Source organism: Pseudophryne corroboree, chromosome 4, assembly GCF_028390025.1.
Source record: "Pseudophryne corroboree isolate aPseCor3 chromosome 4, aPseCor3.hap2, whole genome shotgun sequence".
Classification (NCBI taxonomy): Eukaryota; Metazoa; Chordata; class Amphibia; order Anura; family Myobatrachidae; genus Pseudophryne; species Pseudophryne corroboree.
The window spans coordinates 49,612,415-49,684,503 of NC_086447.1; the positions used below are offsets into that span (position 1 = coordinate 49,612,415).

A 72,089-nucleotide genomic window follows, 5' to 3' on the forward strand; every position below is an offset into this window, starting at 1 on the left:
ACTAGGGGAAGGGTTAGGGTTGGGCTGCAGGTAGGGGGGTTAGGATTAGGCTCTAGGTGGAGTGTAAGGGTTGGGCTGTGGGATGGGAGGGTTAGGCACTATGTGGAGGATTAGAGGTGAGCTGTGGGAAGGGTTAGAGTTAGGCACTAGGGGAAGGGTTAGGGTTGGGCTGCAGGTAGGGGGGTTAGGATTAGGCTTTAGGTGGAGTGTAAGGGTTGGGCTGTGGGATGGGGGGGTTAGGCACTATGTGGAGGATTAGAGGTGAGCTGTGGGAGGGTTAGGCACAAGGGGAAGGGTTAGGGTTGGGCTGCAGGTAGGGGGTTAGGATTAGGCTCTAGGTGGAGTGTAAGGGTTGGGCTGGGGGATGGGAGGGTTAGGCACTATGTGGAGGGTTAGAGGTGAGCTGTGGGAGGGTTAGGCACTAGGGGAAGGGTTAGGGTTGGGCTGCGGGTAGGGGGGTTAGGATTAGGCTCTAGGTGGAGTGTAAGGGTTGGGCTGAGGGATGGGAGGGTTAGGCACTATGTGGAGGGTTAGAGATGAGCTGTGGGAGGGTTAGGCACTAGGGGAAGGGTTAGGGTTGGGCTGCATGTAGGGGGGTTAGGATTAGGCTCTAGGTGGAGTGTAAGGGTTGGGCTGGGGGATGGGAGGGTTAGGCACTATGTGGAGGGTTAGAGGTGAGCTGTGGGAGGGCTAGGCACTAGGGGAAGGGTTAGGGGTGGGCAGCAGGTAGGGGTGTAGAGGTAGGCTGTAGGTGGAGTGTAAGGGTTGTGCTGTGGGATGGGAGGGATAGGCACTATGTGGAGGGTTAGAGGTGAGCTGTGGGAAGGGTTAGAGTTAGGTACTAGGGGAAGGGTTAAGGTTGGGCTGCGGGTAGGGGGGTTAGGATTAGGCTCTAGGTGGAGTGTAAGGGTTGGGCTGTGGGATGGGAGGGTTAGGCACTATGTGGAGGGTTAGAGGTGAGCTGTGGGAAGGGTTAGAGTTAGGCACTAGGGGAAGGGTTAGGATTGGGCTGCGGATGGAAGGGTTAGGGTTAGGCACTAGGGGAAGGGTTAGGGGTGGGCAGCAGGTAGGGGGTGTAGAGGTAGGCTGTAGGTGGAGTGTAAGGGTTGGGCTGTGGGATGGGAAGGATAGGCACTATGTGGAGGGTTAGAGGTGAGCTGTGGGAGGGTTAGAGTTAGGCACTAGGGGAAGGGTTAGGGTTGGGCTGCGGGTAGGGGGGTTAGGATTAGGCACTAGGTGGAGTGTAAGGGTTGGGCTGGGGGATGGGAGGGTTAGGCACTATGTGGAGGGTTAGAGGTGAGCAGTGGGAAGGGTTAGAGTTAGGCACTAGGGGAAGGGTTATGGTTGGGCTGTGGGTGGGAGGGTTACGGTTAGGCACTAGGGGAAGGTTTAGGGTTGGTCTGCGAGTGGGAGGGTTTGGGTTAGGCACTAGGGGAAGGGTTAGGGGTGGGCAGCAGGTAGGGGGTGTAGAGGTAGGCTGTAGGTGGAGTGTAAGGGTTGGGCTGTGGGATGGGAGGGATAGGCACTATGTGGAGGGTTAGAGGTGAGCTGTGGGAAGGGTTAGAGTTAGGCACTAGGGGAAGGGTTAGGGTTGGGGTGCGGGTAGGGGGGTTAGGATTAGGCTCTAGGTGGAGTGTAAGGGTTGGGCTGGGGGATGGGAGGGATAGGCACTATGTGGAGGGTTAGAGGTGAGCTGTGGGAAGGGTTAGAGTAAGGCACTAGGAGAAGGGTTAGGGTTGGGCTGCGGGTAGGGGGGTTAGGATTAGGCTCTAGGTGGAGTGTAAGGGTTGGGCTGGGGGATGGGAGGGATAGGCACTATGTGGAGGGTTAGACGTGAGCTGTGGGAGGGTTAGGCACTAGGGGAAGGGTTAGGGGTGGGCAGCAGGTAGGGGGTGTAGAGGTAGGCTGTAGGTGGAGTGTAAGGGTTGGGCTGTGGGATGGGAGGGATAGGCACTATGTGGAGGGTTAGAGGTGAGCTCTGGGAAGGGTTAGAGTTAGGCACTAGGGGAAGGGTTAGGGTTGGGCTGCGGGTAGGGGGGTTCGGATTAGGCTGTAGGTGGAGTGTAAGGGTTGGGCTGTGGGATGGGAGGGTTAAGCACTATGTGGAGGATTAGAGGTGAGCTGTGGGAAGGGTTAGAGTTAGGCACTAGGGGAAGGGTTAGGGTTGGGCTGCGGGTAGGGGGTGTAGAGGTAAGCTCTAGGTGGAGTGTAAGGGTTGGTCTGCGGGTGGGAGGGTTTGGGTTAGGCACTAGGGGAAGGGTTAGGGGTGGGCAGCAGGTAGGGGGTGTAGAGGTAGGCTGTAGGTGGAGTGTAAGGGTTGGGCTGTGGGATGGGAGGGATAGGCACTATGTGGAGGGTTAGAGGTGAGCTGTGGGAAGGGTTAGAGTTAGGCACTAGGGGAAGGCTTAGGGTTGGGCTGCGGGTAGGGGGGTTAGGATTAGGCTCTAGGTGGAGTGTAAGGGTTGGGCTGGGGGATGGGAGGGATAGTCACTATGTGGAGGGTAAGAGGTGAGCTGTGGGAAGGGTTAGAGTTAGGCACTAGGGGAAGGGTTAGGGTTGGGCTGCGGGTGGGAGGGTTTGGGTTAGGCACTAGGGGAAGGGTTAGGGGTGGGCAGCAGGTAGGGGGTGTAGAGGTAGGCTGTAGGTGGAGTGTAAGGGTTGGGCTGTGGGATGGGAGGGATAGTCACTATGTGGAGGGTTAGAGGTGAGCTGTGGGAAGGGTTAGAGTTAGGCACTAGGGGAAGGGTTAGGGTTGGGCTGCGGGTAGGGGGGTTAGGATTAGGCTGTAGGTGGAGTGTAAGGGTTGGGCTTTGGGATGGGAGGGTTAGGCACTATGTGGAGGATTAGAGGTGAGCTGTGGGAAGGGTTAGAGTTAGGCACTAGGGGAAGGGTTAGGGTTGGGCTGCGGGTAGGGGGGTTAGTATTAGGCTCTAGGTGGAGTGTAAGGGTTGGGCGGTGGGATGGGAGGGTTAGGCACTATGTGGAGGATTAGAGGTGAGCTGTGGGAAGGGTTAGAGTTAGGCACTAGGGGAAGGGTTAGGGTTGGGCTGCGGGTAGGGGGGTTAGGATTAGGCTCTAGGTGGAGTGTAACGGTTGGGCTGGGGGATGGGAGGGATAGGCACTATGTGGAGGGTTAGAGGTGAGCTGTGGGAGGGTTAGGCACTAGGGGAAGGGTTAGGGTTGGGCTGCAGGTAGGGGGGTTAGGATTAGGCTCTAGGTGGAGTGTAAGGGTTGGGCTGGGGGATGGGAGGGTTAGGCACTAGGGGAAGGGTTAGGGTTGGGCTGCGGGTAGGGGGGTTAGGATTAGGCTCTAGGTGGAGTGTAAGGGTTGGGCTGAGGGATGGGAGGGTTAGGCACTATGTGGAGGGTTAGAGATGAGCTGTGGGAGGGTTAGGCACTAGGGGAAGGGTTAGGGTTGGGCTGCATGTAGGGGGGTTAGGATTAGGCTCTAGGTGGAGTGTAAGGGTTGGGCTGTGGGATGGGAGGGTTAGGCACTATGTGGAGGGTTAGAGGTGAGCTGTGGGAAGGGTTAGAGTTAGGCACTAGGGGAAGGGTTAGGATTGGGCTGCGGATGGAAGGGTTAGGGTTAGGCACTAGGGGAAGGGTTAGGGGTGGGCAGCAGGTAGGGGGTGTAGAGGTAGGCTGTAGGTGGAGTGTAAGGGTTGGGCTGTGGGATGGGAAGGATAGGCACTATGTGGAGGGTTAGAGGTGAGCTGTGGGAGGGTTAGAGTTAGGCACTAGGGGAAGGGTTAGGGTTGGGCTGCGGGTAGGGGGGTTAGGATTAGGCACTAGGTGGAGTGCAAGGGTTGGGCTGGGGGATGGGAGGGTTAGGCACTATGTGGAGGGTTAGAGGTGAGCAGTGGGAAGGGTTAGAGTTAGGCACTAGGGGAAGGGTTATGGTTGGGCTGTGGGTGGGAGGGTTACGGTTAGGCACTAGGGGAAGGTTTAGGGTTGGTCTGCGAGTGGGAGGGTTTGGGTTAGGCACTAGGGGAAGGGTTAGGGGTGGGCAGCAGGTAGGGGGTGTAGAGGTAGGCTGTAGGTGGAGTGTAAGGGTTGGGCTGTGGGATGGGAGGGATAGGCACTATGTGGAGGGTTAGAGGTGAGCTGTGGGAAGGGTTAGAGTTAGGCACTAGGGGAAGGGTTAGGGTTGGGGTGCGGGTAGGGGGGTTAGGATTAGGCTCTAGGTGGAGTGTAAGGGTTGGGCTGGGGGATGGGAGGGATAGGCACTATGTGGAGGGTTAGAGGTGAGCTGTGGGAAGGGTTAGAGTAAGGCACTAGGAGAAGGGTTAGGGTTGGGCTGCGGGTAGGGGGGTTAGGATTAGGCTCTAGGTGGAGTGTAAGGGTTGGGCTGGGGGATGGGAGGGATAGGCACTATGTGGAGGGTTAGACGTGAGCTGTGGGAGGGTTAGGCACTAGGGGAAGGGTTAGGGGTGGGCAGCAGGTAGGGGGTGTAGAGGTAGGCTGTAGGTGGAGTGTAAGGGTTGGGCTGTGGGATGGGAGGGATAGGCACTATGTGGAGGGTTAGAGGTGAGCTCTGGGAAGGGTTAGAGTTAGGCACTAGGGGAAGGGTTAGGGTTGGGCTGCGGGTAGGGGGGTTCGGATTAGGCTGTAGGTGGAGTGTAAGGGTTGGGCTGTGGGATGGGAGGGTTAAGTACTATGTGGAGGATTAGAGGTGAGCTGTGGGAAGGGTTAGAGTTAGGCACTAGGGGAAGGGTTAGGGTTGGGCTGCGGGTAGGGGGTGTAGAGGTAAGCTCTAGGTGGAGTGTAAGGGTTGGTCTGCGGGTGGGAGGGTTTGGGTTAGGCACTAGGGGAAGGGTTAGGGGTGGGCAGCAGGTAGGGGGTGTAGAGGTAGGCTGTAGGTGGAGTGTAAGGGTTGGGCTGTGGGATGGGAGGGATAGGCACTATGTGGAGGGTTAGAGGTGAGCTGTGGGAAGGGTTAGAGTTAGGCACTAGGGGAAGGCTTAGGGTTGGGCTGCGGGTAGGGGGGTTAGGATTAGGCTCTAGGTGGAGTGTAAGGGTTGGGCTGGGGGATGGGAGGGATAGTCACTATGTGGAGGGTTAGAGGTGAGCTGTGGGAAGGGTTAGAGTTAGGCACTAGGGGAAGGGTTAGGGTTGGGCTGCGGGTGGGAGGGTTTGGGTTAGGCACTAGGGGAAGGGTTAGGGGTGGGCAGCAGGTAGGGGGTGTAGAGGTAGGCTGTAGGTGGAGTGTAAGGGTTGGGCTGTGGGATGGGAGGGATAGTCACTATGTGGAGGGTTAGAGGTGAGCTGTGGGAAGGGTTAGAGTTAGGCACTAGGGGAAGGGTTAGGGTTGGGCTGCGGGTAGGGGGGTTAGGATTAGGCTGTAGGTGGAGTGTAAGGGTTGGGCTTTGGGATGGGAGGGTTAGGCACTATGTGGAGGATTAGAGGTGAGCTGTGGGAAGGGTTAGAGTTAGGCACTAGGGGAAGGGTTAGGGTTGGGCTGCGGGTAGGGGGGTTAGTATTAGGCTCTAGGTGGAGTGTAAGGGTTGGGCGGTGGGATGGGAGGGTTAGGCACTATGTGGAGGATTAGAGGTGAGCTGTGGGAAGGGTTAGAGTTAGGCACTAGGGGAAGGGTTAGGGTTGGGCTGCGGGTAGGGGGGTTAGGATTAGGCTCTAGGTGGAGTGTAACGGTTGGGCTGGGGGATGGGAGGGATAGGCACTATGTGGAGGGTTAGAGGTGAGCTGTGGGAGGGTTAGGCACTAGGGGAAGGGTTAGGGTTGGGCTGCAGGTAGGGGGGTTAGGATTAGGCTCTAGGTGGAGTGTAAGGGTTGGGCTGGGGGATGGGAGGGTTAGGCACTATGTGGAGGGTTAGAGGTGAGCTGTGGGAGGGTTAGGCACTAGGGGAAGGGTTAGGGTTGGGCTGCATGTAGGGGGGTTAGGATTAGGCTCTAGGTGGAGTGTAAGGGTTGGGCTGGGGGATGGGAGGGTTAGGCACTATGTGGAGGGTTAGAGGTGAGCTGTGGGAGGGTTAGGCACTAGGGGAAGGGTTAGGGTTGGGCTGCGGGTAGGAGGGTTAGGATTAGGCTCTAAGTGGAGTGTAAGGGTTGGGCTGGGGGATGGGAGGGTTAGGCACTATGTGGAGGGTTAGAGGTGAGCTGTGGGAGGGTTAGGCACTAGGGGAAGGGTTAGGGTTGGGCTGCATGTAGGGGGGTTAGGATTAGGCTCTAGGTAGAGTGTAAGGGTTGGGCTGGGGGATGGGAGGGTTAGGCACTATGTGGAGTGTTATAGGTGAGCTGTGGGAGGGTTAGGCACTAGGGGAAGGGTTAGGGTTGGGCTGCATGTAGGGGGGTTAGGATTAGGCTCTAGGTGGAGTGTAAGGGTTGGGCTGGGGGATGGGAGGGTTAGGCACTATGTGGAGGGTTAGAGGTGAGCTGTGGGAAGGGTTAGAGTTAGGCACTAGGGGAAGGGTTAGGGTTGGGCTGCAGGTAGGGGGGTTAGGATTAGGCTCTAGGTGGAGTGTAAGGGTTGGGCTGTGGGATGGGAGGGTTAGGCACTATGTGGAGGATTAGAGGTGAGCTGTGGGAAGGGTTAGAGTTAGGCACTAGGGGAAGGGTTAGGGTTGGGCTGCAGGTAGGGGGGTTAGGATTAGGCTTTAGGTGGAGTGTAAGGGTTGGGCTGTGGGATGGGGGGGTTAGGCACTATGTGGAGGATTAGAGGTGAGCTGTGGGAGGGTTAGGCACTAGGGGAAGGGTTAGGGTTGGGCTGCAGGTAGGGGGTTAGGATTAGGCTCTAGGTGGAGTGTAAGGGTTGGGCTGGGGGATGGGAGGGTTAGGCACTATGTGGAGGGTTAGAGGTGAGCTGTGGGAGGGTTAGGCACTAGGGGAAGGGTTAGGGTTGGGCTGCGGGTAGGGGGGTTAGGATTAGTCTCTAGGTGGAGTGTAAGGGTTGGGCTGAGGGATGGGAGGGTTAGGCACTATGTGGAGGGTTAGAGATGAGCTGTGGGAGGGTTAGGCACTAGGGGAAGGGTTAGGGTTGGGCTGCATGTAGGGGTGTTAGGATTAGGCTCTAGGTGGAGTGTAAGGGTTGGGCTGGGGGATGGGAGGGTTAGGCACTATGTGGAGGGTTAGAGGTGAGCTGTGGGAAGGGTTAGAGTTAGGCACTAGAGGAAGGGTTAGGGTTGGGCTGCAGGTAGGGGGTTAGGATTAGGCTCTAGGTGGAGTGTAAGGGTTGGGCTGTGGGATGGGAGGGTTAGGCACTATGTGGAGGATTAGAGGTGAGCTGTGGGAAGGGTTAGAGTTAGGCACTAGGGGAAGGGTTAGGGTTGGGCTGCAGGTAGGGGGGGTTAGGATTAGGCTCTAGGTGGAGTGTAAGGGTTGGGCTGTGGGATGGGGGGGTTAGGCACTATGTGGAGGATTAGAGGTGAGCTGTGGGAGGGTTAGGGACTAGGGGAAGGGTTAGGGTTGGGCTGCATGTAGGGGGGTTAGGATTAGGCTCTAGGTGGAGTGTAAGGGTTGGGCTGGGGGATGGGAGGGTTAGGCACTATGTGGAGGGTTAGAGGTGAGCTCTGGGAGGGTTAGGCACTAGGGGAAGGGTTAGGGTTGGGCTGCATGTAGGGGGGTTAGGATTAGGCTCTAGGTGGAGTGTAAGGGTTGGGCTGGGGGATGGGAGGGTTAGGCACTATGTGGAGGGTTAGAGGTGAGCTGTCGGAGGGTTAGGCACTAGGGGAAGCGTTAGGGTTGGGCTGCGGGTAGGGGGGTTAGGATTAGGCTCTAGGTGGAGTGTAAGGGTTGGGCTGGGGGATGGGAGGGTTAGGCACTACGTGGAGGGTTAGAGGTGAGCTGTGGGAGGGTTAGGCACTAGGGGAAGGGTTAGGGTTGGGCTGCATGTAGGGGGGTTAGGATTAGGCTCTAGGTGGAGTGTAAGGGTTGGGCTGGGGGATGGGAGGGTTAGGCACTATGTGGAGGGTTAGAGGTGAGCTGTGGGAAGGGTTAGAGTTAGGCACTAGGGGAAGGGTTAGGGTTGGGCTGCAGGTAGGGGGGTTAGGATTAGGCTCTAGGTGGAGTGTAAGGGTTGGGCTGTGGGATGGGAGGGTTAGGCACTATGTGGAGGATTAGAGGTGAGCTGTGGGAAGGGTTAGAGTTAGGCACTAGGGGAAGGGTTAGGGTTGGGCTGCAGGTAGGGGGGTTAGGATTAGGCTTTAGGTGGAGTGTAAGGGTTGGGCTGTGGGATGGGGGGGTTAGGCACTATGTGGAGGATTAGAGGTGAGCTGTGGGAGGGTTAGGCACTAGGGGAAGGGTTAGGGTTGGGCTGCAGGTAGGGGGTTAGGATTAGGCTCTAGGTGGAGTGTAAGGGTTGGGCTGGGGGATGGGAGGGTTAGGCACTATGTGGAGGGTTAGAGGTGAGCTGTGGGAGGGTTAGGCACTAGGGGAAGGGTTAGGGTTGGGCTGCGGGTAGGGGGGTTAGGATTAGTCTCTAGGTGGAGTGTAAGGGTTGGGCTGAGGGATGGGAGGGTTAGGCACTATGTGGAGGGTTAGAGATGAGCTGTGGGAGGGTTAGGCACTAGGGGAAGGGTTAGGGTTGGGCTGCATGTAGGGGTGTTAGGATTAGGCTCTAGGTGGAGTGTAAGGGTTGGGCTGGGGGATGGGAGGGTTAGGCACTATGTGGAGGGTTAGAGGTGAGCTGTGGGAAGGGTTAGAGTTAGGCACTAGAGGAAGGGTTAGGGTTGGGCTGCAGGTAGGGGGTTAGGATTAGGCTCTAGGTGGAGTGTAAGGGTTGGGCTGTGGGATGGGAGGGTTAGGCACTATGTGGAGGATTAGAGGTGAGCTGTGGGAAGGGTTAGAGTTAGGCACTAGGGGAAGGGTTAGGGTTGGGCTGCAGGTAGGGGGGGTTAGGATTAGGCTCTAGGTGGAGTGTAAGGGTTGGGCTGTGGGATGGGGGGGTTAGGCACTATGTGGAGGATTAGAGGTGAGCTGTGGGAGGGTTAGGCACTAGGGGAAGGGTTAGGGTTGGGCTGCAGGTAGGGGGGTTAGGATTAGGCTCTAGGTGGAGTGTAAGGGTTGGGCTGGGGGATGGGAGGGTTAGGCACTATATGGAGGGTTAGAGGTGAGCTGTGGGAGGGTTAGGCACTAGGGGAAGGGTTAGGGTTGGGCTGCGGGTAGGGGGGTTAGGATTAGGCTCTAGGTGGAGTGTAAGGGTTGGGCTGGGGGATGGGGGGGTTAGGCACTATGTGGAGGGTTAGAGGTGAGCTGTGGGAGGGTTAGGCACTAGGGGAAGGGTTAGGGTTGGGCTGCGGGAAGGGTGGTTAGGATTAGGCTCTAGGTTGAGTGTAAGGGTTGGGCTGGTTGATGGGAGGGTTAGGCACTATGTGGAGGGTTAGAGGTGAGCTGTGGGAGGGTTAGGCACTAGGGGAAGGGTTAGGGTTGGGCTGCATGTAGGGTGGTTAGGATTAGGCTCTAGGTGGAGTGTAAGGGTTGGGCTGGGGGATGGGAGGGTTAGGCACTATGTGGAGGATTAGAGGTGAGCTGTGGGAAGGGTTAGAGTTAGGCACTAGGGGAAGGGTTAGGGTTGGGCTGCAGGTAGGGGGGTTAGGATTAGGCTCTAGGTGGAGTGTAAGGGTTGGGCTGTGGGATGGGAGGGTTAGGCACTATGTGGAGGATTAGAGGTGAGCTGTGGGAAGGGTTAGGCACTAGGGGAAGGGTTAGGGTTGGGCTGCAGGTAGGGGGGTTAGGATTAGGCTCTAGGTGGAGTGTAAGGGTTGGGCTGGGGGATGGGAGGGTTAGGCACTATATGGAGGGTTAGAGGTGAGCTGTGGGAGGCTTAGGCACTAAGGGAAGGGTTAGGGTTGGGCTGCGGGTAGGGGGGTTAGGATTAGGCTCTAGGTGGAGTGTAAGGGTTGGGCTGGGGGATGGGGGGGTTAGGCACTATGTGGAGGGTTAGAGGTGAGCTGTGGGAGGGTTAGGCACTAGGGGAAGGGTTAGGGTTGGGCTGCGGGAAGGGTGGTTAGGATTAGGCTCTAGGTTGAGTGTAAGGGTTGGGCTGGTTGATGGGAGGGTTAGGCACTATGTGGAGGGTTAGAGGTGAGCTGTGGGAGGGTTAGGCACTAGGGGAAGGGTTAGGGTTGGGCTGCATGTAGGGGGGTTAGGATTAGGCTCTAGGTGGAGTGTAAGGGTTGGGCTGGGGGATGGGAGGGTTAGGCACTATGTGGAGGATTAGAGGTGAGCTGTGGGAAGGGTTAGAGTTAGGCACTAGGGGAAGGGTTAGGGTTGGGCTGCAGGTAGGGGGGTTAGGATTAGGCTCTAGGTGGAGTGTAAGGGTTGGGCTGTGGGATGGGAGGGTTAGGCACTATGTGGAGGATTAGAGGTGAGCTGTGGGAAGGGTTAGAGTTAGGCACTAGGGGAAGGGATAGGGTTGGGCTGCAGGTAGGGGGGTTAGGATTAGGCTCTAGGTGGAGTGTAAGGGTTGGGCTGTGGGATGGGGGGGGGGTTAGGCACTATGTGGAGGATTAGAGGTGAGCTGTGGGAGGGTTAGGCACTAGGGGAAGGGTTAGGGTTGGGCTGCAGGTAGGGGGTTAAGATTAGGCTCTAGGTGGAGTGTAAGGGTTGGGCTGGGGGATGGGAGGGTTAGGCACTATGTGTGAGGGTTAGAGGTGAGCTGTGGGAGGGTTAGGCACTAGGGGAAGGGTTAGGGTTGGGCTGCGGGTAGGGGGGTTAGGATTAGGCTCTAGGTGGAGTGTAAGGGTTGGGCTGGGGGATGGGGGGGTTAGGCACTATGTGGAGAGTAAGAGGTGAGCTGTGGGAGGGTTAGGCACTAGGGGAAGGGTTAGGGTTGGGCTGCGGGTAGGGGGGTTAGGATTAGGCTCTAGGTGGAGTGTAAGGGTTGGGCTGGGGGATGGGAGGGTTAGGCACTATGTGGAGGGTTAGAGGTGAGCTGTGGGAGGGTTAGAGTTAGGCACTAAAGGAAGGGTTAGGGTTGGGCTGCAGGTAGGGGGGTTAGGATTAGGCTCTAGGTGGAGTGTAAGGGTTGGGCTGGGGGATGGGAGGGATAGGCACTATGTGGAGGGTTAGAGGTGAGCTGTGGGAGGGTTAGGCACTAGGGGAAGGGTTAGGGTTGGGGTGCGGGTAGGGGGGTTATGATTAGGCTCTAGGTGGAGTGTAAGGTTTGGGCTGGGGGATGGGAGGGATAGGCACTATGTGGAGGGTTAGAGGTGAGCTGTGGGAGGGTTAGGCACTAGGGGAAGGGTTAGGGTTGGGCTGCAGGTAGGGGGGTTAGGATTAGGCTCTAGGTGGAGTGTAAGGGTTGGGCTGGGGGATGGGAGGGATAGGCACTATGTGGAGGGTTAGAGGTGAGCTGTGGGAGGGTTAGAGTTAGGCACTAGGGGAAGGGTTAGGGTTGGGCTGCATGTAGGGGGGTTAGGATTAGGCTCTAGGTGGAGTGTAAGGGTTGGGCTGGGGGATGGGAGGGTTAGGCACTATGTGGAGGGTTAGAGGTGAGCTGTGGGAAGGGTTAGAGTTAGGCACTAGGGGAAGGGTTAGGGTTGGGGTGCGGGTAGGGGGGTTATGATTAGGCTCTAGGTGGAGTGTAAGGTTTGGGCTGGGGGATGGGAGGGTTAGGCACTATGTGAAGGGTTAGGATTAGGGGTGTTACTCACCACTGGAACCGCTACAGGATGTATCAGAGTCATTATGACGTTACTGTCAGACCCGGAAGTGATCGCTGGAGCCGACGGAGCCACTGAACAAGGTAAGTCACTGCTGTACCAACAGGAACTTTATAATGTCAACATGTGATCACTGTCGGCAATGACGAATGTGGACATGATGCATACCGACATTACAACCATGTGAATATAAGGAATGTAGACAAAATGTTCTACACCTCAAAATTTTATACAAAACCCCTCAAAATACATTGAGAAGAAACAGTAACTGTAGAGCAGCACGGCACATGATCTCTCTCTGAGCGACAGCTTAGCAGTAATCACCGTTTGCATGTTTTGGCCTAGCTATAAAGCCGGAGTCACTACAGCTGCTGTAAGCAGAAAGAGAAATTGCATAATTATAATGTTTTAAGATGGGACATAGAAACGTATTACTGCAGAGCTTCCCATAACAAGAAGAGGTCATTACTATGGCAACGCACATCACAATAGGGCCTATAAAGCACTTTGCAAAGATGAATACAGGAGACTTTATTTGGCCATCATTTTTTTTTATATCATTTGAGATCAAATTTATACCAGCAATGATCATCAAAGGACTATATTACGTGTCCTGTTTTTATTGTGTTAAATAGAATCAGCCTGAGAATGAAAGGCCGGCGCAGTACAAACGCTTACACCAGCCTTCCGCGGGGAACACAAGCTGATCAAACGATACTGGGTGATTAGCTGGGAAACTGGAAGCAGAGACAAATCTGAGTCATGCGTGTGCTGGGTTCAGCGGTTTGTTGTTTTATTTCCTTGGGGCCAGACGTACAAGTAATTGCTGTACAAGTGCGCGTGTAACATGTGCGCTGCAGAAACAAGGAGAAAAAGAATAAATCATTCTGACCGTGACGTGAGATGACAAATCTGCAGCGGTACAGATACACACAACACACAAAGACACGTGCAGGCCCGGGCAGACATGCACAGATACATACAGACCCACACAGATATGCACAGACCCGCAAACACCCACACAAACATGCACATATATACGCACAGACCCGCACACACCCACACAAACCTGCACATATATACGCACAGACCCGCACAGATGCACACAGACCTGCACAGATACAGAGAGACCCACACAGACCCGCACAGGCCTCAACAGATATGCACACAAACACACAGACCCGCACCCACCCACGCAGATCCTCACTCACACACAGACCCGCACTCACACACAGACCCGCACTCACACAGATACCGCACACACCCGCACCGATACACACAGACCTGCACACACCCACATACACTCCCGCACAGACACGCAAAGACGCATGCATACCACCCGCACAGTACATACAGACCCACACAGATGGTGTAAAGCACAACTGAACCCGCACACATACGCACAGACCCACACACACCCACAGACAGACCCACACAGATACGCACAGACCCACACACACAGACCCACACACATGTACACAGACCCGCACAGATCCACATAGACCTGCATCGATACACACAGACACGCAAAGACACGTGCAGACCCACACAGATAGGCACAGTCCCGCACACACCCACACAGACCGCACATATCCACACAGATACGCACACACCCACACAGATACGCACAGACCCGCACACACCCACACTGACCTGCACAGACCCGCACATATCCACACAGATACGCACACACCCACACAGATACGCACAGACCCGCACACACCCACACTGACCGCACATATCCACACAGATACGCACACACCCACACTGACCTGCACAGACCCGCACATATCCACACAGATACGCACACACCCACACAGATACGCACAGACCCGCACACACCCTCACTGACCGCACATATCCACACAGATACGCACACACCCACACTGACCGCACATATCCACACAGATACGCACACACCCACACTGACCGCACATATCCACACAGATACGCACACACCCACACTGACCGCACATATCCACACAGATACGCACACACCCACACTGACCTGCACAGACCCGCACATATCCACACAGATACGCACACACCCACACAGATACGCACAGACCCGCACACACCCACACTGACCGCACATATCCACACAGATACGCACACACCCACACTGACCTGCACAGACCCGCACACACCCACACTGACCGCACATATCCACACAGATACGCACACACCCACACTGACCTGCACAGACCCACACATATCCACACAGATAGGCACAGTCCCGCACACACCCACACAGACCGCACATATCCACACAGATACGCACACACCCACACAGATACGCACAGACCCGCACACACCCACACTGACCTGCACAGACCCGCACATATCCACACAGATACGCACACACCCACACAGACCCGCACATATCCACACAGATACGCACAGACCCGCACACACCCACACATACCCACACAGATACGCACAGACCCGCACACACCCACACAGACCCGCACAGACCCTCACACACCCACACTGACCTGCACAGACCCATACAGGCCTGCACAGATATGCACACACACACAGACCCACACACACCCACACAGATCCACATCCACACAGATACCGCACACACCAACGCACAGCTGTACACACCCGCACCGATACACGCCGACCTGCACACACCCACACAGACACACAAAGACTCGTGCAGATCTGCACACACCTGCACAAATATGCTGAGACCCGCACACTTCTCACTTACACTGCAATATTTGCTCACTCCTATCACATGGTAGTACATACCTCCCAACTGTCCCGATTTTCGCGGGACAGTCCCGTTTTTTGGGGACTGTCCCGCTGTCCCACCCGCGGGCCGCAGTGTCCCGTGGTGGGGGGGTAGTTGGGAGGCTCTGTCTGTCGCTGCCCTGCTTAACAGAGCAGCGTTGAATAGACGCTGTGCGCATGCGCACAGCGTCTATTCAGGGGAGCCAGAGGGAGAGGGGGCATGCCTGCGGCTCACAGAGCGCTGGGCATGCCCCCTCAGTGACGAAAATAGGGGCGTGGCTCGTGATTGCGGGTCCTCCGTGAAGTCACGCCCCCTTTTATTGGGTCACGCCCCCTTTTCGGGAGTGCGCACGACTTCGCCGCGCGTGTGTCCCTCTTTGGGGAAACACAAAGTTGGGAGGTATGGTAGTACAGTAATGTAAGCTCTTCCTTATATACACCGCCCCGCTGCTGTACACCACTAGCCCAGGTGATAGGCCAAAAGTGTCATGTAAAACAAGTCCTATGTATAGTGGAAGCAATAAGACAGGTAATGATAGCAGGAGCACATTTATTATCACTGTTGTCGTATCTAATCTAATGGAGCAGACTACACTTCCGTTTTATTATTATTATTATTATTATTATTTACAATGGGCCACTATATTCAGTTGTGATTTACACCATTAATTTACTACAAATGCCCTCTGTTCCGTAATGATGATAATAATAATAATAATAATAATTATTATTATTATTACTATTCTGAAGTTGAATAAGGGAATTTTACATTCCCTGCACAGGTCATAGCTCTGCACTCTGCAAGTTTAGCCTGCTGGGCGTCTGTGCAGCTCTGTTATGGGTTGCTTCAGCCTGGCTTTTTGTACCATGTGACCGTGCAGTCCGCCCTTGCTCATTCTCTCTGCGTGTGAGCATGTGGCAGGCGCGTGTGGGAGCTCTCTGCCCTGAGGGGGCTGATGATGCCTGTTACCCCAGCACTCTGCCCTGAGGGGGCTGATGATGCCTGTTACCCCAGCACTCTGCCCTGAGGGGCTAATGCCTGTTACCCCAGTATGTCCCCAGCTCATCCCGGCCTGTGCTATGCAGCATCACTCTGTGACTGGTAGTGGAGAGCTGGTGACGGCCCTGTGATATAATGGGGGATACTGAGACCAGTTACCCGCTCAAACACGAGCTGGTGTAGTCAGATCAGAGTAATTACCCGGTATCTGCATGTAATCACCCGGCAGCATCCTATAGATCTCTCATCGCCCTGCCAGACTCCTGATAAACGTTCTGGAGCATCAACTGGACAGCCCTAGCCTATATTCATCCAGCAGTATATAGCATACAGGAGTATATAGCATCAGTGTAGCATGGAGGATTATACAGTATAGTATATAGCATATCAGTGTAGCATGGAGGAGTATACAGTATAGTATATAGCATATTAGTGTAGCATGGAGGAGTATATTATCAGTGTAGCGTGGAAGAGTACAGTATAGTATACAGCAGTATATAGCATATCAGTGTAGCATGCATGAGTATATAGCATATATGTGTAGCGTGCGGCAGTATATTATCAATATAGCATGCAGGAGTATATAGCATACAGCCAGTATATAGCATATCAGTGTAGAATGCAGGAGTATATAGCATATCAAGTACACTGTAGCGTATAGTAGGACATCGTTTAGGTATAGCATAGTGCAGTTTATAACAGCATACTGCAGTATATAGCATAGTAGTGTATAGCATACAGCAGTGTATAACACTGCATTATATAACAGCAGTGTATAGCATGCTGCATTATATAACAGCAGTGTATGGCATACTTCATTATATAACAACAGTGTATAGCAGACAACAGTATATAACAGTTTATACATAGTAATATAGCATACCGCAGTATAAAACAACAGTGTATAGCAGACAGCCATATATAACAATTTATAGCATAGTAATATAGCGTACAGCAGTATATATCAAGGTATAGCATACTGTAGTACAGTATATAGCAGCAGTGTATAGCATATTCAGTATATGACGTAGGATAATGGCATACTACAGTTTTCAAACAGCAGTGTATAGCATACTGCATTATATAACAGCAGTGTATAGCAGACAACAGTATACTGTATTGGTTCCGGTATGAATGGTCGACCATGTTATGGTCGACCACTATTGGTCGACATTGACATGGTCGACATGGACACATGGTCGACACGTGAAAATGGTAGACACAGGAAAGGTCGACATGAAAAGGTCGACATGCGTTTTTTAACTTTTTGGTGTCGTTTTTTGCGTAAAGTGACTGGGAACCACAATTTGTGCACCGGGCCCCCTCGCATGGCTCGCTTCGCTCGCCATGCTTCGGGCATGGTGCCTTCGCTCCGCTACCGCTTCGCTCTGCACACTTTACCGTTCCAATCGTAGTCCATGTGGATCGTAAAGTATGGAAAAGTTCCCCAAAAGAATAAAAAGTTAAAAAACTCATGTCGACCTTTTCATGTGTTGACCTTTCATGTGTCGACCATTTTCATGTGTCCATGTCGATCATGTAAATGTCGACCAATAGTGGTCGACCTAATGACTGTCGACCATAACATGGTCACCACTGTATTACAGTTTAAAGCACAGTAATAATAGCATACAGCAGCATATAAAGTTGTATAGCGTACTGCAGTATATAACAGCAGTGTATAGCAGACAGCAGTATTTAACACCAGTGTATAGCATATTGCAGTATATAACAGCAGTGTATAGCATATTGCAGTATATAACAGCAGTGTATAGCATATTGCAGAATATAACAGCAGTGTATAGCATACTGCAGTATATAACAGCAGTGTATAGCATACTGCAGTATATAACATCAGTGTATAGCATACTGCAGTATATAACATCAGTGTATAGCATACTGCAGTATATAACATCAGTGTATAGCATACTGCAGTATATAACAGCAGTGTATAGCATATTGCAGTATATAACAGCAGTGTATAGCATATTGCAGTATATTACAGCATTGTTTAGCATATTGCAGTATATAACAGCATTGTTTAGCATATTGCAGTATATAACAGCAGTGTAAAGCATATTGCAGTATATAACAGCAGTGTTTAGCATATTGCAGTATATAACAGCAGTGTTTTAGCATATTGCAGTATATAACAGCAGTGTATAGCATATTGCAGTATATAACAGCAGTGTTTAGCATATTGCAGTATATAACAGCAGTGTATAGCATATTGCAGTATATAACAGCAGTGTTTAGCATATTGCAGTATATAACAGCAGTGTATAGCATATTGCAGAATATAGCAGTGTATAGCATATTGCAGTATATAACAGCAGTGTATAGCATATTGCAGTATATAACAGCAGTGTAGCATATTGCAGTATATAACAGCAGTGTATAGCATATTGCAGTATATAACAGCATGTATAGCATATTGCAGTATATAACAGCAGTGTTTAGCATATTGCAGTATATAACAGCAGTGTATAGCATATTGCAGAATATAGCAGTGTATAGCATATTGCAGTATATAACAGCAGTGTATAGCATATTGCAGTATATAACAGCAGTGTTTAGCATATTGCAGTATATAACAGCATTGTTTAGCATACAGCAGTATATAACAGCAGTGTATAGCATATTGCAGAATATAACAGCAGTGTATAGCATATTGCAGTATATAACAGCAGTGTATAGCATATTGCAGTATATAACAGCAGTGTATAGCATATTGCAGTATATAACAGCAGTGTTTAGCATATTGCAGTATATAACAGCATTGTTTAGCATACAGCAGTATAGCAGCACGTCGCATACCTCCCATTCATTACATGTGACTGATTTTTTGCTATACAAATAAATGTGTATACAGTATAGGTCGTGGACAGGTGACTATATTTATTTTGTTCTCTGAATAAAAAGTATATTATGAATAATTAACAACTTCTATATTATAACCATTATTAAATGTATATAGGTGTAGTTTTTTGCTTAGCATACTATACAGTTTGTATGTCGCTGGGTATAATATCACTGCTTTGTTTTCTGGGTTGTATATCTACGAGGCAGTCTGTGTAAAGAAAACAAAGTTAGAACTTAGAAACGTTCTGCCCCACCAAGAGCATTTGTATCCCTGTACCGAGAGCAGATAATAAAATTAATGGGAAATTAATATAAGGAAAGCAAGTTGAATTACACAAAATGAATCCCTCTGCTATGGATTATATTCTCCACACACTTCCTTGCTAAGATGCTTTGCCACGTGTTGCATGGGGAGGGACACTAAGGGCCTCATTCAGACCCATGCAGGATGCCGGTGTTCACACAGTTGGATGATTTTTGCAACGGCATGCGTATAAATTCTAGCTACTATAGTACATGCATCACACAAGTCCCCACATATCCGTTGTTGCAGTCAGGACAAGACCGTATCGGATATGTTGTGGAACAGTGATGGGCGTTCCTTGGCGGTGACTGGGAGGTGGCTAGTAGTGAACAGACAGCGAACCAGCACTTGCCCCAGGGCTGGCGGAAGTTTCCATGGTGCGACCGATGGTGGTGTATAAGGGTGCAGCAATCAGTATTACATTCTGCAAGGACCCTAAAAGATGGGGGTCTCAGACCTTGCACATTCGGCTGTACACAAGGGAAAAGGAGTATGTAGTGTATTGGCATAGAGTCTCAGATGTACGACCGCCAATAGTTGCTGCTGCATGCGACTCAGAATGAGACCCACTGCATTTACTTGTTATGTTACTCCACTTTTTCCATACTCCACTAGAATAGAAGTAGTGACTGAATGTGATCAGTTGTGGGAAGAGAACGCTGCGCGTGTGTAGGAGCTGCACTGTGACATGTCTGTACCTGAATTTATCACATCCAAATAAATAACTTGCCTCTTTTGATTTATATATATAGTTGAAATCCAGAGCATCCGTACATTGATTTACCTTTGCTAATTATCAGCATTATAAAATAACGAAGTTTGTCTGACACTGCCTGCGAGTGCATAAGGGCCACCATTGCAGCCAATCTTTCCTCAATGTTGCAGTAGAGAAGACAGACAAATTTTTGTGTGCAGTTTGTGTTTATTTTGCTTTTCAGTTATAAAAATTGTTCAAAAGTTATGTTATCATGCTTTCTTTTAAACAGTTGGCACACATTTTCTGAGGTAACTAAAATATTGAAGTGCACACAGAACATTCTGTAAAATTCCACATAACGCAAGGGGTCTTCAACATGTGTCCCTCCAGCTGTTGTGGAACTACATGTACCAGCATGTCTTGCTATGTATTTCCACAACAGCTAGAGGGCCACATGTTGAACACACCTGAATGAGGTAACAATATATAAGAGTAAAGTGCAAACAGGGTATTCTGTAAAAAAAAACACCTAATATTTGGTTTGGCAGGTATCAGGGTAGCCCCAATATTTGGATCCCACTGCCCATTTTCTGAGGTAACAATATAAAATTATAAAAGTATAAAATGCGAACAGGGCACATCAGGGTAAAGGGGTAAAGTGCAAACAGAACCTTAAAACAAACATTGTTTAATCACCCGCTGTTCTAAGGCAGTTGTCTATATACCCGATATTCTTAGGATTGCGGGATTTGTGTTGGAGGATTATGCGCAAAATTGTAAGCATCAAAAACAAATATGCATGAAAAATCACATCAACCACACAAAGGACATCCCAGAACAACACACAATAACCATAAGTCCATTGAAAATATTTTTAAAAACCAAATTTGCAAAAACACATGACACACTTCTTTGAAAGACACCAACAACAATTTACTTTTGTATTAAAACACCAGAAAAAGTCCAAGGCCACCTGCTAAATTGACAATACAAAAGATAAAAACATAACTATTTGTGATTAAAACTACATCACCAACACATTAGAAAAATGAACCAACTTACAATCACAATTAAAGACATTTCAGACAACTAAGGACAAAGCACAGATGTTTTAATTAAAAATAAACAAAAAAAAAATAACTCACCATCCTGCCTTGGGCGATCTGAATCCCGGACATGAGTCGCACCAACCACTTCTGGCGAAATTAGAGTACGCACAGGCTCCTCCCAATCCCGATATGACGCTTGGAAGGGGACGCTCGGAAGGGGTGTCCACCCCCTGTTTGGCGGGCTGATTTAGCCTCCTTAGACATCTTAGCCTTGACACGGCGCTTGATGTCGTAGAATCGCTTACGACACGTGTCCTCGGTCCTCCTCATCACACCCTCACTATTAACAGCCGCAACGACCTTCCCCCACAGAACACTCTTCCTGCGTGACGAAACCTTTGCAGCATCATGGCCAAACAGCTGTCGATGATGCCTCATCAGCTCCCGCACCAATGCCATATTCTCAGCGTAGCTGAATTTAACATTGCGGCCCGTCTTTGTAGTGGTGCGTGGCTGCGGAGCCACAGCACCATCACTGTCACTATTACTGGAGGCCACAGCAGCAACCTCCTCACTCACCTCCTCCCCCTCCCCCTCACTCACCTCTGATTCAGGACAAAAAACAAATAACACTGAGAAAAACGCTAAAAACACACCTCCACTACCACTACACACCACACACACACACACACACACACACACACACACACACACACACACACACACACACACACACACACACACACACACACACACACACACAATAGACGATAAAAAAACAGACAAAAAACTAGTCAGACTTTTAAATAACTACACAACAAGTATGACAAGTCTACTTACACACACAGTACAGCACTCAACAATCGCAAAGAACCTCCTCAAAACCACCAAAAACTCCTATCAACTCACCAACTCCAAACACACCTTCCTCTCCTCTAGCTAAACCCACGAGGTGCGGACGGTTTGGGGCGGTGTTATAGTAATGAGCACACACTCCTCCATCACGAATCAAACCAATCACGGACGAGTGACAAAAACGAAACTTAGAAAAAAAATGAGAACACGGCCGCAAATCCACAAAATCGGCCGCATTCTACCTTGGAAAACCACGAATGACATCGACATCGAAAAATGGAAATAATCAAAACACGACAGCATAGTAAATAGGGTGTAATAAATTCAAAAAGTTGCAAATTCACACATTCGATGTCATTCGTGATTACACTTGAACCTCATTCAGAAAAATACGAATTTAGTAAATATACCCCATTGATTCTGAATATACTAGATGTGCGTCAGAACATTGTTGCTGTTTTTAGTTGTAATTCATTGTCCGGTTTTGGATTTGGTTTTGGATTTCGCCCATGACTGGGTTTGCTTTTGTATTATTTCCAAAAATTGACAAAAAACTAAAATCACATAATTTGGGCTTTTTGTTGTTGAGTATTATTAACCTCAATAACATTTTCTGTTGATTTTGACTCACAATATTGTTATCATCCGCTTTAGGCCAAAGGCTGCAGCAAGCTGTCTGGTTACTAAGTGACAGCAGCAGCACAAACACACGCCAGTTTATAGCACATCTAAGAAACATTGCCACACAGCAGTAGCAGAAATGAAAATTGGTGCAAGATGGAATTGTCCTTGAACAAAGTCGCACAGGAATACTTTGAAGTAGGGTGCAGTGCGTAGAACAGTACAGTATAAACAAATTAGACAATGTATTTTTTACTTTTATTTCACTGGCAGCTCAAGTCAGACCGCTTTTCCGCTTGCGCACTGGGGTACAGAGCGTACTAGGGTGCAGTGCACAGAACAGTACAAATGATGATTTTTTTTTTGAAAAGTATTTTATTGGACAACTGTACAACATTTGCATACATTATCTCAAAACAGGGCATAATTATATAGTAACATAACTATACATTCGAGACAGTTGGTTTTAAACAAATCAATCAACATAACCAGGTCAGGTCTATCAGAGAGTACCACAGTAAGGGCCTTTCTCTATCGTCCTAGTGGATGCTGGGGTTCCTGAAAGGACCATGGGGAATAGCGGCTCCGCAGGAGACAGGGCACAAAAAGTAAAGCTTTAGGATCAGGTGGTGTGCACTGGCTCCTCCCCCTATGACCCTCCTCCAAGCCAGTTAGATTTTTGTGCCCGGCCGAGAAGGGTGCAATCTAGGTGGCTCTCCTAAAGAGCTGCTTAGGAAAGTTTAGCTTAGGTTTTTTATTTTACAGTGAGTCCTGCTGGCAACAGGATCACTGCAACGAGGGACTTAGGGGAGAAGAAGTGAACTCACCTGCGTGCAGGATGGATTGGCTTCTTGGCTACTGGACATCAGCTCCAGAGGGACGATCACAGGTACAGCCTGGATGGTCACCGGAGCCTTGCCGCCGGCCCCCTTGCAGATGCTGAAGTAAGAAGAGGTCCAGAATCGGCGGCAGAAGACTCCTCAGTCTTCTAAAGGTAGCGCACAGCACTGCAGCTGTGCGCCATTTTCCTCTCAGCACACTTCACACGGCAGTCACTGAGGGTGCAGGGCGCTGGGAGGGGGGCGCCCTGGGAGGCAAATGAATACCTATTTTGGCTAAAAATACCTCACATATAGCCTCCGGAGGCTATATGGAGATATTTAACCCCTGCCAGAATCCGTTAAGAGCGGGAGACGAGGCCGCCGAAAAAGGGGCGGGGCCTATCTCCTCAGCACACAGCGCCATTTTCCCTCACAGAAAGGCTGGAGGGAAGGCTCCCAGGCTCTCCCCTGCACTGCACTACAGAAACAGGGTTAAAACAGAGAGGGGGGGCACTAATTTGGCGATATGCTTATATATATATTAAGATGCTATAAGGGAAAACACTTATATAAGGTTGTCCCTATATAATTATAGCGTTTTTGGTGTGTGCTGGCAAACTCTCCCTCTGTCTCTCCAAAGGGCTAGTGGGTCCTGTCCTCTATCAGAGCATTCCCTGTGTGTGTGCTGTGTGTCGGTACGTGTGTGTCGACAGGTAGGAGGACGATGTTGGTGAGGAGGCGGAGCAATTGCCTGTAATGGTGATGTCACTCTCTAGGGAGTCGACACCGGAATGGATGGCTTATTTAGGAAATTACGTGATAATGTCAACACGCTGCAAGGTCGGTTGACGACATGAGACGGCCGACAAACAATTAGTACGGTCCAGACGTCTCAAAAACACCGTCAAGGGTTTTTAAAACGCCCGTTTACTTTAGTCGGTCGACACAGACACAGACAGGGACACTGAATCCAGTGTCGACGGTGAATAAACAAACGTATTCCTTATTAGGGCCACACGTTAAAGGCAATGAAGGAGGTGTTACGTATTTCTGATACTACAAGTACCACAAAAGAGGGTATTATGTGGGATGTGAAAAAACTACCATAGTTTTTCCTGAATCAGATAAATTAAATAAAGTGTGTGATGATGCGTGGGTTCCCCCCGATAGAAAATTATGGGCGGTATACCCTTTCCATAAAAGTAGTAGTTCCATAAATAAAGGCATCCATTCTGGTGTCGACTCCCTAGGGGGTGACATCCTCATATTTGGCAATTGCTCCGCCTCCACACCAATATCGTCCTCATACATGTCGACACACACGTACCGACACACAGCAGACACACAGGGAATGCTCCTAACGAAGACAGGACCCACTAGCCCTTTGGGGAGACAGAGGGAGAGTTTGCCAGCACACACCAAAAGCGCTATATATATATCAGGGATAGCCTTATAATAAGTGCTCCCTTATAGCTGCTTTGTTATATCAAAATATCGCCATAAATTTGCCCCCCCCTCTCTGTTTTACCCTGTTTCTGTAGTGCAGTGCAGGGGAGAGACTTGGGAGCCGTCCTGACCAGCGGAGCTGTGAGAGGAAATGGCGCCGTGTGCTGAGGAGATAGGCCCCGCCCCTTTTCTGGCGGGCTCGTCTCCCGCTATTTAGAGAAATCAGGCAGGGGTTAAATATCTCCATATAGCCTCTGGGGGCTATATGTGAGGTATTTTTAGCCTTTATATAGGTTACATTTGCCTCCCAGGGCGCCCCCCCCCCAGCGCCCTGCACCCTCAGTGACCGCGTGTGAAGTGTGCTGAGAGGAAAATGGCGCACAGCTGCAGTGCTGTGCGCTACCTTTAGAAGACTGCAGGAGTCTTCAGCCGCCGATTCTGGACCTCTTCTGACTTCAGCATCTGCAAGGGGGCCGGCGGCGCGGCTCCGGTGACCATCCAGGCTGTACCTGTGATCGTCCCTCTGGAGCTTGATGTCCAGTAGCCAAGAAGCCAATCCATCCTGCACGCAGGTGAGTTGACTCCTTCTCCCCTCAGTCCCTCGCTGCAGTGATCCTGTTGCCAGCAGGAATCACTGTAAAATAAAAAACCTAGCTAAACTTTTTCTAAGCAGCTCTTTAGGAGAGCCACCTAGATTGCACCCTTCTCGGCCGGGCACAAAAATCTAACTGGAGTCTGGAGGAGGGTCATAGGGGGAGGAGCCAGTGCACACCACCTGATCTGGAAAAGCTTTACTTTTTGTGCCCTGTCTCCTGCGGAGCCGCTATTCCCCATGGTCCTTTCAGGAACCCCAGCATCCACTACGGACTCCGAGAAATAGATTTATCGGTAAGTAAAATCTTATTTTTCCTGAATCAGATAAATTAAATAAAGTGTGTGATGATGCGTGGGTTCCCCCCGATAGAAAATTATGGGCGGTATACCCTTTCCCACCAGAAGTTAGGGCGCGTTGGGAAACACCCTTTAAGGTGGATAAGGCGCTCACACGCTTATCAAAACAAGTGGCGGTACCGTCTATAGATAGGGCCGTCCTCAAGGACCAGCTGACAAGGCTGGAAAATATAATAAAAAGTATATACACACATACTGGTGTTATACTGCGGCCAGCGATCGCCTCAGCCTGGATGTGCAGAGCTAGGGTGGCTTGGTCGGATTCCCTGACTAAAAATATTGATACCCTTGACAGGGACAGTATTTTATTGACTATAGAGCATTTCTATATATGCGAGATGCACAGAGGGATATTTGCACTCTGGCATCATGAATAAACGCGATGTCCATAACTGCCAGAAGATGTTATGGACACGACAGTGGTCAGGTGATGCAGATTCCAAACGGCACAGTATGGCCGTATACAGGAAGAGGACTTGTTTGGGGTCGGTCCATCGGACCTGGTGGTCACGGCAACTGCTGGAAAATCCACCGTTTTTTACCCTAAGTCACATCTCTGCAGAAAAAGACACCGTCTTTTCAGCCTCAGTCCTCTCGTCCCTATAAGATCATATCTGCCCAGGGATAGAGGAAAGGGAAGAAGACTGCAGCAGGCAGCCCATTCCCAGGAACAGAAGCGTTCCACCGCGTCTGACAAGTTCTCAGCATGGCGCTGAGACCGTACAGGACCCCTGGATCCTACAAGTAGTATCCCGGGGGTACAGATGGGAATGTCGAGACGTTTCCCCTTCGCAGGCTCCTGAAGTCTGCTTTACCAAGTCTCCCTCCGACAAGGAGGTAGTATGGGAAAAAATTCACAAGCTGTATTCCCAGCAGGTGATAATTAAATTACCCCTCCTACTACAGAAAAGGGGTATTATTCCACACTATATTGTGGTACTGAAGCCAGAAGGCTAGGTGAGACTTATTCTAAAAATTTTTTTTTGAACACTTACAAAGGTTCAAATTAAGATGAAGTCACTCAGAGCAGTGATAACGAACCAGGAATAAGGGGACTATATAGTGTCCCGGGACATCAGGGATGCTTACCTCTATGTCCCAAATTTGCCCTTCTCACTAAGGGTACCTCAGGTTCGTGGTGCAGAACTGTCACTATCAGTTTCAGACGCTGCCGTTTGGATTGTCCACGGCACCCTAGGGTCTTTACCAAGGTAATGGCCGAATTGATGATTCTTCTTCGAAGAAAAGGCGTCTTCATTATCCCTTACTTGGACGATCTCCTGATAGGGGCATAGTCCAGGGAACAGTTGGAGGTCGGAGTAGCACTATCTCGGATACTGCTACAATCAGCACGGGTGGATTCTAAATATTCCAAAATCGCAGCTGATCCCGACGACACGTCTGCTGTGCCTAGGGATGATTCTGGACACAGTCCAGAAAAAGGTGTTTCTCCCGGAAGAGAAAGCCAGGGAGTTATCCGAGCAAGTCAGGAACCTCCTAAAAACAGTGCATCATTGCACAAGGGTCCTGGTAAAAATGGTGGCTTCCTACGAAGCAATTCCATTCGGCAGATTTCACGTAAGAACTTTTCAGTGGGATCTGCTGGACAAATGGTCCGGATCGCATCTTCAGATGCATCAGCGGATAACCCAATATCCAAGGACAAGGGTGTCTCTCCTGTGGTGGTTATAGAGTGCTCATCTTCTAGAGGGCAGCAGATTCGGCATTCAGGATTGGATGCTGGTAACCACGGAGCCCAGCCTGAGAGGCTGGGGAGCAGTCACACAAGGAAAAAATTTCCAGGGAGTGTGATCAAGTATGGAGACTTTTCTCCACATAAATATACTGGAGCTAAGGGTAAATTTATAATGCTCTAAGCTTAGCAAGACCTCTGCTTCAAGGTCAGCCGGTATTGATCCAGTGGGAAAAACATCACGGCAGTCGCCCACGTAAACAGACAGGGCGACACAAGAAGCAGGAGGGCAATGGCAGAAACTGCAAGGACTTTTCGCTGGGCGGAAAATCATGTGATAACACTGTCAGCAGTTTTTCATCCCGGGAATGGAAACTGGGAAGCAGACTTCCTCAGCACGACCTCCACCCGGGAGAGTGGAAACTTCATTGAGAAGTTTTTTCCACATGATTGTAAACCGTTGGGAAATACCAAAGGTGGACATGATGGCGTCCCGTCTGAACAAAAAACGGGACAGGTATTGCGCCAGGTCAAGAGACCCTCAGGCAATAGATGTGGACGTTCTGGTAACACCGTGGGTGTACCAGTCGGTGTATGTGTTCCCTCCTCTGCTTCTCATACCTAAGGTGCTGAGAATTATAAGACGTAGAGGAGTAAGAACTATACTCATGGCTCCGGATTGGCCAAGAAGGACTTGGTACCCGGAACTTCAAGAGATGCTTACAGAGGTCTTATGGCCTCTGCCGCTAAGAAGGGACTTGCTTCAGCAAGTACCATGTCTGTTCCAAGACTTACCGCAGCTGCGTTTGTCGGCATGGCGATGGAAAGCCGGATCCTAAGGGAAAAAAGGCATTCCGGAAGAGGTCATTCCTACCCTGGTCAAAGCCAGAAAGGAGGTGACCGCACAACATTATCACCACGTGTGGCGAAAATATGTTGCGTGGTGTGAGGCCAGGAAGGCCCCACAAAGAAATTTCAACTCGGTCGTTTCCTGCATTTCCTGCAAACAGGAGTGTCTATGGGCCTCAAATTGGGGTCCATTAAGGTTCAAATTCGGCCCTGTAAATTTTCTTCCAGAAAGAATTGGCTTCAGTTCCTGAAGTCCAGAAGTTTGTCAAGGGAGTATTGCATATACAAACCCCTTTTTTGTGCCTCCAGTGGCACTGTGGGATCTCAACGTAGTTCTGGGATTCCTCAAATCACATTGGTTTAAAACCAGTCAAATATGTGGATTTGAAGCATCTCACATAAAAAGTGACCATGCTCTTGGCCCTGGCCTGGACCAGGCGAGTGTCAAATTGGTGGTTTTTTCTCAAAAAAGCCCATATCTGTTTGTCCATTCGGACAGGGCAGAGCTGCGGACTCGTCCCCAGTTCTCTCCCTAAGGTGGTGTCAGTGTTTCACCTGAACCAGCTTATTGTGGTGCCTTGCACCTACTAGGGACTTGGAGGACTCCAAGTTGCTAGGAGTTGTCAGGGCCCTGAAAATATGTTCCAGGACAGCTGGAGTCAGAAAATCTGACTCGCTGTTTATACTGTATGCACCCAACAAGTTGGGTGCGCCTGCTTCTAAGCAGGCGATTGCTCGTTGGATTTGTAACACAATTCAACTTGCACATTCTGAGGCAGGCCTGCCACAGTCTAAATCGGTTAAGGCCCATTCCACAAGGAAGGTGGGCTCATCTTGGGCGGCTGCCCGAGAGGTCTCGGCATTACAGCTCTGCCGAGCAGCTACGTGGTCAGGGGAGAACACGTTTGTAAAATTCTACAAATTTGATATCCTGGCAAAAGAGGACCTGGAGTTCTCTCATTCGGTGCTGCAGAGTCATCCGCACTCTCCCGCCCGTTTGGGAGCTTTGGTATAATCCCCATGGTCCTTTCAGGAACCCCAGCATCCACTAGGACGATAGAGAAAATAAGAATTTACTTACCGATAATTCTATTTCTCGGAGTCCGTAGTGGATGCTGGGCGCCCATCCCAAGTGCGGATTATCTGCAATACTTGTACATAGTTACAAAAATCGGGTTATTATTGTTGTGAGCCATCTTTTCAGAGGCTCCGCTGTTATCATACTGTTAACTGGGTTTAGATCACAAGTTGTACGGTGTGATTGGTGTGGCTGGTATGAGTCTTACCCGGGATTCAAAATTCCTCCCTTATTGTGTACGCTCGTCCGGGCACAGTACCTAACTGGCTTGGAGGAGGGTCATAGGGGGAGGAGCCAGTGCACACCACCTGATCCTAAAGCTTTACTTTTTGTGCCCTGTCTCCTGCGGAGCCGCTATTCCCCATGGTCCTTTCAGGAACCCCAGCATCCACTACGGACTCCGAGAAATAGAATTATCGGTAAGTAAATTCTTATTTTTAGAAAGGTGGGTGTCCTAGGTCTAATATTTCTAGGTTATACCATGTAGTGTGATATATGGCTTGGCGTAGGGAGGTTTTGACAGGACTGTCTAGTGTTTGCACATAAGGGAGCCATATGTCAAAGAATTTTGTTCTCCTAATCTAATAGCATTTCCAACCATTCCATATGGAAGAGGTATGATATTCTTGGCAAAAATATAGCTATGGATAGTGAATCTGTAGCTATCCATTGGGACAGTATTGTTTTTTTTCCTGCTGCTGCTATTTTGGTTAGTAATTGGCGTTTACCGATCGGCAGCTTAGAGGCAGGGTGATATAAGTGTAAGTCCCACATAACCCATTCCGGGGAGACATCTAAGTTGAGATGCAGTTTATCTCTAACATATGTTTGAATTAGGTTCCAGAATTTACGTACTTCAAGGCAACTCCACAAACAATGATAAATATCTGCATCTATCATGCCACACTTAAAACATTTGGAGTCAGAGGCTGTTCCCATTTGGAACCGTAGTTTTGGTGTAATGTAGGATCGGTGTAGGATTTGATAGTTCATTTCTGCGTAGGATGCTGATATAAGGGTTTTATTAATCTTATTAAAGGCCGTAAGCATGGTGGAAACATCAATGGATGGGATGATTTTTTTTTTAACTGCCTGTCAATCAGGCAGAGGCCTTTGCAGTTAATGCGACTCAGTCGCATTATCTGCACGCGCAGTATGGGACCTGAATAACCCCCCAGTTGGGTTTGTTTACATTGGGGCTATGGCAACAGAGGGAATCATTATCTGAGAACATGCTGCCGCCATGGATACAAATAATGTCACATTCGATCATCGTTAGACACTGGAGCACCTGTTGATAATTAGCAGATAAGTGGAGGGTGCTTGGGTGTTTCATGTGTGTATATAACAGACTGTGAAATCACTCTAATCAACACCAATAAGAAGATTTATACAGAAGGGTATATTCAATTGGTGACAGTTTTCAGATTCAACAGCAATCGACTGTCGAAACCCTCCACCCGGTACCCTGAATCTGATATAGTCAATACAAAATGGATTCGACACGTCTCCGGTCGAAAATGGACCAATGGTCGAATAGTGGGTGGCCTGGATTCGACTTCCCGCACTTCTCTTTACACCGGAGAGGGTACTTTGGCCTTGGGAGGGCTACTCCATGAAACCTGTGGAAGAGAAAAAGGATTAAATTCAAGGAACTTTAAAGCGTGTCATTCCTCCTGAAAAAGAACAGCAGCAGGTACCAGCAACATTGCACAAACATACAGGGTACACCGACAAATATGGAGGCTGGGTCCCTGCATCTCGCCTGAAGGGTCTCTTTGTAACATGGCGGTGGGGGAGGTCCACATCACAAGTAGGCCGTCCATGGAAGAGGGGGACTTAAGCAGCACTTTACCCCGGAGAGGGTACTTTGGCATTGGGAGCACTACTCTGTGAAAACTGTGGAAGAGAAAAAGGGTTAATTTCAAGGTACTTGAAAGCATGTCATCCTTCCTGAAAAAGAACAACAGCGGGTGCAAGCAACATTCCACAAACACACAGGTTACACCGACAAGAGGGAGGTTGCGCCCCTGCATCTCACCTTAAGGGTCTCTTTGTAACATGGCGGTGGGGTGTAACATGGCGGTGAGGGAGGTCCACATCACAAGTAGGCCGTCCAATGTAGAGGGGGGACTTTAGCATCACTTTACACCGGAGAGGGTACTTTGGCCTTGGGAGAGCTACTCCGTGAAAACTGCGGAAGAGAAAAATGTTTATTTCAAGATACTTGAAAGTGTGTCATCCCTCCTGAAAAAGAACAGCGGCGGGTACAAGCAACATTGCACAAATACACAGGTTACACCGACAAGAGGGAGGTTGGGCCAATGCATCTCACCTGAAGGGTCTCTTTGTAATATGGCGGTGGGGGAGGTCCACATCACAAGTAGGCCGTCAATAGTAGAGGTTCACTTTAAACATAACGCGATTCAAAAAAGGGGTAAACACACCCAGCGGTAAACAGGAATCCAAAAGGGGTAAACACCCAACTGTCAACTCAACAACGGGAACCCATCAACATGATGGAACTTGTGGATCAAACTGTCAACAGGACATAACTCTGGAATAAAAACAAAACAATAAAGTCACAAATTAATTTAATCAAAAATATGACATACTGATTTTACATGAAAATACAAAAATTGCAAGTATATTAACAGAATGAGGAAAAATATGTCTGTATTAAATGGCTTCTAGCTTCATCTCCTTCGTCCATACCCACAGGTGGAGCACAACATGCATTAAGTATGCCGCAAACCTTCGACGGTGAGTGTAAAAGAGCACCACCGGAAGAGTCTATACTTCGAAACCGGCTTTTAAGTACACCGAAGGCACGCTCAATTACTCCCCGCGATGTATTGTGTGTCTCTTGGTACCGTTCTTGGGCTTCACCTACAGGATTTGGTTTGTTCGGATAACCCGCATCGCCACTTACAGGCTGTGCCATGTGGGGTAAGAGCACTCGCCTGGCTGCAATCCATCGTGCTTTATGCAAGTTTTTAAACTTTCTGACCTTGTATTTTACTACCACTCTCACATTCTTTTTGGAGATTGCTGATATTATTTAAAATGCATCTTCAAGACCATATCAAGGTCATGCAGATACTGTACTTAACATAAATCAAACAAATTCAAGCGTAAAAAAGAAAAAAATGCATTGTTAAATACAAGGCAGAAATTGAAGTTAAAATATCACCCTGAAAACCGAATTTGGAGAGGAGCTGGTGCATGTCGATCGAATGCCTTCTCAGCATTGAGGGAAAGGAGTAGCACTTTCAATCGTGTATGAGTGGCCCATTCAGCTAAGTCAAGAACCTTACACGTATTGTCTAGGGCCTGAGATCACAATAACAAAACACACCTGTCGGCGTGAATTAGCTGGGGGGGGGGGGGGAACAAGAGATTAAGATGGTTGGCAATCAGCTTAGTGTATACTTTCACATCTGTATTTAGAAGTTCGATAAGTCTGTTTATGCAGTCACTATGGTCCTTGCCCGGTTTAGGAATAGTGATAATCTGGACCGACCATTTCTGTTGGGTATGCACCCGTATTGGAAGCTTCATTGCACAATTGCAAGAGAATCTAGAATCCTGCTTTAAAATATTTATACTTTGAAAGTAGAACACTAGATGCATTTAAAAAGTGCCAATTTTTTCATTTATATTTGTAAATATACACACATTTGCTAATGTTGACAATATGTGCACTACATCCAACAAACTTTGTTTGGCTATTACCACATAATGAACAGTGGGGCAGATGTGTTAAGCCTGAAGAAGTGATAAAGCAGTGGTAAGTGAAAGGTGATAACGCAACAGCCAATCATTACGAATTTGAAAAATGACAGAAGCTAACTGGCTGGTGCGTTATCACCTTGCTCTTATCACTTTATCCCTTCTCAAGGCTTAATACATTTGTCCCAGTGTTCGTCAACCTTTAGTATGCATATTGTGCAAACGGTACCATGCATCTGGAAAGTACTCACAGTGCTTCACTTTTTCCACATCTTATGTTGCAGCCTTATTCCAAAATGGAATAAATTCAGTTTTTCCCTCAAAATTCTACACACACTACCCCATAATGACAACGTGAAAAAGTTTTTTGAGATTTTTGCACTGTGGCCTCCATCATCTGTAAATGGAAGAAGTTCAGAAACACCAGGACTCTTCATAGAACTGTCTGAGAAGTGCCCTAGTCAGGGAGGTGACCAAGAACCCGATTGTCACTGTTAACCCGATTGTCACTCTGTTAGAGCTACAGCATTCCTTTGTGGAGAGAGGAGAACCTCCCAGAAGGACAACCATCTCTGCTTCAATCCACTGATTAGGCCTGTATGGTAGAGTAACCAGATGGAAGCCACTCCTTAGTAAAAAGCACATGGCAGCCTGCATGGCGTTTGCCAATATGCACCTGAAGGACTCTTTAAGACCATGAGAAACAAAATTCTCTGGTCTGATGAGACAAAGATTGTACTCTTTGGCGTGAATGCCAGGCGTCATGTTTGGAGGAAACCAGGCACCGCTCATCACCAGGCCAATTCCATCCCTACAGTGAAGCATGTTGGTGCCAGCATCATGCTGTGGGGATGTTTTTCAGCTGCAGGAACTGGGAGATTAGTCAGGATAGAGGGAAAGATGAATGCAGCAATTTACAGAGACATCCTGGATGAAAACCTGCTACAGAGTGCTCTTAACCTCAGACTGGGGCGACTGTTCATCTTTCAGCAGGACAATGACCCTAAGCACACAGCCAAGATATCAAAGGAGTGGCTTCAGGACAACTCTGAATGTCTAGTGGCCCAGCCAGAGCCCAGACTTGAATCCGATTGAATATCTCTGGAGAGAGGTGCTGCAAAGAGGAATGGGCGAAAATGGCCAAAGATAGGTGTCCCAAGCTTGTGGCATCATATAATCAAAAAGACTTGAGGCTGTAATTGCTGCCAAAGGTGCATCAACAAAGTATTGAGCAAAGGCTGTGAATACTTCTGTGCATGTGTTGTTTTTTTTAAATAAATTTGCAAAAATTTTTAAACGTTTTTCACGCTGTCATTATGGAGTATTCTGTGTATAATTTTGAGGGAAAATGAATTCCATTTTGGAATATGGCTGTATCATAACAAAATGTGGACAAATTGAAGCGCTGTGAATACTTTTCGAATGCACTGGATGTTTTAGAAAACATTAAGGTATCACTGATGTTTCTATTTGTTTCCCCGTAGCTGCTGCTTCTAGGACACCGTATCTGCTAAAAAGATGGCGCAGTGAGATAGTCGCACAGGATGCTGGTAAGTACCAGGAAAAAAACCCAGAACAGTATACAGTACATGCAGGACTGATGATTTTTTTTTTTTATGTAGATTTAGGTACACTGTTTAGAGGGAACATGATATGTCATGGGTTTGTTTAATGATTTTTTTAAAATTTGATTTTACAGTGTTTTTCCTATTTTTACCGTAAACTTTCACATACAACTCGCCTATGTAAACCTGGTCTAGTTCTTTTGCAATGTATAGGTTATGTGTTACCTAAAAATCGTACCCTATTACATTAGGCGAGTTGTAAGTGCATAATGGAAAATCATCTGGATGCGAGCGCTATTTTACAAAAATGTGGGAGTTGTAGCACATTTTGCAAACTCGCACTCCATTACATCTCGCCAATAGAGTTTAGATAATAATTTCCATGGTAACGTCACACAATTTATTCAACCACAGAATGTAATCCCTCAATACCACTGGAGTATCTGGTTGGTTATAGGAATGATTATAGCGGAAAGCTAGGAGATGAGGTTCCCAGGGTATTTTATTTGTATGTTTCTAAATGACCTGCTGCTATACAAGATACGCTTACCAATGGGAATTTGGAGAAACACAAAAGTAACAAATTTAATGTTATGAGGAACTATTGTTGAAAACAGTATTTTTATGTTTTGTACCGTAATATTAATGAGCTGTAAATATTTCAAACTGTCAGGAAAACGAAGCATTTGTAAGAGATGAAGAATACTTGTGAAATTTAAAGTCCTCGGTTACACAGATTAAAATTACAATGGGATCTTCGGTATCATCTAATGGTGAGATAGACAATTCATGGCTCTATATGTTTATGCTAAAATATAGGATGCGGCAAGCAAGGAAATGGCAGTAAAATTAGCTTCAAAGCTACAGTACAAAATTATTTTGATATATTACTATATCTTAACAAATAAACCAACCAATGTCTTAATTTATACAGTCGAACAGCTACTTTTATAATCTTAAAGGTATACACACACACACACACACACACACACACACACACACACACACACACACACACACACACACACACACACACACACACACACACATTACCCCTGAGGAAGTCATAGATCCTACTGGACGAAACGCGTTTGTTACCTTTGCTGTATGCTGATTCTCAGATAAACTATTTTAATTCTCTGATTCTCTGATGTACGAGCATTCACTTGATTATTTGTGTTACCAATTGTAAACTATGCTTTTATTCCCTTTTTTTGTCATGTTAAAAAACTGAAATACCTCATGCGGCTGGTGACCTTGTGTGGTGTTTTTCATATTGCAATAGATTAAGAGAGGTGGTGTGGACTAACTTACAAGAAGCTTAGCCATCCCTTACTAGTGGATTTTCCTGGGCACGGCACATGGAGTTAATTTTATGGACTAATATATCTCCTTTTGCGTTCCCCTCCTTCTAGATGGAGACCAAAACATGCTACTTTGGATTTGTATGATAAAAAGAAAGATTACATATTTCCAAAGACCAGGAGAACACGAGAAACTCCTGGCATCAGGATCCTTTCAGTGTAGCTTTTGGCGGAATATTTCAGTCTGCTTTTAGTGGGTTCTTTTTAAAAGTTGTAGATGCTGTTTTAAATCATGTCAGTGATTACATAAGTTACCATCTGAGGCCAGTGAATGGTCTTCAATCATGAAAGGTTTCTGTGATGTAGCAAGAATTTCTAATGTGATGGGAGCTATAGATTGTACTCATGTTCCTCTCACTCCTACCCAGAATATTGAAGAGGCATGTTTTTACCAATTATATTTAAAATGTAATACTAGTTATTCATTATAAATTTTACACTAGATTATGTTACATAGGAAGTTTTTGTTCTTTAAATGTAGATGTAGGCACACTGTTTAGGGAGAACATTATACGTCAAGGGTTTGTTTAATGGGTTTTTACCACTTACATGCAGGTACACTATTTTTAGTAATGGGTTTTTACAGGTAAATATATATTCGTTATTTTTTTTTAAATGTGATATTACACTTTCCCCCCCTCTTTTTACCGCAAACTCTCGCATGCAACTCGCCTATGTAAACCTGGTCATTTTTTTAACGATTTTTAGGTAATGTGTTATGTGCGGGTTTAGAACTCTCACCCTGCGACATTAGGCGAGTTGTAAGTGCATAATGGAAAATCATCTGGATGCGAGCGCTATTTTACAAAAATGTGGGAGTTGTAGCACATTTAGCAAACTCGCACTCCATTACATCTCGCCAAGATAGAGTCTAGGTAATAATTTCCATGGTAACGTCACACAATTTATTCAACCACAGAATGTAATCCCTCTACCACTGGAGTCTGGTTGGTTACAGGAATGGCTATAGCAGAAAACTAGGAGATGAGGTTCCCAGGGTATTTTATTTTCACTTTCTAAATGACATGCTGCTATTATACAAGATATGCTTACCAATGGGAATTTGGAGAAACGAAAGGAACAAATATGTTAAAGTATTGATGAACTGTTAAAAACATTTTTTTTTTACCTTTTAAATATTTTTTTACAAGCCATCTTTCAGTAATTTTAATGAGCTTTAAATATTTCAAACTGACAGGAAAATGAAGTGTTTGTAAGAGATAAAGTATCCCTGTGAAATTTGAAAGTCCTCGGTTACACAGATTAAAATTACAATTAGATTTCTACGAAGACAACAGAAAAAGAATTCGGTACCATCTAATGGTGACAGACAATTCATAGCTCTATATGTTTTTGTTAACATTTAGGATGCAGTAGGCAAGGATATTGCAGTAAAATTAGCTTCAAGGCTACAAAATTATTTTGAAATGTTACAATACCTTAACACATAAACCAACCAATGTCTTGATTTATACAGTATGTATAAGTCAATTAGCTTCTTTTATAATCATAAAGATATATACACACACACAGATTACCCCTGAGGAAGTCTGAGGTATAGGACATCAATCCTACTGGACGAAATGCGTTGGGTACCTTTACTGTATGCTGATTCTCAGATAAACTACTATTTTAATTCTCTGATGTACGAGCTTTCACTTGATTATTTGTGTTACCAATTGTAAACTGGTTTACACTATATGCTTTTATTCCCTTTTTTATGTTATGTTTGTATTGGATTCTCATTAAAAAACTTAGTGTAAAACCTCATGCTGTTGGTGACCTTGTATGGACCATCGTCAAAAGATATGAGAAAAGCTTTCATAACATTTCTATAAGGTACGGGTTCACTTATAGCCCTTTCCTTCAGCACAAAAGTGGTGTTTTTTATATTGCAGTAGGAGGCGCTCTTTGTTTTTATTACATTTCAGATTGAGAGGTGTGGACTACTACAAGGATCTTAGCCATCCCTTACTAGTGGATTTTCCTGGGTATGGCACACATGGTACATTTTATGGACTAATAACTGTAGTGAGAGGACAAAATTATATCTCCTTTGCCAAAACATGCTATTTTATATTGCTGTTTGTGTGATAAAAGAAAGATTGCAAATTTCCAAAGACCAGGATAACATGAGAAACTCCTGGCCTTACTTAATTATCTGGCATCAGGATTCTTTCAAACAGTTGGCGGAATATATGTTTGCTTTTAGTAGGTTCTTTTTAAAAGTTGTAGATGCAGTTTTAAATTATGTCAGTGATTACATAAGGTCCATCTAAGGCCAGTGAATGGTCTTCTATCACGAAAGGTTTCTATGATGTATCAAGAATTCCTGACGTGATGGGAGCTATAGATTGTACTCGTGTTCCTTTCACTCCTACCCAGAATATTGAAGTGGCATGCAGAAACAGAAGAAACTACCACTCTTAATGTTCAAGTCTTGTGCGATTAAAAATATCCAATTCTTAATGTATTACTTATCCAGGGTCAACTTGTAACTTTTACGGAATATTTATTAAATTTGAGGATTATAATATGTGGCACATGGTTAGTAGGTAAATATTTTTTTTCAAACTAAATTTTTCCTTATTTTCTATAAGTACAATTAGGAATTTATAGAAATAGTTTAGTTCCTATTATATTTAAAATATGATATTACTTGTCCATTATACGTTTTACATTAGATTATGTTAAATAGGAAATCAGTAGAAATTGTAAAAACATACCGCATATTTTATAAAAAGTTTATATTTGGGGTTTCTATATGTTTATTTCATGGAATAAAATATTTACTTGGTATTATGTTAGATTAGTAATCATTAATCGTACACTATTTTGTAAGGTAGCTGAATAGCCTGAAAAAATCTGGCTTTTAACCCCATTCTCTAAACCTTATGGCAGATTTTATAAACGATAAATCGTGCTCATCTAGCTATTCGTGGCGTCATTGGATGCACTTTTGGGATACTGCAAAGCAGGTTTAGATGTTTGCACAAATCTGGAGGAGCTTTGCAGTGTTCTGCATCCAAAGTAAACAAAATTATCACTGCATACTGCATAATATTTGCATCCACTATAATCCCATGGATGTATTACCAAATTTACCTGAAGATCCAGAAATTGACCCAAATCAGGAGGAAGATTATTCCATTTTGCTTGGAAATGAAGGTCTGCCAAATTAATGTAAGCTTTCTTCTCCTGTAAGTTTCGTCCGTTATTTTAAAATTTTTAAATCATTAGATTTTTATGAATGCAATATACAGATGGTTCCTCCGTTATCTTGACTGTTTCTGCGCCTAGACGGAGGTTTAGTCACGCCTATGTGATAGCTTTGGTTGCTGAGTTTAATCACGGACAGGCGCGTTGAGGTTCGACTAGATACTCAGCATGCAATACACAACTCCCCCACTGGGTGGCTAATGCTTCACTAATCCAGTACTTTAGATTGAATAGCGGCAGATTGCTCTACAGCTCTGGCAAATGGTCAGTGACGACTGTAATGTTAATAGATGGTGACCAATGGTCAGACGGAAAGAGTTAAAAAAATAGTTTATACAGACAAACGAACATGTTAAAACACTTGTGTATGCAGACCCAACTAATGTGTGAAAGGAAGTATGTACAGTGCATAAATACCGTGCTTTTGAAATACATATATGAGCGTCCGAGTCCCCTAAGGCATAAACCAACTCCAATGGGAAGGAGCGTACCAATGGGAAGGAATCACTCTTTGCAGTACTTTTACACATGAACTTGTGAATCTCTCATGAAGTGTCGTGGGCTAGCGATGATGGCTCCCACCTCCCACGCTGAGAGTCTTGGGTTCGAATCCCAAAATGCCAACTTTTTTTTAATTTTTTTAATATGTTCCCGTGATATTAATTATTTTTTTGTAATGCATTCAATGGAAGGGTGCAACACAGGTTTCACATAAATCAGTAAATCTTCAGGAGTTAGTCCGCTATAAATTAGTGTATTGTGACTCAACTAACTGAGCAATACAGTACTGCAGATCGTCAGTGTTTGTGTATTGTACCTGACCTGAACACCCTCCCTGTCTACTGCATGAATTGTGCAGGCTCCCAGGGTGGAAGGGTGATGGGGGTAGGTGGCAGAAAATACCGTGCTTTTGAAATACATGTACTGCATGAGCTTCCGAATCCCCTAAGGCATAAACCAACACCAATGGGAAGGAAGTGGCAACTTTTTTTTTTTGTGTGTTCCCGTGACATTCACTTTTTTTTTGTAATACATTCAATGGAAGGGTGCACACAGGTTTCACATAAATCAGAGTAAATCTGCAAGAGCGACTCATTCCCATAGACATAAAGTACCAGTAAATATAAATTAGTGTATTCTGACGCAACTAACTGTACGAGCAACACAGTACTGTATATCGTCGGCATTAGAGAATTTGTGTTGTACTTAATGAGAAGGGATCACTGCTACTGTACGATTTACACATCTACACAGTATCAATGCGACTGCAGTTATCTATGTGATATTCCTACATAGTATACTGTTGCGCATGTCTTGTAACCTGATCTGAACTCCCTCCCTCTTACTGCATGAACTGTGCAAGCTGCCGGGGGGGAGGGGAAAGTGGAATGGGGGTAGGGCGAGGCAGTGGAAAATACAGTGTTCAAAGAAAAGGCATAATCAAAAACAAAGGGAACTGACGTAACAACCTGGGATGCCTGGAACGCCCCGACGTCTGAGAGCTCATTGCGGTTTAGTACTACAGTACTGTGTACAGCACTGTAATATGGCTGCCAGTGATCGCCTCTATTCACTTGGGGAGCTCCGTCTAGATTAGGGCCTATCGGAGGGCTCGCAGGGCCGGAGGAAGACCGTAAGGTCACTCCAAAGGCGGTAGAGTGATCTTGTCCGGAGGACCCCAAGGCACTGCAGGCCATTCGTGATTGTAAGTATAGTACAGTACTGTAGATTGCTGTAACGGCACAATAAAATTAGTTGCTTATTAATGAACATTTTTTTTTATTTCTGTAGGGATCATGGATAAGCAATTCTTCCAAGATAAAATAGAGGGATTTATGGTGCCATTAGTGAATAAATATTACCCATCTCATCACAGGATATTCCAAGACAATGACCCTAAACGCACACCACCAGAGTGAGTATTCTTTTAATACTGTACAAGTAAAATTTTGGGTAGCACTCTAGTACTGTAAATGTATTTTATGGTTTAATGAACAGTACAATACCGTATGTTTTATTTTCTCATTAATTTTCAAATAAAAAATAAAAAAATGAAACAGTACAATACCGTGTTTAATTTTCAAATAAAAAATAAAAAATTCTGTACTGTTTTTTTTTTAGATCATCAGACATGAATCCAATTGAATTGGTGTGGGCTCAATTGAAAAGATACAGTTGTGCTCACAAGTTTACATGCCCTAGCAGAATTTGTGATTTTCTGGCCATTTGTCAGAGAATATGAATGATAACTCACAAACTTTCCTTTCACTCATGGTTAGTGGTTGGGTGAAGCCATTTATTGTCAAACAACTGTGTTTACTGAAACTATCCAAATGACCCTGATCAAAAGTTTACATACCCCAGTTCTTAATACCGTGTATTGCCCCCTTTAACATCAATGACAGCTAGAAGTCTTTTGTGGTAGTTGTGGATGAGGCTCTTTATTTTCTCAGATAGTAAAGCTGCCCATTCTTCTTGGCAAAAAGCCTCCAGTTCCTGTAAATTCTTGGGCTGTCTTGCATGAACTGCACGGTTGAGATCTTCCCAGAGTGGCTCAATGATATTGAGGTCAGGAGACTGAGATGGCCACTCCAGAACCTTCACTTTATTCTGCTGTAGCCAATGACAGGTCGACTTGGCTTTGTATTTTGGATCATTATCGTGTTGGAATGTCCAAGTACGTCCCATACACAGCTTCCGGGCTGATGAGTGCAAATTTTCCTCCCATTGCTGGGCTGTGTGGTTCCACAAAGGCGGGCTGTCCAAAGTGGCAGAGTAGTGTCAGTGGTCAGCATTTTGACACGCTTGCATTTGTGGAACCACACAGCCCAGCATGACCCATTGCTGGGCTGTGTGGTTCCACAAAGGCGGGCGGTCCAAAGTGGCAGAGTGGTGTCAGTGGTCAGCACTTTGACACGCTTGCATTTGTGGAACCACACAGCCCAGTATGACCCATTGCTGGGCTGTGTGGTTCCACAAAGGCGGGCGGTCCAAAGTGGCAGAGTGGTGTCAGTGGTCAGCACTTTGACACGCTTGCATTTGTGGAACCACACAGCCCAGCATGACCCATTGCTGGGCTGTGTGGTTCCACAAAGGCGGGCGGTACAAAGTGGCAGAGTGGTGTCAGTGGTCAGCACTTTGACACGCTTGCATTTGTGGAACCACACAGCCCAGCATGATCCCTTGCTGGGCTGTATGGTTCCACAAAGGCAGGCGGACCAAAGTTTCTTGAATATATACATTGAAACATGGCTCTACTCACCTTGGTACGCATAACACGAACTATGCCGTCCACTTCAATTTTCCACCCAATCCTATGAATAAGCCAAAAAAAACCACTAGTGAATAGTAAATTCACATAACAGTGAAAGCCTATTGTACACCATTACAAAAAGGATTTTCTCTATCGTCCTAAGTGGATGCTGGGGTTCCTGAAAGGACCATGGGGAATAGCGGCTCCGCAGGAGACAGGGCACAAAAAAGTAAAGCTTTACTAGGTCAGGTGGTGTGCACTGGCTCCTCCCCCTATGACCCTCCTCCAGACTCCAGTTAGATTTTGTGCCCGAACGAGAAGGGTGCAATCTAGGTGGCTCTCCTAAAGAGCTGCTTAGAGAAAGTTTAGTTTAGGTTTTTTTCTTTACAGTGAGTCCTGCTGGCAACAGGATCACTGCAACGTGGGACTTAGGGGGAAAGTAGTAAACTCACCTGCATGCAGAGTGGATTTGCTGCTTGGCTACTGGACACCATTAGCTCCAGAGGGATCGAACACAGGCCCAGCCGTGGAGTCCGGTCCCGGAGCCGCGCCGCCGACCCCCTTGCAGATGCTGAAGCGTGAAGAGGTCCGGAAACCGGCGGCTGAAGACTCCTCAGTCTTCATAAGGTAGCGCACAGCACTGCAGCTGTGCGCCATTTTCCTCTCAGCACACTTCACTGGGCAGTCACTGAGGGTGCAGAGCGCTGGGGGGGGGCGCTCTGAGAGGCAAATATAAACCTTATACAAGGCTAAAAATACCTCACATATAGCCCATAGGGGCTATATGGAGATATTTAACCCCTGCCTGACTGGAAAAATAGCGGGAGAAGAACCCGCCGAAAAAGGGGCGGGGCCTATCTCCTCAGCACACGGCGCCATTTTCTGTCACAGCTCCGCTGGTCAGAACGGCTCCCAGGTCTCTCCCCTGCACTGCACTACAGAAACAGGGTAAAACAGAGAGGGGGGGCACATTAATGGCTATATATATATATATTAAAGCAGCTATAAGGGAGCACTTAATATAAGGATATCCCTTGTATATATAGCGCTTTGTGGTGTGTGCTGGCAGACTCTCCCTCTGTCTCCCCAAAAGGGCTAGTGGGTCCTGTCTTCATTAGAGCATTCCCTGTGAGTTTGCGGTGTGTGTCGGTACGTGGTGTCGACATGTATGAGGACGATATTGGTGTGGAGGCGGAGCAATTGCCAAATATGCAGATGTCACCCCCCAGGGGGTCGACACCAGAATGGATGCCTTTATTTGTGGAATTACGTGATGGTTTATCTTCCCTTAAACAGTCAGTTGAGGACATGAGGCGGCCGGACAATCAATTAATGCCTGTCCAGGCGCCTCAAACACCGTCAGGGGCTGTAAAACGCCCTTTGCCTCAGTCGGTCGACACAGACCCAGACACGGGCACTGATTCCAGTGACGACGGTAGAAATTCAAACGTATTTTCCAGTAGGGCCACACGTTATATGATTTTGGCAATGAAGGAGACGTTACATTTAGCTGATACTACAGATACCGTAAAACAGGGTATTATGTATGGTGTGAAAAAACTACAAACAGTTTTTCCTGAATCAGAAGAATTAAATGACGTGTGTGATGAAGCGTGGGTTGCTCCTGATAAAAAGTTGATAATTTCAAAAAAGTTATTGGCATTATACCCTTTCCCGCCAGAGGTTAGGGCGCGCTGGGAAACACCCCCTAAGGTGGACAAGGCGCTCACACGCTTATCCAAACAAGTGGCGTTACCCTCTCCTGAGACGGCCGCACTTAAGGATCCATCAGATAGAAAGATGGAAGTTATTCAAAAGAATATATACACACATGCAGGTGTTATACTACGACCAGCTATAGCAACTGCCTGGATGTGCAGTGCTGGAGTAGTTTGGTCAGAATCCCTGATTGAAAATATTGATACCCTAGATAGGGACAATGTTTTACTGTCGTTAGAACAAATAAAGGATGCATTTATCTATATGCGTGATGCACAGAGGGATATTTGCACACTGGCATCTCGGGTGAGTGCTATGTCCATTTCAGCCAGAAGAGCCTTATGGACACGACAGTGGACAGGCGATGCGGATTCAAAACGTCACATGGAGGTTTTGCCGTATAAAGGGGAGGAGTTATTTGGAGTTGGTCTATCAGACTTGGTGGCCACGGCTACTGCCGGGAAATCCACTTTTTTACCTCAAGTCACTCCCCAACAGAGAAAGGCACCGACCTTTCAACCGCAGCCTTTTCGCTCCTACAAAAATAAGAGAGCAAAGGGCTTGTCGTACCTGCCACGAGGCAGAGGAAGAGGGAAGAGACACCAACAGGCAGCTCCTTCCCAGGAACAGAAGCCCTCCCCGGCTCCTGCAAAAACCTCAGCATGACGCTGGGGCCTCTCAAGCGGACTCGGGGACAGTGGGGGGCCGTCTCAAAAATTACAGCGCGCAGTGGGCTCACTCGCAGGTAGACCCCTGGATCCTGCAGATAATATCTCAGGGGTACAGGTTGGAATTAGAGACGGATCCTCCTCATCGTTTCCTGAAGTCTGCCTTACCAACCGTCTCTTCCGAAAGGGAGAGGGTGTTGGAAGCCATTCACAAGCTGTACGCTCAGCAGGTGATAGTCAAAGTACCCCTATTACAACAAGGAAAGGGGTATTATTCCACTCTATTTGTGGTACCGAAGCCGGATGGCTCGGTAAGGCCTATTCTAAATCTGAAGTCCTTGAACCTCTACATAAAAAAGTTCAAGTTCAAGATGGAGTCACTCAGAGCAGTGATAGCGAACCTGGAAGAAGGGGACTTTATGGTATCCTTGGACATCAAGGATGCGTATCTACACGTTCCGATTTACCCCGCACACCAGGGGTACCTCAGGTTCATTGTTCAAAACTGTCACTATCAGTTTCAGACGCTGCCGTTCGGATTGTCCACGGCGCCTCGGGTCTTTACCAAGGTAATGGCCGAGATGATGATTCTTCTTCGAAGAAAAGGCGTATTAGTTATCCCATACTTGGACGATCTCCTAATAAGGGCAAGGTCCAGAGAACAGCTGGAGACAGCTTTAGCACTATCTCAAGAGGTGCTAAGACAACACGGGTGGATTCTGAATATTCCAAAATCCCATTTAATCCCGACAACTCGTCTGCTGTTCCTAGGAATGATTCTGGACACGGTTCAGAAAAAGGTTTTCCTTCCAGAGGAAAAAGCCAAGGAGTTATCCGATCTGGTCAGGAACCTCCTAAAACCAGGAAAAGTGTCAGTACATCAATGCACAAGAGTCCTGGGAAAAATGGTGGCTTCTTACGAAGCAATTCCATTCGGCAGATTCCATGCAAGAATATTCCAAAGGGATCTGTTGGACAAATGGTCAGGGTCGCATCTGCAGATGCACCTGCGAATAACCCTGTCACCAAAGACAAGGGTGTCACTTCTGTGGTGGTTGCAGAAGGCTCACCTATTAGAAGGCCGCAGATTCGGCATTCAGGATTGGATCCTGGTGACCACGGACGCCAGCCTGAGAGGCTGGGGAGCAGTCACACAAGGAAGAAACTTCCAGGGAGTATGGACGAGTCTGGAAAAGTCTCTTCACATAAACATTCTGGAACTAAGAGCAATCTACAATGCTCTAAGCCAGGCGGAACTTCTCCTGCAAGGAAAGCCGGTGTTGATTCAGTCGGACAACATCACGGCGGTCGCCCATGTAAACAGGCAGGGCGGCACAAGAAGCAGGAGTGCAATGGCAGAAGCTGCCAAGATTCTTCGCTGGGCGGAGAATCACGTGATAGCACTGTCAGCAGTGTTCATCCCGGGCGTGGACAACTGGGAAGCAGACTTCCTCAGCAGACACGATCTTCATCCGGGAGAGTGGGGTCTACATCCAGAAGTCTTCAACATGTTAATAGACCGTTGGGAAAGACCAATTGTAGACATGATGGCGTCTCGCCTCAACAAGAAACTGGACAAATATTGCGCCAGGTCAAGAGATCCACAGGCAATAGCTGTGGACGCACTGGTAACTCCTTGGGTGTACCAGTCAGTGTATGTGTTTCCTCCTCTGCCGCTCATACCAAAGGTATTGAAGATCATACGGCAAAGAAGAGTAAGAACAATACTAGTGGTTCCGGATTGGCCGAGAAGGACTTGGTATCCGGAACTTCAAGAGATGCTCACGGACGAACCGTGGCCTCTACCTCTGAGAAGGGACCTGCTACAGCAGGGTCCCTGTCTTTTTCAAGACTTACCGCGGCTGCGTTTGACGGCATGGCGGTTGAACGCCAGATCCTAAAAGGGAAAGGCATTCCAGAAGAAGTCATTCCTACCTTGATTAAGGCACGGAAGGAAGTCACCGTGAAACATTATCACCGCATTTGGCGAAAATATGTAGCGTGGTGCGAGGATCGGAGGGTTCCGACGGAGGAATTCCAACTGGGTCGTTTCCTACATTTCCTGCAATCAGGATTATCTATGGGTCTCAAATTGGGATCCATTAAGGTTCAAATTTCGGCCCTGTCAATATTCTTCCAAAAAGAATTGGCCTCTGTCCCTGAGGTCCAGACTTTTGTCAAGGGAGTACTGCATATACAGCCTCCTGTGGTGCCTCCGGTGGCACCGTGGGATCTAAATGTAGTTTTAGATTTCCTCAAATCCCATTGGTTTGAACCATTGAAAAAGGTGGATTTGAAATATCTCACATTGAAAGTGACTATGTTACTAGCCCTGGCCTCTGCCAGGAGAGTATCTGAATTGGCGGCTTTATCTTATAAAAGTCCTTATCTAATCTTCCATTCGGATAGGGCAGAACTGCGGACTCGTCCGCATTTTCTCCCTAAAGTGGTATCAGCATTTCATCTGAACCAACCTATTGTGGTGCCTGCGGCCACTAGCGACTTGGAGGACTCCAAGTTGTTGGACGTTGTCAGAGCCTTAAAAATACATTGCAAGGACGGCTGGAGTCAGAAAATCTGACTCGCTGTTTATATTGTATGCACCCAACAAGTTGGGCGCACCTGCTTCTAAGCAGTCGATTGCTCGTTGGATTTGTAACACAATTCAACTTGCACATTCTGTGGCAGGCCTGCCACAGCCTAAAACTGTAAAAGCCCACTCCACAAGGAAGGTGGGCTCATCTTGGGCGGCTGCCCGAGGGGTCTCGGCATTACAACTCTGCCGAGCAGCTACGTGGTCGGGGGAGAACACGTTTGTAAAATTTTACAAATTTGATACCCTGGCAAAGGAGGACCTGGAGTTCTCTCATTCGGTGCTGCAGAGTCATCCGCACTCTCCCGCCCGTTTGGGAGCTTTGGTATAATCCCCATGGTCCTTTCAGGAACCCCAGCATCCACTTAGGACGATAGAGAAAATAAGAATTTACTTACCGATAATTCTATTTCTCGGAGTCCGTAGTGGATGCTGGGCGCCCATCCCAAGTGCGGATTATCTGCAATACTTGTACATAGTTATTGTTAACTAATTCGGGTTATTGTTAAGGAGCCATCTTTAAGAGGCCCTTTCTGTTGTCATACTGTTAACTGGGTTTAGATCACAAGTTGTACGGTGTGATTGGTGTGGCTGGTATGAGTCTTACCCGGGATTCAAAATGCCTCCCTTATTGTGTATGCTCGTCCGGGCACAGTACCTAACTGGAGTCTGGAGGAGGGTCATAGGGGGAGGAGCCAGTGCACACCACCTGACCTAGTAAAGCTTTACTTTTTTGTGCCCTGTCTCCTGCGGAGCCGCTATTCCCCATGGTCCTTTCAGGAACCCCAGCATCCACTACGGACTCCGAGAAATAGAATTATCGGTAAGTAAATTCTTATTTTTTGGGTAAAAAAGTGGTATCAGAATAGCTCTTTGGCCCATCATACATGTAGCCACAAGGAGCTTTCATCCGTTACCACACGCGCCCGCATACATGCCTGCGCATGTATGCCTACACAAGGCTCCTTGGTAGTACCCGGTCACGGGTGGGGAAGCCCAACACATAAAACAATAGTAAGAAAAAAAAAAAAACTAATGCGAGGGGAAGAAAGGGGAGGGGAAGAAAGGGATACATGAAAAACATATAAGTAAATAAAACAATACGACCGGGCTCATGGTGGAAGTCTGTCCGGATCCTGGTCTTCCTCCTGATGGGGCGTCGATGTCCTGGGAGGCTGGGTAGTGGGTTGACTGGACCTCTGTGCCCGTGCGGCTGTAGATGTTGCGGCTGGTGGTGGAGGCATCTGGTGGGTGGGGTACATCCCTGTATATCCTTGGTACATCTGTGACCGTCTATACCAGGATGGTAGTGGAGGAAGGGAAGGAGGCGTTCTTGTAGCTTGTGTATGGCGGAAATGGTGGATCACCAGCGTGTTGATGAGCTGGTTCTGGGAGCTTATCATAGATCATCTGCAGTGTTGTTGCGATGAGCTGTTGGCTGGATGAGGATTGTCGATGGCTCTCCGACATTTCATTGCTGTGTGCCAGGCATGATGTGTTATCCACCAGCCGGATCATGGATTGGGCCAGAATGTGAAGGATGTCCATAGTCTCCCTGTGATCTTCTCTTCTGGTCTTTAGCATTTTGGCCGTGCTGTCGGCATGAGCCTTCTGCATTTCAAGCAGACTGTTTGCCATCTTATCCATTGTCCTCTCAATGGCGTCCAGTCTGCTTCCAACGACATTCGTGTAAGTATCCTGGCGGGAAGTAATCTCGGATGCCAGGGTGTGTATCCTCTGAACATTTGAGGGATCCTGCCCTTCCTGGACGTCTGCCACCAATTGCATTTGTTCAGCTGAAAAGAAAATTAGAAATTATTATACACATTCATCATACATTTGTTTGAAGGCTCACAATTCTATATTTACTCACACAGGGATGTAGCAACTGCAGGTTGGATGCTATTTGTGTCTGCAGGTGTTGTCAGTACCTTTCTAGGCTTTTTCTTTTTCGACTTCTCACTTTGGGCCCTTGACGACCGCGGCCGGTCACTGCATGCCTGGTCGGTCGTATTCTCCTCCTGGGTCGGCTCCCACTCCTCGTTGCTATGCAGGGATAGTTCTGAGGGGGTGGGGAAAGGGGGGGATCGGGTCCGCTTGTCCCTGGACATCTCTGTTTTAAAAAGAACAAAAATATATATATTTTTACAAATTTAACACACATTACATAATTACATGCAATCACATGTCATGCTGCTGGGACCCCAGTTCTCAAGCAGGACCAAACACAAAAAAAAAATAAAAAAAATAAAAATAAAAATAAAAATACAAATAAAAATAGAAAAAAAAAACACAACCCCCCCCCCCCCGTACAAGCATCCCTGCACATACTGGAAATCAACCAGTGCTAACACAAAATGGCTGACACACACAAAATGGCTGACAGTCACCCCAAACTAGTCAAAAAGCATCCCTGCACACTCTTGTAAGACACAAACTTGCTCCAAATCACCCCAAACTAGCCAAAAAGCATCCCTGCACACTCTGGAGGTACACCAGTGCTAAAATAGGAGGGAAAAAACATGTTTGGCAAACAAACGACACCACATGTCGACCACATGTAAGACACAAAATTGCTCCAAATCACCCCAAACTAGCCAAAAAGCATCCCTGCACACTCTGGAGGTACACCAGTGCTAAAATAGGAGGGAAAAAACATGTTTGGCAAACAAATGACACCACATGTCGACCGCATTGATACCGACACACACTAAAATCAGCCCAAACTAGCCAAAAATCATTCCTGCACATGCTGGAGGTACACAAATGCAAAAGCATGACCCAAAAAGTAATTTTAAGAAAAAAAAAACAACGTGAAAAACTACCCCAAAACACAAAAATACAAGCAGGAGCTATACACATACCTGCACACATACCCAAACACCCCATGTACACCTCATGGCAACCCCCACTACACAAACACATACATGCAACACCAGACCCACATGTGGTACTTACCTACAAATGTAGTAATAACTCCAAAAACAACTCTCCTCCGGGGTAACAGGTATCCTCCTGTCTGTCCTGGAATAAAGCCTGCTAGGTGTCCAAACGATACCACAGCAAACAACCAATTTGCTAGCTCTGCACCTCCTCACACCTCTCTGCAGGTTCACAAAATGGCTGCTGAGCACGCAGCAAACAAGCCCTAATAAAGGGCTGCAAACGGCGGGAAGTCGAATTCGGGACGCCCACTACTCGCCGATTGGGCCGTTATCCGCCAAGGGGTGTGTCGAATCCGTTTTGCATTGCATATGGTGAATTCATGGTCCCGGCGGCAGGGCTGCGGCTGTCGAGTACAGGCAAATTTTAAACGGACTTCGTCCGGAATTGCATATACCCCTATGTCTTTCTGTTTTTACCCAGTTTTGTTCTATTACTGTTCTAGTAATAAATAAAATGTTTTATTTGGTTGTGTAATATCTTGAGACGATTTGTTGTGTAAAGTTACAACATCTAAGTACCTGCGATTACATACTACAGCATATACTGTAGTTACAGATATCTTCTGGTTGGCTGTGATACAAGACCAACCAGTAGATAGAGTTAAAGATGCCATGCTAGAAGGTGTCGTAGTTTAAATACATTTTGCAGTGTATATTGGTGACATATGTTGGACCGTCAGCCAGGATATTTCCTGGAAATAGAATGCTCTGATGTGCTCCGGGCGTGATTGATCTTTTAGGGCCAAGTTTGAGAAACACTGGTTTTTACCTACAGTATGTGTAACCATTATTGGGGTTAGTAGGCTGTGAGAGGCACCCTCTGCAAAAATTCAAGGTAATTCTTTCGTATTTTAAATGACCAAAATTTTCGTAGAGTGTGCTACTCATAACCTATTACATAAAGACCATAACTAATGCACCCATAACAACATGTGACTTTCCACTAAATTACACTACATTATTCCATATATCAATATATGTAAGTATACTACAGTATATATCGGGCAATATTGAAAATTATGTATTTACCTTGGTGGTGATCAACATACAGTATATTAGCAGTGTGTGCACAATTGTTTTAAATATGTGTGCTGTAATATTAGCCAGAGATCTATGTATTTAGGCACTTAGAAAAGTCTGAGAAATACTGTATGTTTTTATTATAAAAATTAAGATGGCGATGTGGAGGTGTGACTTGTGCGGAAATGGATCTGGGTCGATTAATCTTGTACTATGATTTTTGTTTCTTTCAACAAATGTAACTCAGTTAACATTAATATTTTGCTGAGAAAAACGTTACTGTATCAAATATGCTGAAATTGTTTATTTTATTGAATATTAACTACTTATTTACAATGTATGTAAACTTAAGTCTACAAAGAAATGTATACTTGTACACTGTTCTCATGCTTCAATAAAAAGATATATATATAAATTTTATATATATATATATGTTATCTTGTGCATCTAACCCTTTTTTTTATATATTTTGTTTATTTACAGATTAACCAAATTCATTGAATAATCTACATGTACTCCATTATCCCTGTAATTCCATGTTGTTTGGCTACTACTATGTTCATTCATATTTATGCACCAAATTTATGTAGTGAACTATGTTTGAACTGTTTTAATAAATCTTATATATCGACTTTATAACCTTTAATTTATTATTACACTAGAGTATGAATACCATTTACAGTTTGTTTAAAGGATTTAATGAAAAACACTGCTTTTTTATAAATTTAGATTTATTGAAAAAAAATTCAATGATAACAGAAAAATGGTTTTAAAAGTCAAAATTTTAGATATACTTAAAAAAGTGATAGAATAACATGTTTTTGATCATGTGCCCAACTTTTTCTTGAAGGAATTTGTAAATGTTGCTGTTTCCTTTAATTGTTTTACCAGATATTTCCAAAAATGCTTTACTTACAGTATGGCGCACAATTTGTACATTTTGATATGTATTAACCATACAACACTAGTATACTGAAGATATAAATTTGTTTCTGTGTAATAAAGTTCAGGATTTGCAAGTACAAACAAAGGTGAAAAGAACTTGTTTATTACAATATCTGTGTAATCCGAATTTACATACATATGTTACATTTTGGCTAAAGATTATACATTTTAAGGTTACATACTCAAAGATTTTGAAAAACACTGTACAAAGATGTTTCTGCGTTCTAAAGTAGTGTACTTGCGAATACATTTACATGGGAAGATTAAGTAAAAACTATGTACATCTTTATAATATTCTTTATAAAAGTAAAGTCTTTAAAAATTACACATTTTGCTAAAGTCTAGAATAAGCAGAAACATTAAATTTACCTTTTAAAAGCTTATTGCCTTAAAAATAGTCTAATGTTTGTACTTTTAGAAATCCATTAAATTTGAATAAAGTATATGATTCTTTAAGACGCATAACCTTGGTTATTTTGGATAAAACTTTCTAAATAGAAATATACTGCAGTACAAAAACATGCTATCAATTTACAGGTTTTTTTTGAAGACTCGTCAGTGTTATTCTCAGGTGTTTAAACTATCAAACGAGTCTAAAGAAAGTTTGTCATGTGAAAAGCTTTACAATATCATTGTAGATATTTATTTTAAAATAATTTTGTATACCCAGCAAAGTCTGACTTTGATTTAAGATATGTCTGTTGACATTGTTAGCTATTTCATTTCAATTTGCTGCATAAAAAACCTGATTTCTCTATCGTCCTAGTGGATGCTGGGGTTCCTGAAAGGACCATGGGGAATAGCGGCTCCGCAGGAGACAGGGCACAAAAAGTAAAGCTTTAGGATCAGGTGGTGTGCACTGGCTCCTCCCCCTATGACCCTCCTCCAAGCCTCAGTTAGATTTTTGTGCCCGGCCGAGAAGGGTGCAATCTAGGTGGCTCTCCTAAAGAGCTGCTTAGAAAAGTTTAGCTTAGGTTTTTTATTTTACAGTGAGTCCTGCTGGCAACAGGATCACTGCAACGAGGGACTTAGGGGAGAAGAAGTGAACTCACCTGCGGGCAGGATGGATTGGCTTCTTTGGCTACTGGACATTAGCTCCAGAGGGACGATCACAGGTACAGCCTGGATGGTCACCGGAGCCTCGCCGCCGGCCCCCTTGCAGATGCTGAAACAAGAAGAAGGTCCAGAATCGGCGGCATGAAGACTCCTCAGTCTTCTTAAGGTAGCGCACAGCACTGCAGCTGTGCGCCATTTCCTCTCAGCACACTTCACACGGCAGTCACTGAGGGTGCAGGGCGCTGGGAGGGGGGCGCCCTGGGAGGCAATGAAAACCTATTTTTGGCTAAAAAATACCTCACATATAGCCTCCGGGGGCTATATGGAGATATTTAACCCCTGCCAGAATCCGTTAAGAGCGGGAGACGAGGCCGCCGAAAAAGGGGCGGGGCCTATCTCCTCAGCACACAGCGCCATTTTCCCTCACAGAAAGGCTGGAGGGAAGGCTCCCAGGCTCTCCCCTGCACTGCACTACAGAAACAGGGTTAAAACAGAGAGGGGGGGCACTAATTTGGCGTTAGAAATATATAAAAAAGATGCTATAAGGGAAAACACTTATAAGGTTGTCCCTATATAATTATAGCGTTTTTGGTGTGTGCTGGCAAACTCTCCCTCTGTCTCTCCAAAGGGCTAGTAGGTCCTGTCCTCTATCAGAGCATTCCCTGTGTGTGTGCTGTGTGTCGGTACGTGTGTGTCGACATGTATGAGGACGATGTTGGTGAGGAGGCGGAGCAATTGCCTGTAATGGTGATGTCACTCTCTAGGGAGTCGACACCGGAATGGATGGCTTATTTAGGGAATTACGTGATAATGTCAACACGCGGCAAGGTCGGTTGACGACATGAGACGGCCGACAAACAATTAGTACCGGTCCAGACGTCTCAAAAACACCGTCAGGGGTTTTAAAACGCCCGTTTACTTTAGTCGGTCGACACAGACACAGACAGGGACACTGAATCCAGTGTCGACGGTGAATAAACAAACGTATTCCTTATTAGGGCCACACGTTAAGGGCAATGAAGGAGGTGTTACATATTTCTGATACTACAAGTACCACAAAAGAGGGTATTATGTGGGATGTGAAAAAACTACCGTAGTTTTTCCTGAATCAGATAAATTAAATGAAGTGTGTGATGATGCGTGGGTTCCCCCCGATAGAAAATATGGGCGGTATACCCTTTCCCGCCAGAAGTTAGGGCGCGTTGGGAAACACCCCTTAGGGTGGATAAGGCGTTCACACGCTTATCAAAACAAGTGGCGGTACCGTCTATAGATAGGGCCGTCCTCAAGGAGCCAGCTGACAGGAGGCTGAAAAATATCATAAAAAGTATATACACACATACTGGTGTTATACTGCGACCAGCGATCGCCTCAGCCTGGATGTGCAGAGCTGGGGTGGCTTGGTCGGATTCCCTGACTAAAAATATTGATACCCTTGACAGGGACAGTATTTTATTGACTATAGAGCATTTAAAGGATGCATTTCTATATATGCGAGATGCACAGAGGGATATTTGCACTCTGGCATCAAGAGTAAGTGCGATGTCCATGTCTGCCAGAAGATGTTTATGGACACGACAGTGGTCAGGTGATGCAGATTCCAAACGGCACAAAGGTGTATTGCCGTATAAAGGAAGAGGAGTTATTTGGGGTCGGTCCATCGGACCTGGTGGCCACGGCAACTGCTGGAAAATCCACCGTTTTTACCCTAAGTCACATCTCTGCAGAAAAAGACACCGTCTTTTCAGCCTCAGTCCTTTCGTCCCTATAAGAGTCATATCTGCCCAGGGATAGAGGAAAGGGAAGAAGACTGCAGCAGGCAGCCCATTCCCAGGAACAGAAGCGTTCCACCGCTTCTAAGCTCTCAGCATGACGCTGAGACCGTACAGGACCCCTGGATCCTACAAGTAGTATCCCAGGGGTACAGATTGGAATGTCGAGACGTTTCCCCTGCGCAGGCTCCTGAAGTCTGCTTTACCAAGGTCTCCCTCCGACAAGGAGGCAGTATGGGAAACAATTCACGAGCTGTATTCCCAGCAGGTGATAATTAAATTACCCCTCCTACAACAAGAAAAGGGGTATTATTCCACACTATATTGTGGTACTGAAGCCAGAAGGCTAGGTGAGACCTATTCTAAATCTAAAAAAATTTGAACACTTACAAAGGTTCAAATCAAGATGGAGTCACTCAGAGCAGTGATAACGAACCGGGAAGAAGGGGACTATATGGTGTCCCGAGACATCAGGGATGCTTACCTCCATGTCCCAAATTTGCCCTTATCACTAAGGGTACCTCAGGTTCGTGGTACAGAACTGTCACTATCAGTTTCAGACGCTGCCGTTTGGATTGTCCACGGCACCCCGGGTCTTTACCAAGGTAATGGCCGAAATGATGGTTCTTCTTCGAAGAAAAGGCGTCTTAATTATCCCTTACTTGGACGATCTCCTGATAAGGGCAAAGTCCAGGGAACAGTTGGAGGTCGGAGTAGCACTATCTCGGATACTGTTACAACAGCAGGGGTGGATTCTAAATATTCCAAAATCGCAGCTGATCCCGACAACAAGTCTCCTGTGCTTAGGGATGATTCTGGACACAGTCCAGAAAAAGGTGTTTCTCCCGGAAGAGAAAGCCAGGGAGTTATCCGAGCTAGTCAGGAACCTCCTAAAATCAGTGCATCATTGCACAAGGTCCATGGAAAAAAAGAAAAAAAATGGTGACTTCCTTCGAAGCAATTCCATTTGGCAGATTTCATGCAAGAACTTTTCAGTGGGATCTGCTGGACAAATGGTCCGGATCGCATCTTCAGATGCATCAGCGGATAACCCTATATCCAAGGACAAGGGTGTCTCTCCTGTGGTGGTTACAGAGTGCTCATCTTCTAGAGGGCCGCAGATTCGGCATTCAGGTTTGGATGTTGGTGACCACGGAGGCCAGCCCGAGAGGCTGGGGAGCAGTCACACAAGGAAAAAATTTCCAGGGAGTGTGATCAAGTCTGGAGACTTTTCTCCACATAAATATAGCTAAGGGTAAATTTATAATGCTCTAAGCTTAGCAAGACCTCTGCTTCAAGGTCAGCCGGTATTGATCCAGTGGGATAAAACATCACGGCAGTCGCCCACGTAAATAGACAGGGCGGCACAAGAAGCAGGAGGGCAGTGGCAAAAACTGCAAGGACTTTTCGCTGGGCGGAAAATCATGTGATAGCACTGTCAGCAGTGTTTCATTCCGGAAATGGAAACTGGGAAGCAGACTTCCTCAGTAGGCACGACCTCCACCCGGCAGAGTGGGAACTTCATGGGGAAGTTTTCCACATGATTGTAAACCGTTGGGAATTACCAAAGGTGGACATGATGGCGTCCCGTCTGAACAAAAAACGGGACAGGTATTGCGCCAGGTTAAGAGACCCTCAGGCAATAGCTGTGGACGTTCTGGTAACACCGTGGGTGTACCAGTCGGTGTATGTGTTCCATCCTCTGCTTTTCATACCTAAGGTACTGAGAATTATAAGACGTAGAGGAGTAAGAACTATACTCATGGCTCCGGATTGGCCAAGAAGGACTTGGTACCCGGAACTTCAAGAGATGCTCACAGAGGACTTATGGCCTCTGCCGCTAAGAAGGGACTTGTTTCAGCGATTACCATGTCTGTTCCAAGACTTACCGCAGCTGCGTTTGACGGCATGGCGGTGGAACGCCGGATCCTAAGGGAAAAGGCGTTCAGGAAGAGGTCATTCCTACCCTGGTCAAAGCCAGAAAGGAGGTGACCGCACAGCATTATCACCACATGTGGCGAAAATATGTTGCGTGGTGTGAGGCCAGGAAGGCCCCACGAAGAAATTTCAACTCGGTCGATTCCTGCATTTCCTGCAAACAGGAGTGTCTATGGGCCTCAAATTGGGGTCCATTAAGGTTCAAATTTCGGCCCTGTCGATTTTTCTTCCAGAAAGAATTGGCTTCAGTTCCTGAAGTCCAGAAGTTTGTCAAGGGAGTATTGCATATACAACCCCCTTTTGTGCCTCCAGTGGCACTGTGGGATCTCAACGTAGTTCTGGGATTCCTCAAAACACATTGGTTTAAAACCAGTCAAATCTGTGGATTTGAAGCATCTCACATGAAAAGTGAACATGCTCTTGGACCTGGCCTGGACCAGGCGAGTGTCAAATTGGTGGTTTTTTTCTCAAAAAAAGCCCATATCTGTTTGTCCATTCGGACAGGGCAGAGCTGCGGACTCGTCCCCAGTTCTCTCCCTAAGGTGGTGTCAGTGTTTCACCTGAACCAGCTTGTTGTGGTGTCTTGCGCCTACTAGGGACTTGGAGGACTCCAAGTTGCTAGATGTGGTCAGGGCCCTGAAAATATAGGTTCCAGGACGGCTGGAGTCAGGAAAACTGACTTGCTGTTATCCTGTATGCACCCAACAAACTGGGTGCTCTTGCTTCTAAGCAGACTATTGCTAGTTGGATGTGTAATACAATTCAGCTTGCACATTCTGTGGCAGGCCTGCCACAGCCAAAATATGTAAATGCCCATTCCACAAGGAAGGGGGCTCATCTTGGGCGGCTGCCCGAGGGGTCTCGGCTTTACAACTTTGCCGAGCGGCTATTTAGTCAGGGGCAAACACGTTTGTAAAATCCTACAAATTTGATAACCTGGCTAAGGAGGACCTGGAGTTCTCTCATTCGGTGCTGCAGAGTCATCCGCACTCTCCCGCCCGTTTGGGAGCTTTGGTATAATCCCCATGGTCCTTTCAGGAACCCCAGCATCCACTAGGACGATAGAGAAAATAAGAATTTACTTACCGATAATTCTATTTCTCGGAGTCCGTAGTGGATGCTGGGCGCCCATCCCAAGTGCGGATTATCTGCAATACTTGTACATAGTTACAAAAATCGGGTTATTATTGTTGTGAGCCATCTTTCAGAGGCTCCGCTGTTATCATACTGTTAACTGGGTTCAGATCACAGGTTGTACAGTGTGATTGGTGTGGCTGGTATGAGTCTTACCCGGGATTCATAAATCCTTCCTTATTGTGTACGCTCGTCCGGGCACAGTATCCTAACTGAGGCTTGGAGGAGGGTCATAGGGGGAGGAGCCAGTGCACACCACCTGATCCTAAAGCTTTACTTTTTGTGCCCTGTCTCCTGCGGAGCCGCTATTCCCCATGGTCCTTTCAGGAACCCCAGCATCCACTACGGACTCCGAGAAATAGAATTATCGGTAAGTAAATTCTTATTTTAAAATAAGTTTTTTTTTTTTTTACATTTCTTTTAAGATGCTAATGATATTTTTACTAGAGATGTGCACCGGAAATTTTTCGGGTTTTGGTTTTGGATTCGGTTCTGCGGCCGTGTTTTTGATTCGGACGCATTTTGGCAAAACTTCCCTGAAATTTCTTTGTCGGATACGGGTGTTTAAAAAAAAAACAAAAAAAAAAACCCCTCAAAAACAGCTTAAATCATAGAATTTGGGGGTAATTTTGATCCTATAGTTTCTCTAACGTCCTAGTGGATGCTGGGGGCTCCGTCAGGACCATGGGGAATAGCGGCTCCGCAGGAGACAGGGCACAAAAAGTAAGCTTTTAGGATCACATGGTGTGTACTGGCTCCTCCCCCTATGACCCTCCTCCAAGCCTCTGTTAGGTTTTTGTGCCCGTCCGAGCAGGGTGCAATCTAGGTGGCTCTCATAAAGAGCTGCTTCGAAAAAGTTTTTTAGGTTTCTTATTTTCAGTGAGTCCTGCTGGCAACAGGCTCACTGCTACGAGGGACTTAGGGGAGAGAAGTGAACTCACCTGCGTGCAGGATGGATTTGCTTCTTAGGCTACTGGACACCATTAGCTCCAGAGGGATCGAACACAGGCCCAGCCATGGAGTCCGGTCCCGGAGCCGTGCCGCCGACCCCCCTTGCAGATGCCGAAGTTGAAGAGGTCCAGAGGTCCGGAAACAGGCGGCAGAAGACTTTCAGTCTTCATAAGGTAGCGCACAGCACTGCAGCTGTGCGCCATTGTTGTCGGCACACTTCACACCAGCGGTCACTGAGGGTGCAGGGCGCTGGGGGGGGGCGCCCTGGGCAGCAATGTATAATACCTTTTTCTATGGCTAAAATACATCACATATAGCCCTTGAGGCTATATGGATGTATTTAACCCCTGCCATATATCGCAAACTCCGGGAGAAGAGCCCGCCGTTTTAGGGGGCGGGGCCTATTCTCCTCACCACACAGCGCCATTTTCCTGCTCAGCTCCGCTGTGAGGAAGGCTCCCAGGACTCTCCCCTGCACTGCACTACAGAAACAGGGTAAAACAGAGAAGGGGGGCATATTTTGGCGATATTTTTATATATTAAGCGCATATAACAGAAACAACACCTTTTAGGGTTGTTTATATACATTTTTATAGCGCTTTGGTGTGTGCTGGCAAACTCTCCCTCTGTCTCCCCAAAGGGCTAGTGGGGTCCTGTCTTCGATAAGAGCATTCCCTGTGTGTCTGCTGTGTGTCGGTACGTGTGTGTCGACATGTATGAGGACGATGTTGGTGTGGAGGCGGAGCAATTGCCGGTAATGGTGATGTCACCCCCTAGGGAGTCGACACCGGAATGGATGGCTTTAATTATGGAATTACGTGATAATGTTAGCACGCTGCAAAAGTCAGTTGACGACATGAGACGGCCGGAAAACCAGTTAGTACCTGTCCAGGCGTCTCAGGCACCGTCAGGGGCTGTAAAACGTCCCTTACCTCAGTCAGTCGGTAACAGGTACCGACACAGATGAATCTAGTGTCGACGGTGAAGAAAGAAACGTATTTTCCAATAGGGCCACACGTTATATGATCACGGCAATGAAGGAGGCTTTGCATATCTCTGATACTGCAGGTACCTCAAAGGGGGGTATTATGTGGGGTGTGAAAAAACTACCTGTAGCTTTTCCAGAATCAGAGGAATTGAATGACGTGTGTGATGAAGCGTGGGTTAACCCCGATAGAAAACTGCTAATTTCAAAGAAGTTATTGGCATTATACCCTTTCCCACCAGAGGTTAGGGCGCGCTGGGAAACACCCCCTAGGGTGGATAAGGCGCTCACACGCTTATCAAAACAAGTGGCGTTACCGTCTCCTGATACGGCCGCCCTCAAGGATCCAGCTGATAGGCCGCCCTCAAGGATCCAGCTGATAGGAGGCTGGAAACTACCCTGAAGAGTATATACACACATACTGGTGTTATACTGCGACCAGCAATAGCCTCAGCCTGGATGTGCAGTGCTGGGGTGGTGTGGTCGGATTCCCTGACTGAAAATATTGATACCCTGGATAGGGACAGTCTTTTATTGACTATAGAGCAATTAAAGGATGCTTTTCTTTATATGCGAGATGCTCAGAGGGATATTTGCACTCTGGCATCGAGAGTAAGTGCGATGTCCATATCTGCCAGAAGAAGTTTATGGACGCGACAGTGGTCAGGTGATGCGGATTCCAAACGGCATATGGAAGTATTGCCGTATAAAGGAGAGGAATTATTTGGGGTCGGTCTATCGGATCTGGTGGCCACGGCAACAGCCGGAAAATCCACTTTTTTACCTCAGGTCACCTCCCAACAGAAAAAGACACCGTCTTTTCAGCCGCAGTCCTTTTGTTCCTATAAGAACAAGCGGGCAAAAGGACAGTCATATTTGCCCAGAGGCAAAGGAAGGGGTAAGAGGGTGCAGCAAGCAACTACTTCCCACGAACAGAAGCCCTCCCCGGCTTCTACAAAGCCCTCAGCATGACGCTGGGGCTGTGCAAAGGGGGGTCGACTAAAGATTTTCAACACACAGTGGGCGCGCTCACAGGTGGACCCTTGGATCCTGCAGGTAGTATCTCAGGGTTACAAGTTGGAATTCGAAAAGTCTCCCCCTCGCCGGTTCCTAAAGTCTGCTTTACCAACGTCTCCCTCAGAAAGGGCGACGGTACTGGAAGCCATTCACAAGCTGTATTCTCAGCAGGTGATAGTCAAGGTACCCCTCCTACAACAGGGAAAGGGGTATTATTCCACACTATTTGTGGTACCGAAGCCGGACGGTTCGGTAAGACCTATTCTAAATCTGAAATCCTTGAACCTGTACATACAGAAATTCAAGTTCAAGATGGAGTCACTCAGAGCAGTGATAGCGAATCTGGAAGAAGGGGACTTCATGGTGTCCCTGGACATAAAAGATGCTTATCTGCATGTCCCAATTTACCCTTCACACCAAGGGTATCTCAGGTTCGTGATACAAAACTGTCATTATCAGTTTCAAACGCTGCCGTTTGGTTTGTCCACGGCACTTTGGGTCTTTACCGAGGTAATGGCCGAAATGATGGTTCTTCTACGAAGAAAAGGCGTATTAATTATCCCTTACTTGGACGATCTCCTGATAAGGGCAAGGTCCAGAGAACAGCTGGAAGTCGGAGTAGCACTAACCCAAGTAGTGCTTCAACAACACGGGTGGATTCTGAATCTTCCAAAATCTCAATTGACCCCGACGACACGTCTGCTGTTCCTGGGAATGATTCTGGACACTGTTCAGAAAAAGGTGTTTCTCCCGGAGGAGAAAGCAAGGGAGTTATCCGAACTTGTCAGGAACCTCCTAAAACCAGGAAATGTGTCAGTACATCAATGCACAAGAGTCCTGGGAAAGATGGTGGCTTCTTACGAAGCAATTCCATTCGGCAGATTCCACGCACGAATATTTCAGTGGGATCTGCTGGACAAATGGTCCGGATCGCATCTGCACATGCATCAGCGGATAACACTGTCACCAAGAACAAGGGTGTCTCTTCTGTGGTGGTTGCAGAGTGCCCATCTGTTAGAGGGCCGCAGATTCGGCATACAGGACTGGGTCCTGGTGACTACGGATGCCAGCCTACGAGGCTGGGGAGCAGTCACACAGGGAAGAAACTTCCAGGGCGTGTGGTCGAACCTGGAGACGTCTCTTCACATAAATATACTGGAGCTAAGAGCGATTTACAATGCTCTAAGCCTGGCAAAACCGCTGCTTCAGGGTCAGCCGGTGTTGATCCAGTCGGACAACATCACGGCAGTCGCCCACGTAAACAGACAGGGCGGCACGAGAAGCAGAAGAGCAATGACAGAAGCTGCAAGGATTCTTCGCTGGGCGGAAAATCATGTCATAGCACTGTCAGCAGTGTTCATTCCGGGAGTGGACAACTGGGAAGCAGACTTCCTCAGCAGACACGACCTCCACCCGGGAGAGTGGGGACTTCATCCAGAAGTCTTCCACATGATTGTGAACCGTTGGGAAAAACCAAAGGTGGACATGATGGCGTCCCGCCTCAACAAGAAACTGGACAGATATTGCGCCAGGTCAAGAGACCCTCAGGCAATAGCTGTGGACGCTCTGGTAACACCGTGGGTGTACCAGTCCGTGTATGTGTTTCCTCCTCTGCCTCTCATACCAAAGGTACTGAGAATTATACGGCTACGGGGAGTAAGAACAATACTCGTGGCTCCGGATTGGCCGAGAAGGACTTGGTACCCGGAACTTCAATAGATGCTCACGGAAGAGCCGTGGCCTCTACCGTTAAGAAGGGATCTGCTTCAGCAGGGACCTTGTATGTTCCAAGACTTACCGCGACTGCGTTTGACGGCATGGCGGTTGAACGCCGGATTCTAAAAGAAAAGGGCATTCCAGAGGAAGTTATTCCTACCTTGATTAAAGCCAGGAAGGAAGTGACCGCACAACATTATCACCGCATTTGGAGAAAATATGTTGCGTGGTGTGAGGCCAAGAAGGCCCCAACGGAGGAATTTCAATTGGGTCGATTCCTACATTTCCTGCAGGCAGGATTGTCTATGGGCCTCAAATTGGGGTCTATTAAGGTTCAAATTTCGGCCTTATCGATTTTCTTCCAGAAAGAATTGGCTTCAGTGCCTGAAGTACAAACCTTTGTCAAAGGTGTACTACATATACAGCCCCCGATTGTGCCTCCAGTGGCACCGTGGGATCTCAACGTAGTTTTGGATTTTCTCAAATCCCATTGGTTTGAGCCGCTCAAATCGGTAGATTTGAAGTATCTTACATGGAAAGTAACCATGCTACTGGCCCTGGCTTCAGCCAGGAGAGTATCAGAGTTGGCGGCTTTATCGTACAAAAGCCCATATCTGATTTTCCATTCGGACAGGGCAGAACTGCGGACGCGTCCTCAGTTTCTGCCTAAGGTGGTTTCGGCTTTTCACTTGAACCAGCCTATTGTGGTGCCTGCGGCTACTAGCGACTTGGAGGACTCCCAAGTTGCTGGACGTTGTCAGAGCATTGAAAATATATATTTCAAGGACGGCTGGAGTCAGAAAATCTGACTCGCTGTTTATCCTGTATGCACCCAACAAGATGGGTGCTCCTGCGTCTAAGCAGACGATTGCTCGTTGGATCTGTAGCACAATCCAACTTGCACATTCTGTGGCAGGCCTGCCACAGCCTAAATCTGTAAATGCCCACTCCACAAAGAAGGTGGGCTCATCTTGGGCGGCTGCCCGAGGGGTCTCGGCATTACAACTTTGCCGAGCAGCTACGTGGTCAGGGGAGAACACGTTTGTAAAATTTTACAAATTTGATACTCTGGCTAAGGAGGACCGGGAGTTCTCTCATTCGGTGCTGCAGAGTCATCCGCACTCTCCCGCCCGTTTGGGAGCTTTGGTATAATCCCCATGGTCCTGACGGAGTCCCCAGCATCCACTAGGACGTTAGAGAAAATAAGAATTTACTTACCGATAATTCTATTTCTCATAGTCCGTAGTGGATGCTGGGCGCCCATCCCAAGTGCGGATTGTCTGCAATACTTGTACATAGTTATTGTTACAAAAATCGGGTAATTATTGTTGTGAGCCATCTTTTCAGAGGCTTCTTCGTTGTTATCATACTGTTAACTGGGTTCAAATCACAAGTTGTACGGTGTGATTGGTGTGGCTGGTATGAGTCTTACCCGGGATTCAAGATCCTTCCTTATTGTGTACGCTCGTCCGGGCACAGTACCTAACTGAGGCTTGGAGGAGGGTCATAGGGGGAGGAGCCAGTACACACCATGTGATTCTAAAAGCTTACTTTTTGTGCCCTGTCTCCTGCGGAGCCGCTATTCCCCATGGTCCTGACGGAGTCCCCAGCATCCACTACGGACTATGAGAAATAGAATTATCGGTAAGTAAATTCTTATTATTATTAACCTCAATAACCACAATTTCCACTCATTTCCAGTGTATTCTGAACACCTTACAATAATTTTTTTAGTCCTAAAATTTGCACTAAGGTCGCTGGATGACTAAGCTAAGCGACCCAAGTGGCCGGCACAAACACCTGGCCCATCTAGGAGTGGCACTGCAGTGTCAGACAGGATGGCACTTAAAAAAATTGGCCCCAAACAGCACATGATGCAAAGAAAAAAAGGTGCACTGTGGTCGGTGGACGGCTAAGCTAAGTGACACAAACACCTCAATATCACAGGAATTATTCGTTCTAATCAATGGTATTATTGGTCCAAATCACTGGATGAAAATGACAAAATCACTGGAATTATTCGTTCTAATCAATGGTATTATTGGTCCAAATCACTGGAAGAAAATGACAAAATCACTGGAATTATTTGTTCTAATCAATGGTGGCACTGCAGTGTCAGACAGGATGGCACTTAAAAAAATTGGCCCCAAACAGCACATGATGCAAAGAAAAAAAGGTGCACTGTGGTCGGTGGACGGCTAAGCTAAGTGACACAAACACCTCAATATCACAGGAATTATTCGTTCTAATCAATGGTATTATTGGTCCAAATCACTGGATGAAAATGACAAAATCACTGGAATTATTCGTTCTAATCAATGGTATTATTGGTCCAAATCACTGGAAGAAAATGACAAAATCACTGGAATTATTTGTTCTAATCAATGGTATTATTGGTCCAAATCACTGGAAGAAAATGACAAAATCACTGTAATTATTTGGCAAGATCACTGTAATTAATAATTATAAATCACTGATATTAATTGGTTAAATCTCACTATCGCCTGCCTAGTGAAGTGGAATCTAGATGGGATTTTGTACCGGGGACACAATAACTTCATCAGTTGTCTAAATCCCACTGCACTAATGGCAGAAAATGGGCACACGTCTTAACAGCGCACTGATTATACTGATCACTGATGATACTACGGAGAACTGACACAGAGCAGCGAGAACAGCACTGGACTATTGTACTGTAGTATACTGGTCACCACAATGCAGCACTGACACTGAGCACAGATATTAAGCACTGATCAGGATACTAGAAGTGACACAGAGCTGCAAGATACAGCAATGGCCAACTGTACTGCTACTGTACTATATGTATACTGCTGGTCACCAAAATGCTGCACTGTCCTACTATATACTGCTCACAACAATGCAGCACAGATATGGAATGGATACTTGCAGTGACACAGCTGCAAGATACAGCAATGGCCTACTGTACTGTACTACTATAATTATATATTGATGGTCCCCACAATGCAGCACACTGAGCACAGGTATTACCAGGTGTATCTCACACATCGCTCAGTACAGATTACAGGATGTATAAGCACTAGGTGTATAACACACTTCGCACAGTACAGTATGCAGCTCTGGAGTGATCAGTATTTGGCAGGAAGGCGAGGCCTGGTCCTGGCAGTAGAGTGACAGCTCCAAATCTGGCAGTGTGTGGAGAGTGAGGGGGTGAGGGAAGGGAACGAGCGCTGGAGTGTCTGAGCGGAAGGCTTGGAAGTTCAGGGGGAGTGAGGCGGGAGCTGCTCTTCCATAGCAGCGCACAGTGGTGGTGACAGAGTCTGACAAAGGAGGGAGGAGGAGGATTGGGGCAACTGGCCGCAGGGGAGCACTGTGCCGCAGCCATCACCTGCAGGGGGAGTGGAGGGAGACACATCTGTCCCAGATAAGTGACTTCTGATCAGAGCAATTGAGGGTCAGAGTTTTTCTGAAAGGGGTTCTTTTTCATGTAGACTGGAAGGACTACAACAAACTTGGAGTGACTACACCTTTAATACACAGATGGATGACACCTTTAATACACAGATGGATGAAGACTCCATTTGGAAAGGCGGCCGCTCAGCGATCAAGAGCTGATGCAGCACATGCAGGTGTTTCTGCAAATATGAAGAAAAGAACATCTCATAAGAAGCATTGAAACAATATGGGACCAAGTAAACCAATCTCCCAGGCAAGGCAAAATATTGTAGTCTGTAGAATACAGCATGGGTGGAAAGAGGGCAGTGGGCCAATAACCCAGTGGAAAGGAACAGTTCTGGATCAAGTACCAGTGAATCCCTCCCTCTATCTTATAAAGTATGATGTATTTGATTGTGTCTATGGACTTGAGCTTCACAAGGATGAAAGGGTGTCTGCTCTTGAAGTTCTACCAGACAGAGTTGCCTCATCCCGAATCAGTGATGCCCATTTGGCTGACACAATGATTGGTAAAGCAGTGGAGCATATGTTTGAAACAGGATGGTTCCAAGGATGAGTGGCGAGGGATGGTATTAGCACGAGAACCTATTATGAACACATGGTTTTATATAACTTCTGAAAAGGACCCAGTCTCATCAACTTTTAGATGACTATAAAGAAGGAGATCTTCTGTTCATGCCAGACTCAAATGATTCCCCTCCAGCTGAAAGAGAACCAGGGGAGGTTGTGGACAGCCTGGTGGGCAAGCAAGTGAAATATGCCAAAGAAGATGGGTCAAAAAGGACTGGCATGGTTATTCATCAAGTTGAAGCTAAACCATCTGTGTACTTCATTAAGTTTGATGACGATTTCCATATTTATGTCTACGATTTGGTGAAGACATCCTAAATGGGATTCTGTACTTTTTTTTTTTTTGCCAAACGTAATCTAATGTAAACATTTGTAGAAAGTTGCTACTTTCTGATTACAGAAATGCTCAGATATTCCTGCGAATCCACAATCCCTTCCCAGAGGAAAAAGAAATTGAGAAACCGTTGTTTGAGAACGTTTATTCTCTTTCCCTTACAAAGGAACACTTTCCAAGAAGACTGACGTTTCTGGGATTATGGAGACATAATGTTTTTGAATATAAATCCTAAAGCAGTTGGTGGATTTGGGATTATGGAGACATAATGTTTTTGAATATAAATCCTAAAGCAGGTGGTGTATTAGAGCAAAAGAGTGCAAGAGACCAGCCATGCAGTTTCTGAAATGTTATGACAAAATGTTGCTGTATTTCATAAGCCTAACTCTGCTAAGTACTGTTTGGTATACTGTATCTGGCTTCCATGAGGTAGTTGTCCATTATTTCAGCTTCCATTGACCTTTTTGAAAGCGGTAATCGATTCTTTTTTTTTAATCTTCATTTTCCCCTATTTTTAATTTTCTCCTGTATAGCCCAGTAAAATGTTGCAATGATAAGTATTGACTTGTGCCTTCTGGGGGTCCACTTCTCTTCCTAACCCTCTGTTCCACGCTCTCTATGTACCCCATCTGTGTCACCCCTGTCTGTCTACCCCTCTTCTCTAATGTACTTATCCTTTGTCTTACTTTAATAATCTTAAACTGTACCACATCCAGCAGTCTTCTGCCACAGTGTCATCTGCTGATGTAACTGTTTTTCTCTAACGTCCTAGTGGATGCTGGGGACTCCGTCAGGACCATGGGGAACAGCGGCTCCGCAGGAGACAGGGCACAAAAAGTAAGCTTTTAGGATCACATGGTGTGTACTGGCTCCTCCCCCTATGACCCTCCTCCAAGCCTCAGTTAGGTTTTTGTGCCCGTCCGAGCAGGGTGCAATCTAGGTGGCTCTCATAAAGAGCTGCTTAGAAAAAGTTTTTTAGGTTTCTTATTTTCAGTGAGTCCTGCTGGCAACAGGCTCACTGCTACGAGGTACTTAGGGGAGAGAAGTGAACTCACCTGCGTGCAGGATGGATTTGCTTCTTAGGCTACTGGACACCATTAGCTCCAGAGGGATCGAACACAGGCCCAGCCATGGAGTCCGGTCCCGGAGCCGTGCCGCCGACCCCCCTTGCAGATGCCGAAGTTGAAGAGGTCCAGAGGTCCGGAAACAGGCGGCAGAAGACTTTCAGTCTTCATAAGGTAGCGCACAGCACTGCAGCTGTGCGCCATTGTTGTCGGCACACCTCACACCAGCGGTCACTGAGGGTGCAGGGCGCTGGGGGGGGCGCCCTGGGCAGCAATGTATAATACCTTTTTCTATGGCTAAAATACATCACATATAGCCCTTGAGGCTATATGGATGTATTTAACCCCTGCCATATATCGCAAACTCTGGGAGAAGAGCCCGCCGTTTTAGGGGGCGGGGCCTATTCTCCTCAGCACACAGCGCCATTTTCCTGCTCAGCTCCGCTGTGAGGAAGGCTCCCAGGACTCTCCCCTGCACTGCACTACAGAAACAGGGTAAAACAGAGAAGGGGGGCATATTTTGGCGATATTTTTATATATTAAGCGCATATAACAGAAACAACACCTTTTAGGGTTGTTTATATACATTTTTATAGCGCTTTGGTGTGTGCTGGCAAACTCTCCCTCTGTCTCCCCAAAGGGCTAGTGGGGTCCTGTCTTCGATAAGAGCATTCCCTGTGTGTCTGCTGTGTGTCGGTACGTGTGTGTCGACATGTATGAGGACGATGTTGGTGTGGAGGCGGAGCAATTGCCGGTAATGGTGATGTCACCCCCTAGGGAGTCGACACCGGAATGGATGGCTTTAATTATGGAATTACGTGATAATGTTAGCACGCTGCAAAAGTCAGTTGACGACATGAGACGGCCGGAAAACCAGTTAGTACCTGTCCAGGCGTCTCAGGCACCGTCAGGGGCTGTAAAACGTCCCTTACCTCAGTCAGTCGACACAGGTACCGACACAGATGAATCTAGTGTCGACGGTGAAGAAAGAAACGTATTTTCCAATAGGGCCACACGTTATATGATCACGGCAATGAAGGAGGCTTTGCATATCTCTGATACTGCAGGTACCTCAAAGGGGGGTATTATGTGGGGTGTGAAAAAACTACCTGTAGCTTTTCCAGAATCAGAGGAATTGAATGACGTGTGTGATGAAGCGTGGGTTAACCCCGATAGAAAACTGCTAATTTCAAAGAAGTTATTGGCATTATACCCTTTCCCACCAGAGGTTAGGGCGCGCTGGGAAACACCCCCTAGGGTGGATAAGGCGCTCACACGCTTATCAAAACAAGTGGCGTTACCGTCTCCTGATACGGCCGCCCTCAAGGATCCAGCTGATAGGAGGCTGGAAACTACCCTGAAGAGTATATACACACATACTGGTGTTATACTGCGACCAGCAATAGCCTCAGCCTGGATGTGCAGTGCTGGGGTGGTGTGGTCGGATTCCCTGACTGAAAATATTGATACCCTGGATAGGGACAGTATTTTATTGACTATAGAGCAATTAAAGGATGCTTTTCTTTATATGCGAGATGCTCAGAGGGATATTTGCACTCTGGCATCGAGAGTAAGTGCGATGTCCATATCTGCCAGAAGAAGTTTATGGACGCGACAGTGGTCAGGTGATGCGGATTCCAAACGGCATATGGAAGTATTGCCGTATAAAGGAGAGGAATTATTTGGGGTCGGTCTATCGGATCTGGTGGCCACGGCAACAGCCGGAAAATCCACTTTTTTACCTCAGGTCACCTCCCAACAGAAAAAGACACCGTCTTTTCAGCCGCAGTCCTTTCGTTCCTATAAGAACAAGCGGGCAAAAGGACAGTCATATTTGCCCAGAGGCAAAGGAAGGGGTAAGAGGGTGCAGCAAGCAACTACTTCCCACGAACAGAAGCCCTCCCCGGCTTCTACAAAGCCCTCAGCATGACGCTGGGGCTGTGCAAGCGGACTCAGGGGCGGTGGGGGGTCGACTAAAGATTTTCAGCACACAGTGGGCGCGCTCACAGGTGGACCCTTGGATCCTGCAGGTAGTATCTCAGGGTTACAAGTTGGAATTCGAAAAGTCTCCCCCTCGCCGGTTCCTAAAGTCTGCTTTACCAACGTCTCCCTCAGAAAGGGCGACGGTATTGGAAGCCATTCACAAGCTGTATTCTCAGCAGGTGATAGTCAAGGTACCCCTCCTACAACAGGGAAAGGGGTATTATTCCACACTATTTGTGGTACCGAAGCCGGACGGTTCGGTAAGACCTATTCTAAATCTGAAATCCTTGAACCTGTACATACAGAAATTCAAGTTCAAGATGGAGTCACTCAGAGCAGTGATAGCGAATCTGGAAGAAGGGGACTTCATGGTGTCCCTGGACATAAAAGATGCTTATCTGCATGTCCCAATTTACCCTTCACACCAAGGGTATCTCAGGTTCGTGATACAAAACTGTCATTATCAGTTTCAAACGCTGCCGTTTGGTTTGTCCACGGCACCTCGGGTCTTTACCAAGGTAATGGCCGAAATGATGGTTCTTCTACGAAGAAAAGGCGTATTAATTATCCCTTACTTGGACGATCTCCTGATAAGGGCAAGGTCCAGGGAACAGCTGGAAGTCGGAGTAGCACTAACCCAAGTAGTGCTTCAACAGCACGGGTGGATTCTGAATCTTCCAAAATCTCAATTGACCCCGACGACACGTCTGCTGTTCCTGGGAATGATTCTGGACACTGTTCAGAAAAAGGTGTTTCTCCCGGAGGAGAAAGCAAGGGAGTTATCCGAACTTGTCAGGAACCTCCTAAAACCAGGAAATGTGTCAGTACATCAATGCACAAGAGTCCTGGGAAAGATGGTGGCTTCTTACGAAGCAATTCCATTCGGCAGATTCCACGCACGAATATTTCAGTGGGATCTGCTGGACAAATGGTCCGGATCGCATCTGCACATGCATCAGCGGATAACACTGTCACCAAGAACAAGGGTGTCTCGTCTGTGGTGGTTGCAGAGTGCCCATCTGTTAGAGGGCCGCAGATTCGGCATACAGGACTGGGTCCTGGTGACTACGGATGCCAGCCTACGAGGCTGGGGAGCAGTCACACAGGGAAGAAACTTCCAGGGCGTGTGGTCGAACCTGGAGACGTCTCTTCACATAAATATACTGGAGCTAAGAGCGATTTACAATTCTCTAAGCCTGGCAAAACCGCTGCTTCAGGGTCAGCCGGTGTTGATCCAGTCGGACAACATCACGGCAGTCGCCCACGTAAACAGACAGGGCGGCACGAGAAGCAGAAGAGCAATGACAGAAGCTGCAAGGATTCTTCGCTGGGCGGAAAATCATGTCATAGCACTGTCAGCAGTGTTCATTCCGGGAGTGGACAACTGGGAAGCAGACTTCCTCAGCAGACACGACCTCCACCCGGGAGAGTGGGGACTTCATCCAGAAGTCTTCCACATGATTGTGAACCGTTGGGAAAAACCAAAGGTGGACATGATGGCGTCCCGCCTCAACAAGAAACTGGACAGATATTGCGCCAGGTCAAGAGACCCTCAGGCAATAGCTGTGGACGCTCTGGTAACACCGTGGGTGTACCAGTCCGTGTATGTGTTTCCTCCTCTGCCTCTCATACCAAAGGTACTGAGAATTATACGGCTACGGGGAGTAAGAACAATACTCGTGGCTCCGGATTGGCCGAGAAGGACTTGGTACCCGAAACTTCAAGAGATGCTCACGGAAGAGCCGTGGCCTCTACCGTTAAGAAGGGATCTGCTTCAGCAGGGACCTTGTATGTTCCAAGACTTACCGCGACTGCGTTTGACGGCATGGCGGTTGAACGCCGGATTCTAAAAGAAAAGGGCATTCCAGAGGAAGTTATTCCTACCTTGATTAAAGCCAGGAAGGAAGTGACCGCACAACATTATCACCGCATTTGGAGAAAATATGTTGCGTGGTGTGAGGCCAAGAAGGGCCCAACGGAGGAATTTCAATTGGGTCGATTCCTACATTTCCTGCAGGCAGGATTGTCTATGGGCCTCAAATTGGGGTCTATTAAGGTTCAAATTTCGGCCTTATCGATTTTCTTCCAGAAAGAATTGGCTTCAGTGCCTGAAGTACAAACCTTTGTCAAAGGTGTACTACATATACAGCCCCCGATTGTGCCTCCAGTGGCACCGTGGGATCTCAACGTAGTTTTGGATTTTCTCAAATCCCATTGGTTTGAGCCGCTCAAATCGGTAGATTTGAAGTATCTTACATGGAAAGTAACCATGCTACTGGCCCTGGCTTCAGCCAGGAGAGTATCAGAGTTGGCGGCTTTATCGTACAAAAGCCCATATCTGATTTTCCATTCGGACAGGGCAGAACTGCGGACGTGTCCTCAGTTTCTGCCTAAGGTGGTTTCGGCTTTTCACTTGAACCAGCCTATTGTGGTGCCTGCGGCTACTAGCGACTTGGAGGACTCCAAGTTGCTGGACGTTGTCAGAGCATTGAAAATATATATTTCAAGGACGGCTGGAGTCAGAAAAT

The 72,089-nt window shown here is 47.0% G+C and overlaps 1 long non-coding RNA gene across 1 annotated transcript; it reads left to right on the top strand.

Annotated features, from left to right (window-relative positions):
* Positions 1–28,992: 28,992 nt before the first annotated feature.
* On the top strand, positions 28,993–51,292 carry LOC134908843 (uncharacterized). Its single transcript, XR_010175808.1, has 4 exons — positions 28,993–33,865; positions 34,554–34,653; positions 40,255–40,378; positions 51,145–51,292. It is a non-coding gene; the product is annotated as an uncharacterized LOC134908843 (long non-coding RNA).
* Positions 51,293–72,089: the final 20,797 nt, after the last annotated feature.